Source organism: Hordeum vulgare, chromosome 1H, assembly GCF_904849725.1.
Source record: "Hordeum vulgare subsp. vulgare chromosome 1H, MorexV3_pseudomolecules_assembly, whole genome shotgun sequence".
In the NCBI taxonomy this organism is placed as follows: Eukaryota; Viridiplantae; Streptophyta; class Magnoliopsida; order Poales; family Poaceae; genus Hordeum; species Hordeum vulgare.
In genome coordinates, this window is record NC_058518.1 from 432,459,314 (window position 1) to 432,531,402 (window position 72,089).

Genomic DNA, 72,089 nt, shown 5'->3' on the forward strand with positions numbered 1-72,089 from the left:
CAACCTTACATCTTTTGGTACTCACACTATGAATATGTGTAACATCACGATCGAGATTCATCAGGAATAAACCATTGACCAGTAGTGCATGACCATAAAACATACCACTAATATAAATAGAACAACCATTATTCTCAGATATAATGAATAGCCATCTTGCATCAAGCGAGATCCCAATACAATGTTCATGCTCAAAGCTAGTACTAAATAACAACTATTAAGGTTTAAAACTAATACCGAAGGTAGATGTAGAGGTAGCGTGTCGACGGCGATCACACTGACCTTGGAACCATTCCCGACGCGCATCGTCACCTCGTCCTTAGCCAGCCTACGCTTGTTCCGCAGTTCCTATTTAGAGTTGCAAATGTGAGCAACAACACCGGTATCAAATACCCAGGAGCTACTCCGACCGTTGGTAAGGTATACATCAATAACAAGTATATCACATATACCTTTGACGTTGCCGACCTTCTTGTCCGCTAAGTACTTAGGGCAATTCCACTTCCAGTGACCGGTTCCCTTGCAGTAATAGCACTCAGTCTCGGGCTTGGGTCCTTTCTTTGGCTTCTTCTCGGCAACTGGTTTACCGAGCGCGGCAACTACTTTGCCATCTTTCTTGAAGTTCTTCTTACCCTTGCCCTTCTTGAAACTGGTGGTCTTATTGACCATCAACACTTGATGTTCTTTCTTGATTTCTACCTCCGCAGATTTCAGCATTGAATACAACTCCGGAATGGTTTTCTCCATCCCTTGCATGTTGTAATTCATCACAAAGCCTTTATAGCTAGGTGGAAGCGACTGGAGGATTCTGTCAATGACCGCATCATCCGAAAGTTCAACTCCCAGCTGAGTCAAGTGGTTGTGCAACCCAGACATTCTGAGTATGTGCTCACTAACAGAACTATTCTCCTCCATCTTACAGCTAAAGAACTTGTCGGAGACTTCATATCTCTCGACCCGGGCATGAGCTTGACAAACAAGTTTCAGCTCCTCGAACATCTCATATGCTCTGTGTTGCTCAAAACGCCTTTGGAGCCCGGGTTCTAAACTTTAAAGCATGCCGCACTGAACGAGAGAGTAGTCATCACTCCGCGACTGTCGGGCGTTCCTAACGTCCTGGGTCGCCGCGCGAACGGGAGGATCACCTAGCGGTGCATTAAGGACATATGCCTTCTTGGAAGCAGTTAGGATGAGCTTTAAGTTACGAGCCCAATCCGCATAGTTGCTCCCATCATCTTTGAGCTTGGTTTTCTCTAGGAATGTGTTGAAGTTGAATGAGACATTTGTGTTGGCCATTGGATCTACAATATTTGTAAAGACAATTTTAGACTAAGTTCATGATAATTAAGTTCATCTAATCAAATTAGTAATGAACTCCCACTTAGATCGACATCCCTCCAGTCATCCAAGTGTTACATGATGCACGTCGACTAGCTCGTGTCTGATCATCACGTGAGACGAACTAGTCATCAATGGTGAGCATCTCCATGCTGATCATATCATCCATACGACTCATGTTCGACCTTTCGGTCTCCCGTATTCGAGGCCATGTCTGTACATGCTAGGCTCCTCGAGTCAACCTAAGTGTTTTGCGTGTGTAAACTGGCTTACACACGTTGTATGCAAACGTTAGAATATATCACACCCGATCATCATATGGTGCTTCGAGACAACGACACTTTGCAATGGTGCACACTTAGGGAAATACATATGTTGAAATTTTAATGAGGGATCATCTTATATTTGCTCCCGTCGTTCTAAGCAATAATAAGAAAAACATGATAAACATCACATGCAATCATATAGTGACATGATATGGACAATATCATCTTGCTCCTTTGATCTCCATCTTCGGGGTACCATGATCATCATTGTCACCAGCATGACACCATGATCTCCATTGTCATGATCTCCATCATTGTGTCTTCGTGAAGTCATCACACTAACTATTACTTCTACTACTATAGCTAACATTTAGCAATAAAGTAAAGTAATCACATGGCGTTGCATCTCATACAATAAATTAAGACAACTCCTATGGCCCTGCCGGTTTTCATACTCATTGACATGCAAGTCGTGAATCATATTACAAGAACACGATCAATCTCATACATCACATATGTAACATCACATCCTTTTGGCCATATCACAACACATAGCATACCCTGCAAAAACAAGTTAGACGTCCTCTAATTGTTGTTGCCTGTTTTACGTGGCTGGTTAGGGTTTCTAGCAAGAACGCTTCTTACCTACGTGACAACCACAATGTTGTTATGCCAATGCTATTTACCCTTCATAAGGACCCTCTTCATCGAATCTGATCCGACTAAAGTGGGAGAGACAGACAACCGCTAGCCACCTTATGCAACATGTGCGTGTCGGTCGGTGGAACCAGTCTCACATAAGAGTACGTGTAAAGTCGGTCCGGGCCGCTTCATCCCACGATACCGCCGAATCAAAATAAGACTAGTAACGGCAAGCAATTGACAAATCAGCACCCACAACTTTTGTGTTCTACTCGTGCATAGAATCTACGCATAGAACCTTGGCTCGGATGCCACTGTTGGGGAACGTAGTAATTTCAAAAAATATCCTACGCCACACAAGGGTCTATCTAGGAGAAACCAGCAACGAGCAAAAGGGTAGAGCATCTTCATACCTTTGAAGATTGCTAAGCGGAAGCGTTGCTAGAACGCGGTTGATGGAGTCGTACTCGCAGCGATTCAGGTCGCGGTGGATTCCAATCTATGCGTCGAACAATAGCGCCTCCGCGTTCAACACACGTGCAGCCCAGTGACATCTCTAACGCCTTGATCCAACAAGGAGGGAGGAGAGGTTGAGGGAGAGCTCCGGCAGCACGACGGCGTGGTGACGGTGGAGCTATGTGGCACTCCGACATGGCTTCGCCAAGCACTATGAAGGACGAGGAGGACGAGGAGTAGGGCTGCGCCGAGAGAGAGAGAGAGGAATTGTGTCTCAAAACAACCCCAAAACCCTCACTATATATAGGAGGAGAGGGAGGAGGGTGCCCACCCTTAGGTTTCTGTCACGCCCAATATGCGACCCTATCCTCAATTTGGCACGAAGGCCTCGTCGGGGATAGAAGCGCATCTCGTCGTGTCGCAAGAATGGATATTGTTACAAGTACATGTACTGAAAAGAAGAGATAAATACAGAGTTGGCTTACACTCGCCACAAGCTACATCAGAGTCACATCAGTACATTACATATTCATCAAGAGTAAGAGCAGGGTCCGACTACGGACAAAAACAAACGAGAAAATAAGAATAACGTCCATCCTTGCTATCCCAGGCTGCCGGCCTGGAACCCATCCTAGATCGATGAAGAAGAAGAAGAAGAAGCAACTCCAAATTAAGAATCAACGCGCTCGTGTCAAGTAACCTTTACATGTACCTGCAACTGGTGTTGTAGTAATCTGTGAGCCACACGGGACTCAGCAATCTCATTTCCAAAGGTATCAAGACTAGCAAAGCTTAATGGGTGAGGCATAGTTAAGTGGTGAGGTTGCACCAACGGCTAAGCATATATTTGGTGGCTAAATTTACGAGTACAAGAAAATAAGAGGGGGAAGATATAGGCATAACGGACGTGAACTACTGATGATCAAATAAATGATCATGTACACCTACATACGTCAGACATAACCCCACCATGTCCTCGATCGGAGAAAGAACTCACGAAAGAGACAGTCACGGTTACGCACACAGTTGGCAAGTTTTAATTAAGTTAACTTCAAGTTATCTAGAACCAGTGTTAAACAAAGTTTCCACGTTGCCACATAACCGCGGGCACGGCTTTCCGAAAAGATTTAACCCTGCAGGGGTGCTCCAACTATTCCATCACAAATTACCACAAGCCGCGTAGAAATCCTCAATCACGAAGCTCGCGATCTCGTCAGATTCCCTAGTGGAAAACCTCAACTCTGAGTTTACCCAAAGCATCACCGGAATCCCGATGCACAAGATATTTTGTCAAAGGTAAAACTAACCTAGCAAGGCCGCCCGACGTGTCGACGATCCCGATAGGAGTCGCGTACCTCGTTCTCAGGACACGACGGATGGGTCACACTAGGAGAACCAAACCTCGGGTTGCCCCGCGGTGGCCCCGTAGTCTGCCAATTTGGACCAACACTCATGAGGAGCACTGGCCCGGGGGTTGATTAAATTATCCTCGGGGTCCGGAAAGTCCCTATGCAATTTTGTTAGGTGATCAGGAAAATGTAGTACCAATGTTGGGCCTTGCCAGACCAGCTTTAATCTAAAACGAATTATCAAGGGGGTCCCCATAACAACCCCGATCATGTTAGGAGCGCTCGATTATGGAACATAACACCGGTAGCCGAAACTAAGGGGGCAAAGGTGAAACAAAACACCAGGCTAGAAAAGGGTCGAGCCTTCCACCTTTTACCAAGTATATAGGTGTATTAAATTAAATAGCATTTAATATGGTGATATAACAAGGAACCCATGTTTTCACATGGAAGCAACTGCACCTGCAACTAGCAAGGCTAACACAGGGTTAAGCAAGCGGTAACATAGCCAATCAGTGGTTTGCTAGGTCAAACAGGTTGAAGGTTAACATGGCATTGTTGAGAGGCTGATATTTAACAGGTGGTAGGCAACGAGACATAATCGATAGAAGCGATAAAACTAGCATGGCAATGATAGTAATGGTATCTGAGGAAATGGTCATCTTGCCTGAGATCCAGCTTGGAAGAAGAATGCCTCCGTGAAGCAGATGAACCAACGTAGCCGAACGGGTCCTCACAGTCCGACACGCTGCGGAACTCTATCGAGACGAAGCAAACCGGAAACACAAATCAACACACGGAATTCACCACACGATGCACAACACAAATGATGCATGAGCAGCTGAATACGTGCAAGACACGACATGACAATTCACACAATCAAACACTACACATTAAGTGAAGTACAATATGCAACGAGTTGCATATTGACGAAACTCCACGTTAATTATTTAGTTCTATCCCGATTAGATACACGGCAATATTAAATGTGATTAAACATGGCAAGAGGTGAAGCGTAATTAAACTACTTATCTAGGCATTTTAAATGAGGTCGGAAATGACATATAGCACCTCCGAGACGACCTCACATGTTAATTTACGATTCTGTCCAGATCTGAACTAACACATTTAATTAGTTGTTAAACACCAAAACAAATAGGTTCACGTGATTCTACGCGTCATTTCAAGCAACCTACACATAAAGAACATCTCCAACGGAGCTACGGATCAAAAGTTACAAGCACCGCAAGATATAATGGCATGAATGCAATATGTGTGCAACGGCGGCTACGAGCACTTCAAAACGTACAAACAGCAAGAGAAAATGAAACTACATGAGATTCTAAGCAAGTTTCATGTAGGACACGATCAAATCGGAGCTACGGTTCAACAACTACGAGCAAAACAAGAAATCACTACAATCTGCCAAAATCAGCCACATAGCACTTTCTACGCCCCACAACTACGGGCTACACTACTCCGATAAACTCAAGCAAGGCATGACACGAAAGAGGGCAAGAAGCACTACTACAAACAACTAACAACAACTAGCATGGCAGCAAGGAACACTAGGAAAAGAAGACACAAAATGGCATCTCACACACTATTTCAGACTTAGTGAAAATTACACCTCATGAAAGTGCAGTTTTCGATCTGAAGAAATATTGACAGCAGCAAAACCTATAGCTACAGGACTCCAAAAGGCATGAAAATTTACAGCATGCTAGAGAAACGCAAGGGGTACAACTAACTCCATTGGACCAACCTCAAAAGAGCTACAGATCAAAAGGCACAAGCAAGACAAGACAGCAACAAAATAATAACAGATTCCAGACTTAAAAATATTTCAGCTCCTCAAAATCAACACTATTTCTAGCAACTTGAGAGCAATCAAACTACACCTAAACATGCATTTCTATTGCAACCAAAATTACCAGGGGCTATACTAAACACCCAAGAACAACTCTCTAGTTGACGACTCCTTTAAACGAAGCACGGAATAAATCCTACGAATTAAACAAAAGGGCATCACGACAAAATATCTCGCGAACTAACTTACTCAAAACCTAAAACTAATTGCACAGAAAAATCCATGGGATTTTTCTAACCCGAAAACATATAAAATATATGGGGTTGCACAACAATATAAAGCCACACATAAATGCGGGAAAATAACCTATACACGGGAAAATAAACTAGAGGCAATTCCCTACATGCAAAAATACAAATGACCGCTCTAAAATGCATGGGAATATGGTCCCTAAACATGGGCATTTTACCTAAGGCACTCGAGCAATCCGGACTTGCACGAAAAATAAATACGGCGTCTATCCTATCTAGACAGCACGCTAACCTATGCATTCGACACGTCAAACAACATCAAATAATTATGCAAGTTTTATAATCGGATTCTACGCAAAATTCTACACCAAAAGCATATACAACTCATCCCGATCCGACTTACGGATTAAAAACTACGGACGTTCTAATATACGGATATTTTTTCTGGAATTTAATTTAATTCCGAAAATAACCTTAAAAGAAAAAGAACTACCGGGCCTAATACGAGGGCGCAAGATAATAAAATGGTGCTCAGGCGAGGGATAGGCGGCAGGGGTCTCACCTTGGGCCATCGGGCCGGCCTCGAGAGGCGAGGCATGCGTCGGGCGGATCTAGCCCACGAGCGCTGGAGGTGCTGGGCCTTAGGCGGCATGGAGCGCGGCGCTGGCGCTCGGCCCAGGCGCGCTGGGGGCGGCCCACGCGGTGGTGCGCGTTGGTCAACGCGGGGGCGAGCAGATCGGGGCTCTCGATCCGATCGACATGGGGAGGCGACGGGGCGAAGCAGGGACGGCGACGCGGTCCTGGCGACGGGGCGAGTCTGCGGCGACCGGCGGCGAGCTGGGTAGGCGGCGCCGGCGGCTGGGGCGCAGGACCCGTGGAGGTCGGGCTCCTCCCGCTCAGGAACGGGGAAGCGCACGGCACGGCGGCCTGCAGCTCTGGGGACAGCAGGTGGCGGCAGCAGCAGGTCTCCGACCTCCAGCACGACGGCTCTCCGGCGAGGTCGGGCTAGGGGTGGGTCATGGCGGCGGCCGGCAGCGGAGGGAGCTGCTCAGGTCACCTCGGCGAGGGGCTGGCAGCGGAGGTGCGGCGACGGGAATGGCCGGCGGCGCTGGGCACGGGAGGCAGGAGCGCGGGCGCAGGGAGAGTGGGGCGGCGGCACGATAGGCTCGGCGGGCCGGTTGCGGGCTCGGCGGGCCCAGCGGCTGGTGGGGAGGGAGGCTGCGGCTAGGGTTTGATGGGGGCTCGGATTTCGAGGCAAAAGGGGGGTAGCTGCCTAAAAAATAGGAGGAGGGGTCTATATATAGACAAACGGGGGGTAGGTTACCCAAAATCGCGTTCCGGATCCAACCGCGGGGTCGGATTCGAACGATTCCGCACGCGGGAACGGGTACGCGGCCGTGTAGAGGGGATATCCGGAGATGAGAGGGAGAACGGGCGGCGCGGCAACGATTTATAACACACCGAAAGACGTCCGACGGTAGACCGAATACTCATGCATCTTTGGCCTCTTTTTTTGGTGGGCATCTTTGGCCTCTTTTATTTCCTCACATGGGACAATGCTCCATCAATGATGATCATCACACTTACAACTCAAAACTTAGAGCAATGATGACTCTATATGGAATGAGTTCGTTGGTGTACCGTGACAATGATCTAGCATGGCATAGAAATGAATGGAAACAACATGCTAGCTATCTTACGATCATGCAATGGCAATGTAGAAGATGTGGCACATGTCATGGTGGTAGTTGCATGGCAATATATCTCGGGGTGGCTTTAAAAAAGCCATAGTAGGTAGGTATGGTCGCTGTTTTGAGGGAGGCTAATGGTGGGTTTTATGCATCGGCGAAAGTTGCACGGCACTAAAGAAGATAGTGATGGTGGAAGGTGAAAGTGCATCTAAACCATGGACTCAACATTAGTCATGAAGAACTCATATACTTGTTGCCAAAGTTTTATAGTAGTAATCGAAACAAAGCATTCAACGCATACTCCTAGGGGAAGGGTTGGTAGGTATAAACCATCGCGCGATCCCGACCACCACACAAAGGATGACAATCAATAGACTAATCATGTTCAGACTTCATCACATAGCGGTTCACCATACGTGCATGCTACAGGAATCACTAACTTCAACACAAGTATTTCTAGATCCACAACACCATACTAACATAACTTAAATATTACCACAACCACATCTCAAAACTAATCGAGATGAATCAAACTTCTCTAACTATTCAGTGCACATGGAGATGGAAGTTTTCATATCCCTTTGGATACTACTTTCATAGCATAGATCAATTACCAAGCCACGCGCTTCCATGCTCTAAAAGATATAAGTGAAGCACATAGAGCAAAATCAACTAGCTCAAAAGATATAAGTAAGGCACATGTGAGCTGAATTGTCTAACCAAAAGATATAAGTGAAGCTCGAAAAAATCACGGTGAGTGCATCTCTCTCTCTCTAGGTGTGCAGCAAGGAAGATTGTGACACAACAAAAATAAAATACTCCTATGATACAAGGCGCTCCAAGCAAAACACATAACATGTGGTGAATAAAAATATAGCCCCAAGTAACGTTACCGATGGATTGAAGACGAAAGAGGGGATGCCTTCACGGGGCAATCCCAAGCTTAGGCTTTTACGGCATCCTTGAATAACCTTGGGGTCCCTTGGGCATCCCTAAGCTTGAGCTCTTGCCACTCTTTATCTCTTTGTCCATAAGAACTTCACCCAAAACTTGAAAACTTCACAACACGAAACTTAAACAGAAACTCATGATATCATTAGTATAAGAAAGCAAACCACCACTTCCTTAGGTACTGTAGAAAACTTAAATTCTACTTATGTTGATGTTGGGTTACTGTATTTTCAATCTTCCATGGCTAATACCCCCCGATACTATCCATAGTTTCATCAAAATAAGCAACCAACTCAACAAAAACAGAATCTGTTAACAGCAGACTAGTCTGTAGCAATCTGTATACTTCTGGTACTTCAAAAATTCTGAAAAACTATGACAGTCTGAAGAATTTGTGTAGCAATCAGCAGCAAAAAGAATCAACTCAAAATCTCTTACAGAAAAAAATGATAATTCTTTTCGTAAGCAGAAAGTTTCTATCTTTTCCAGCATGACCAAACGATCATCCCCAAGACTAATCATAACGGTTTTACTTTGCACAAACGCAAAAGTAACACAAAAAACACAATCATAACAGAATTATGAAAGTGTGGAAAACACAAAACAGAAAGAAAAAGGATAGATTCGTTGGGTTGCCTCCCAACAAGCGCTATTGTTTAACGCCCTTAGCTAGGCAAAAGGTGATGGAATCACGTATAGTCATCTTTGGTGCTCAAACCATAAGTAGCCCTCATCATAGATTCATAAGGCAATCTTATTTTCTTTCTAGGAAAATGATCCATGCCCTTCTTTAGAGGAAATTGAAATCTAATATTCCCTTCCTTCATATCGATGATAGCACCAATAGTCCTTAGGAAAGGTCTACCAAGAATAATGGGACATGAAGGATTGCAATCTATGTCAAGTACAATGAAATCCACGGGTACATAGTTCTTATTTGCAACAATAAGAACATCATCGATCCATACCATGGGTTTCTTGACAGTAGAATCCGCAAGATGCAAATTAAGAGAACACTCTTCAATCTCATGAAAACCAAGAATATCACATAAAGACTTTGGAATCGCGGAAACACTAGCACCCAAATCACACAAAGCATTGCATTCATAGTTTTTGATTTTGATTTTGATAGTAGGTTCCCACTCATCATGAAGTTTTCTAGGTATAAAGACTTCTAATTCGAGTTTCTCTTCAAGAGATTTCATCATAGCATCTATGATATGTGCGGTAAAGGCTTTGATTTGGCTATAAGCATGTGAAGAGTTTGCAATGGATTGCATCAAAGAAATGCATTCAAACAAGGAGCAACTATCATAATTGAATTCCTTGAAATCCAAAGTGGGAGTTTCATTACTACCCAATATTTTGAATTCATCTACTCCACTCTCTTCACCTTTATCATCAAGATAGGTGGACTCCGAATCATTGGGGCGTTTTTCAACCAAAGTGGATTCATATCCAGCCCCTTCATCAATAGGTTTGACACGCGAAAACAAAGATTCAAGAGGAGTCACACCAAGCACTTTAAGATCTTCGTGATTTGCATCACTAGAACGCACCCTTTTAAACCATTCATGCCTAGCGCGAATTTGGGCGGTTCTTTCTTTGCTCTCATTCATGGAGACACGCATAGCTTTTAAAGTTTCATCCAAGTTGACCTTGAGAGGAGCACATCTAACTTTCAAAGCATCAATATCACAAGACATCCTATCAACTCTCTTAGCCAAATCGTCTATTTTGAGTAGTTTTTCCTCTATGGACGCATTGGAAATCTTTTGAGAGTTGATGAACTCTTTAATATTACTATCTACATCAGAGAGTAATTTGTTGTGATTTCCATAAGTGTTGTTGTAGGAATTGCCATAATTGTTAGAGGAGTTACTAGGAAAAGGTCTAGGAAAATAGTTTCCTCTAAAAGCATTGTTGTTGCCAAAATTGTTCCTACCAACAAAATTAACGTCCAAACTAGCTTTGCTACTCTCAATCAAGGAAGATAGTGGCATGTCATTAGGATCTAAAGGAGCATTTCTACTAGCAACCAAATTCATCAACTCGTCCATCTTAGCACTAAGCGACTTAATTTCTTCTATAGCGTGTACCTTTTTGCTAGCTGGTGACCTTTCAGTGTGCCACTGAGAGTAGTTGGTCATGATATTGTCTAGGAGTTTTGTACCGTCTCCTAACGTGATTTCCATGAACGTTCCACCTGAGGCGGAGTCCAAGATATTGCGAGAAGCAAAATTCAAACCAGCGTAAAAGATTTATATAATCATCCACAACCTCAAGCCATGAGCAGGACAATTTCTAATCATTAACTTCATCCTCTCCCAAGATTGTGCAACCTGTTCATGATCAAGTTGCTTGAAATTCATGATATCTTTACGTAGAGAGATAATCTTAGCCGGCGGAAAATACTTGGATATGTAAGCATCTTTGCACTTATCCCAAGAATCGATACTATTTTTAGACAAAGAAGAAAACCAAGTTTTTGCGCGATCTCGCAACGAGAAAGGAAAAAGCTTCAACTTAATCACGTCATTATCCACATCTCTTTTCTTTTGCATATCGCAAAGTTCAATGAAGGTATTGAGATGGGATGCGGCATCTTCACTAGGAAGGCCAGAGAATTGCTCTTTCATAACAAGATTCAGCAATGCAGCGTTGATTTCATACGATTCCGCACTAGTGGCGGGAGCAATCGGAGTACTAATAAAATCATTATTATTAGTACTCGAAAAGTCGCAAAGTTTGGTGTTTTCAACCATGATGACTTCAACAAACCAACAAGAACACAAGCAAGCAAGAAAACTGGCAAGGGAAAACGGCAAAAGGCAAAAGAAAATGGCAAAGGAAAAAAGGCAAATGAAAACGACAAATGTGAAGTGGGGGAGAGGAAAACGAGAGGCAACTGGCAAAAAAGGTAAATGTAAGAGATATGCCTAACAAACATGGTAGCCAGCTCTTCATCATTACTAATTGCTACCCATTTCTTTTCCCCATCGTAGTATTTGTATTCCACTTCATCAAGCAAACCTCAAGGATATTGGCTGCAAATTACCTCCCCAAATTGTTTGAAACTTCAATTACAAGCCATTGGCAACCGGTAATCGAAACCTCCTTGGAATTTCTTTGTATTCTCTGCATTCAACATGTATCGGTCCCTTCTAATGTACACCAAGAAAACAAACCCCAACTCCATCCTAACCGACGAAAAATAAAGACGCAATCAGCACACCATTAGCTAAACTAACCAGGCAAAGCAACTCGAGTCGATTGTTGAAATGCACAACTAAGTTCAATCTAAATAGGAGGCGTGACTTACCCCTCGGGAACCCAGTCGTGGACGCGGCAGATCTCCGGCCCGATGTCCGCCTCGCCAAAAACTCTGGGGTCGCCGCCGCTCGCCATTTCGCCCTCGGGTTCACCCTCGTACTTCCTCTGTGTGCACCAGCCCCCCACCTATCAGCGCTCCAGCCGGGCGCACGGAAGGAGGCCACGCCGCGCGCCGAGCACGTGGCGGGCGCCCCACCCGTGGCGTCGCAAGAAGGTGGCGGGTGGAACAGGTAACGATAGAGCAGGACGGCCGCGACCGCGGCCGCGCAGCTGGTGGCGGCGCAGGTGGTAGCGGCGGCGCAGATGGTGGTGGCGACGCAGGACGGTCGGCGGGCGGACGGGACAGAGTGGCATCGAGTGGCCACCGTAGGATTGATTTGGGGACGTTGTTGCACGATCCAACATGTCAGCTCCGGACCCACGTCCACGCGGTCCCACATGTAAGATCCGGACCCACTACCACTAACGTCGGCGAACGGAATGGACTCAAAATTGTCCGTTTGACCTCGCCATAGTAGTTGCGCACAGACTAGGGGCAAAACTAAACACGATTCGCAACTGAGGACAAAACTAAGCAAATGGACACCACTAAGGGCTATATATAAGAGAATACAATGTCTAACAGAATTGACAATGCATTTCTTTTTGGAAACGTTAAAAATCTCTGGTGTCGCCGGCGGCTGCAGCTGTCTACCTTTGGTCAAGAATAAACACATGGATTTGACTTGAGCTCAGTCTAACAAGAAGTTGAAAGTTTTTGCATAGTGTTTCTGTTGCTTCCGTGCCTAAGATTTCTTGACTCGAGCACAGCCAATCATTTCATGGTCAGACAAAAGCGCCGGAATATGCAGGAATGCTACATCTATGTAAATATTTACGTACGTCTATGAGATAATTTGATTTAACAATCATTGATTGGATTAAGAGAAGGATGAGACCCACCCATCTTTGGAAATCAGGGAGGCATGTTTAGATTAGTTGGAAGGTTTAATAAACATAATCTTATAATCTCCTCTACCCAGCTAAAATGAGATTATGGATTCCAAATGACATGTTATCCTTGTAAACTTCAAGAGAATTACGCAGTGTTACCGTCACTTTTCTATTTTTCCTTGTAAACTGAGGGCAAACATGTCATTGTACAATTTAAAAGCTGGTTTACAGTTTATATAATCTGGCCTCCAAACATGCTCACCTGGATTATTTTTATAAACCAGGTTATATAATCTATGTTCATAATCCAGATTATTATAATCTATTATGGTTCCAAACAGTATCTTAACAGGTCTAGCATTTTTGCGGAACATGTTCAGGTTCAGCCATCGCCTGCCTACCTTCGAAGAGACCCGTACACCTCACATCGACCCACAGAACTTTCAACTTCGCCACCAACCTCACTCCATGCATCCACCGCGGCGTCCTGAATTCCACCGGTCCACGGCGAATTCTCGTCGCCGGTCCGTTCCGCGACTCGTTCTTCCTCCACTAGAAGCAACGACAAACAACAGAGCCTGCAACAGTTTCTATGGTTGACAGCTTCACTGATGTGGACACACGGCCATGCCGCCGGGGACGGGATAGAGATAGACTGCGTGGCTGCGGTCAATCAATCATCAATGGATCAAGTAGTAAGTGTTGGCCTTCCGCCTCCCACGAACGCTCTCCAAGTACAAATAGCCGGTGCCGCTGCACCGAAACGACGGGAGGCACGGAGGGTGACGATCAACTTTCGCGGCAGCAAGGGCCAAGGGCACGAGAATAAGAGATGGCAGCTGGCGCGCTTCCTCTGGGTGTGTTCGTCGTCGTGATGCTCTGCGTGGGCATCGTGCGCGCGGCGGACGCGGACATCGTCGCGGCGGGCCGTCCGCTCTCCGGCGACCAGAAGCTGGTCTCTCCCGGCGGCAAATTCGCCTTGGGACTCTTCCATCCAGGTGAGTGCCTGTGCGCGCGCATGTCCGGCATGGCTTGACGGCTATGGTGTAAGCTCATAGTGGCCAGTGGTGTGAGATGTTTCTGCTCTGTTTTTCTTCTGGCAGCCGGAGCAGCCGACGGCAGCTGGTACGTCGGCATCTGGTACTACAAGATCCCGGTGCACACGCCGGTCTGGGTGGCCAACCGCGAGACGCCGGTGTCCAACACGTCGCGGCTTGCCATCGCGCCCGACGGCAACCTCGCTCTGTTCGGCGGCGCCGGCTCGATCGTCTGGTCCACGAACGCAAACACCAGCGGCGTCGCCAATGCCAGTGACACGGTCGCCGTCCTCCACGACTCCGGTAACCTCGTGCTCACGCCCGCGTCCAACGCCTCCGCTGTGCTGTGGCAGAGCTTCGACCACATCACGGACACGTGGCTTCCAGGCGGGAAGCTCAGGCGCGACAAGCGCACCGGCGTCGTCCAGGCTATGGCCTCGTGGAGGGCGCGCGGCGACCCCGCGCCGGGGATGTACGCCCTCCAGCTCGACCCGTCCGGAGCGAAGCAGTATCTGCTGCTGTCCAATGGCACCCGTCAGTACTGGGCCACCGGCAACTGGACAGGCAAGTACTTTACCGGCGCGCCGGAGGTCGCCGCGTCAAGGGGCGACTCCGGGTACACCTTCGAGTTCGTGGATAACGTCGAGGAGAGCTACTTCACGTATAACTTCGCCGTGAACACGACGGTGTACCGGTTCGTCATGGACGTGTCGGGGCAAGTCAAGGGGTGGTTCTGGGTGGAGGCCACCCAGGGATGGAACCTGGTCTACGCCGTGCCTCGCGGCTGCGGCGCGTTCGGCGTGTGTAGTGAGGGCTCGTCCACGGCGTGCGACTGCGCCCGGGGCTTCAGCCCGCAAAGTCCGGCGAGCTGGGGCCTCGGGGACTACATCGGCGGTTGCGTCCGGAACACCCAGCTGCTTCAGTGCCGTAACAACGGCAGTGGCCCGCCGGTAGTCTTGAACAAGGTGGAAGAGGACAAGTTCCTCCGCATCGACGGCGTGAGGCTCCCTGACGACGGCCGAATGGCGGGAGCCGCAAGCTCCGGCGACTGCCAACGCGCGTGTCTAGGGGGCTGCTCATGCTCCGCCTACGCGTACAACGGCAGCTGCTTCTTGTGGCACGGCGATCTGTTCAACTTACAGGACGGTGTCCTCGACGACCAGGCCGGCGCCGGGAGCCTGTACCTCCGTCTCGCTGCGTCGGAGCTCCCAGGCGCGCGAAGCCACGTACGGAGGGACATCAAGGTCGCCGCCGTGGCACTCGGGGTCGCGTGCTTCGTGATCGCCGCAGCCATTCTTCTCGTTCGTACGATAAGAGGTACGATGAAGAGGAGAAGAAGAAGGAGACTCAACGTTCTCGCCGTCGGCGATGGCTGTGTGAGCTACAAGTACAGCGACCTGCAGTCCCTGACCAAGAACTTCACCGACAAGATCGGCGCCGGCGCCTTCGGGTCAGTGTTCAAGGGCCAGTTCTCCGATGACACCGTTGTGGCCGTCAAGAAACTGGAGGGGCTCCGGCAAGGCGAGAAGCAGTTCCGGGCGGAGGTGAGCACGCTGGGCACCATCCAGCACGTCAACCTGATCCGCATGCTCGGCTTCTGCTCCGACGGCGGCGACCGGAAGCTTCTCGTGTACGAGTACATGCCCAACGGCTCGCTGGACCGGCACCTGTTCCGCAAGACGTTCTACGTCCTGAGCTGGCAGGTACGGCACCAGATCGCCGTCGGCGTGGCCAAGGGGCTCGCCTACCTGCACGACAAGTGCCGGGACTGCATCATCCACTGCGACGTGAAGCCGGAGAACATCCTCCTGGACGCCTCCTTCGGCGCCAAGGTGGCGGACTTCGGGCTCGCCAAGCTCGTCGGCCGGGACTTCAGCCGGGTGCTCACCACCATGCGCGGCACCGTAGGGTACCTGGCGCCGGAGTGGATCAGCGGCGAGGCGATCACGGCCAAGGCGGACGTGTTCAGCTACGGGATGATGCTCTTCGAGATGGTGTCCGGGAGGCGGAACGTGGAGCACGGAGAGAGGCGGTCGTCCGTGGCGTCGGCGGCGGAGGAGCGCCCGGCGACGACCTTCTTCCCGTTGCTGGTCGCGAGGAGGCTGGCGGAGGGCGACGTGATGACGTTGCTAGATCCCGAGCTGGAAGGGGATGCCAACGCCGAGGAGGTGAGGAGGGTGTGTAACGTGGCCTGCTGGTGCATCCAGCACGACGTCGACGCGCGGCCGACGATGGGGGAAGTGGTGCAGGTGCTAGAGGGGCTGACGGAGCTCGAGACGCCACCGGTGCCTCAATACCTCGAGGTGCTCGTGGGGCAGCCGGTACACGAGACGGCGTACCAAAGCGCGGAGCAGCTTGAAGCGCCCGCGGGACGGCCGGTACACGGAACAGTGTACCATTCCACAGAGCAGTTTCTCCGTCCGTAGTAGCGAGAGTGTATCCCGTAGTCTGCGGCGCAATGGAGCACTCTTTTTTTTTTTAGATCCGCCATGGAGCACTACCCACCTGTGATTCTTGCGTCTGCTGCAGCATCCGCCGGGCGTTCGCCCCCTGTTTGACCACGCGCCTGCCGTGGCCAGATGCTTCCACGGTTCTGGCCCGGCGGCATGCGCCCCATCCTCCTTCCATGGCCTACGGCCGCGAGGTTCTATGTCGCCTTCATGGTTGAGTACGTACCCTAGCATCAACCTCAGAGTCTGTTTGGTTTCAATAAGTCAGGTGACTTAAACCCACGTCTGTTTGGTTGTCATCTGACTTATAAGTCACCTAACCATGTAGAAATGGATGATTTATAAGTTTTAAGTTGGGGTAGAGCAACTTATGACTTATAAGTTGGGATGATTTATAAGTTGGGTCTGTTTGACAAGATAAGTTACTTTTTGCACTTTTCAACTTATAAGATGATGACTTATTTGGAACCAAACAGGCCCTTACTATGTTGCCTTGTTTACGGCATCAACGCATACCAAACCATCCTACTTCCTACACCGTGGATAAGCTCGTCCATGTGCACCATGTATAAAGGGTAATATAGATTTTTCCTTAACTGTATTCAGTTTGGGTATATACATATGAAAAATAAAGTGTTTTTAAGGGGAGTCGAACTCCAGACCAGTAGTTTGTAGACCTCCTCATCAGTTGAGCTAACAATTGTTGATGAGAGAATGAATCTATATAACCAAAATACTGAGTACATCGAAAGATACTTTTATTCAAAAGCTTTGACATTTGCTGAAAAAATATGAACACATTTCAAGAAAGAATGCGAATAATCTTTGCAAATCGTGAACAAAGCACGTAACTGAAAGAATCTTTTAGAACATGAACATTTTTGTAAATGCCCAGGCGTACTGAAACTTGCATATGACGTAGACACACAACCGAGAGTCAAAGAAGGAGCCAACGGATGGCGTCTTCAAGTTCTGCATTTGCTTAGAATGTCCAAAAATAAAACATATACAGCGAGAATTATTAAAAAGTTCATACATTTGGAAAAAAAGTTTATTAATTGTAAATAAATTTGATCAATTTTCTAAAAAGTTCATAGATTTTCAAAGAAGTTCGCGAATTTAAGAAATAGTTCATAAATTTAGAAAAAAAACTTCATCAATTTTGGGGAAAAGCTCACAGGTTTTGAAGAATAGTTGACAAAGTTTTTGAAAAAATCATCGTTTGTGAAAAAAATAAAAGTTTTAAAAATCGCAAGCATCTAGAAAGGAAAAAAACAAAAAGATAACAAACAGAGAATAGTGCGCTTCTGCATGCCTTATTGGAATAAACAAAAACGTACATAGCATGTTAGGTCTAGTTGCCCAGTTGGTTAGTATAGCCTTGTTAATTCATGAATGATCGTGGCTCGAATCCTGGCGGACGACTTATTAGAAAGTAAATAATGCAAGAATGGGCTGGCCCAATATAGGACGGTGTGCACGTTTCTTGAGAAAAAATATATAATGTATATATGAATATGATCATCATATTCTTTTTAACGAAGAGGTATCGGCTAATTTGAACCGTTCTTATGTTTGGGGATGTACCAAAGCAGAAGTATTATTTTATTACTACTCGCCTTCCTTGAACTCTTCGTGGCTCTACTTCCACTGCAGCTCGCTAAACATTCAGCTGCTCATCTACTGTATTTGCCAGGGGCGGAGCCCAATAGGACCACCCTGTGGCACAGGCTCCAAATATGTTTTTAGTACTAATTACCAGGAATAAAGCTCAAGGCATCAGGATAGGCAAGCAGAAGTGCTACACGGCCCATGAAATTTGCCTTTAGAAGGCTCTCGCGCTCAACGCTGATCCATTCGATCCGTGTACTGTCACTTATGTACGTTGCAGCCTACATCAGGAACGTTTGTTGCACACGGTAGGCACTTATGCACGCACGCACGCACGACCAATCGATCCGGCTATATGATGAACATAGCAAATCCATCCCCTGATTAGGGTTTGCTCAAAGAACAATTGATTAGGGAACCGTCTCCTCTCGTCGGCCTTTGTTGTCCCGACTTCCGGAACAGCCAACGATCGTAGCGGTGGCCGCCGGCAAGCGATCCACATATACCCCACGTCTATATTGATATGATTGACATTTGATTTGATCTGTTCCTATGCCAAGCGGCGAGGCGCCCGACACACGGTCACGCGGCTACCCGTAGTTACGACATCCCGCGAGGAAGTAAGGCAAGCCGGCTCGTGTTACTTTTCTTCCCTCTCTTCTAGATGTTTTTCTTCTACAGATTACAATCATGACTCCCTCGATTCTAATTATGCTTTGTATATAATTTTATGTGTAATTTCCCCTAAAAAATTACAAGTTGTAAAGATTGTACTGAATTAAACCCTATTTAAATAAATTTACATGAATGTGTTTTGGCTAAACGTGGGGCATCGGGCAGTGTTTTAACACTAATAACTATATATATAGTTCATGTCAGGCAAGTTCTTTATTTAGCATTATATTAAAATTTTGCATTTTGTTTCTATACCTCAACGTAGTTTGTGTCTGAAATACATCTTTATCCAGTGCATCAGTGCTTGAAAAATATTTAGTACATCGGTACTTGAAAAATTTATACTATGGTTAAATGATGCATTAGGGTCACATTAGCTCCAGCTCCGCCCCTGGTCTTTGCTGCGAGGTCGACCACCACGTCATGTACTCCAATTTCAAACTAGAGCAATTTTCACTTTATGAACAAGAAGAGCTTTCACCGTCAAGTTCTTATGAACTGGGAATGCCTACACTACCCTTAAAATCAACGGCAGCAACATGAACCGGCATCCTTATATTTTCTATTAAGAAACATTGTATACATTAGGACAAAAATCAATCTTTAGTGTAACAAAGAAACAAAATGGAAAGAAGACAAACTAAATAGAATGACACTGTTATTCAAAAGAAAAAGAATATTAAGTTGCATAAAAATGAAGGACATGCAAATGTGTGCATCCGATGTGAGTTGTGTTGTTTTTATTAATAAAGAAAAAAAATAAGAATACAAATTCAAAACACAAGGGTGAAAAAGGAAAATTAGTAGAAAAAGAAAAATAAAAAGAAAGCATCAATAATAAACCCACATAGAAGACCGCCCAAGCCGGGTGTGTAGTTGCAAAAAATAATTAGTTGTAGCAGTTGCAGTCGAGGACAACACTTGCAACTCCGAGTCGACATGCAACTACCCCCCCCCCCCCCCCCTCCCGTTCCCTCCCTCCCAACATGAAAGAAAGTTAAGTTGCAACCATATTGAAAGACATGCAATTGCAGCCAGGGGCGAACGTTGCAGTTGCATGTCGCAACTACCCCCCCCCCCTCCCCCGCCTCCCCCTTACAAAAACACAAGGCCAATTACAACCAGGAGGGAGACACACAGTTGCATTCGGGGGCGACACTTGTAGTTGAATGCCTACTATTGGACATGCAACTCCAACCCCACCTACCTCTCCCGCCACTCTTACTAAACAAAGGTTAGTAGTAGTAGCGGTGTGTGGACATTTAATTGCATTAGGTGCTAACACTTGCAGTTGCAAAACCTAGTGTCAGACATGCAACTACCCCCTCTCCCCGACGCCCACTCACAAAACAAAGAATGGCAGTTGCATTGGGTGTGTATGTTGGAAATATGCCCTAGAGACAATAATAAAATGGTTATTATCATATTTCCTTGTTCATGATAATCGTCTATTGTTCATGCTATAATTGTATTAACAGGAAACAGTAATACATGTGTGAATAAATAGATCACAATGTGTCCCTAGCAAGCCTCTAGTTGGCTACCTCGTTCATCAATAGATGATCATGGTTTCCTGATCATGGGCATTAGATGTCACTGATAGCGGGATCACATCATTGGGGGAATGATGTGATGGACAAGACCCAATCATAAGCATAGCACTAGATCGTGTTGTTCGTATGCTAACGCTTTTCTAATGTCAAGTGTCTTTTCCTTCGACCGTGAGATTGTGCAACTCCCGGATACCGTAGGAGTGCTTTTGGTGTATCAAACGTCACAACGTAACTGGGTGACTATAAAGGTGCATTACGGGTACCTATGAAAGTGTCTGTTGGGTTGGTACAAATCAAGATCGGGATTTTGTCACTCCGTGTGACGGAGAGGTATCGCTGGGCCCACTCGGTAGAACATCATCATGAGCTCAATGTGACTAAGGAGTTAGTCACACGATGACGTGCTACGGAACGAGTAAAGAGACTTACCGGTAACGAGATTGAACAAGGTATAGGAATACCGACGATCGAATCTCGGGCAAGTTCTATACCGACACACAAAGGGAATTGTATACGGGATTGATTGAATCCTTGACATCGTGGTTCATCCGATGAGATCATCGTGGAACGTGTGGGAGCCACCATTGGTATCCAGATCCCGCTGATGGTTATTGGTCGGAGAACGTCTCGGTCATGTCTGCATGCTTCCCGAACCCGTAGGGTCTACACACTTAAGGTTCGATGACGCTAGGGTTATAGGGAAATGTTATACGTGTTGGAAATATGCCCTAGAGGCAATAATAATTAGTTATTATTATATTTCTTTGTTCATGATAATCGTTTATTATCCATGCTATAATTGTATTGATTGGAAACACAATACTTGTGTGGATACATAGACAAAACACTGTCCCTAGTAAGCCTCTAGTTGACTAGCTCGTTGATCAAAGATGGTCAAGGTTTCCTGGCCATAGGAAAGTGTTGTTACTTGATAACGGGATCACATCATTAGGAGAATCATGTGATGGACTAGACCCAAACTAATAGACGTAGCATGTTGATCGTGTCATTTTGTTGCTACTGTTTTCTGCATGTCAAGTATTTGTTCCAATGACCATGAGATCATATAACTCACTGACACCGGAGGAATGCTTTGTGTGTATAAAACGTCGCAACGTAACTGGGTGACTATAAAGATGCTCTATAGGTATCTCCGAAGGTGTTCGTTGAGTTAGTATAGATCAAGACTGGGATTTATCACTCCGTATGACGGAGAGGTATCTCGGGCCCACTCGGTAATACAACATCACAGACAAGCCTTGCAAGCAATGTGACTTAGTGTAAGTTGCGGGATCTTGTATTACGGAACGAGTAAAGAGACTTGCCGGTAAACGAGATTGAAATAGGTATGCGGATACTGACGATCGAATCTCAGGCAAGTAACATACCGAAGGACAAAGGGAATGACATACGGGATTATATGAATCCTTGGCACTGAGGTTCAACCGATAAAGATCTTCGGAATATGTAGGATCCAATATGGGCATCCAGGTCCCGCTATTGGGTATTGACCGAGGAGTCCCTCGGGTCATGTCTACATAGTTCTCGAACCCGCAGGGTCAGCACACTTAAGGTTCGACGATGTTTTATGCGTATTTGAGTTATATGGTTGGTTACCGAATGTTGTTCGGAGTCCCGGATGGGATCACGGACGTCACGAGGGTTTCTGGAATGGTCCGGAGACGAAGATTGATATATAGGATGACCTCATTGGTTATCGGAAAGTTTCCGGGCATTATCGGAAAAGTTTCGGGCTCATCGGTAGTGTACCGGGAGTGCCGGGAGGGGTGACGGGGACCATCGAGAGGGGTGTCACGCCCCAAGGGGTCTCATGGGCTATGGGAAGAGATAAACCAGCCCCTGGTGGGCTGGAATAAGTTCCCACTAAGGCCCATAAGGTTTGAGAAGGGAAAAACACAAGGTGGAAAGAGTTTCCAAGTGGGAAGGTGGAATCCTACTCCAAGTAGGATTGGAGTAGGACTCCTCCACCTCAAATTTCGGCCAAACCTTGAGGTTTGAGGCTGCCTCCTCCCCTCCCTCCCTCCTATATATACTGAGGTATTAGGGCTGATTTGAGACAACTTTTGCCACGGCAGCCCGACCACATACCTCCACGGTTTTTCCTCTAGATCGCGTTTCAGCGGAGCTCGGGCGGAGCCCTGCTGAGATTAGATCACCACCAACCTCCGGAGTGCCGTCACGCTGCCGGAGAACTCATCTACCTCTCTGTATCTCTTGCTGGATCAAGAAGGCCGAGATCATCCTTGAGCTGTATGTGTGTTGAACGCGGAGGTGCCGTCCGTTCGGCACTAGATCGGAGCGGATCGTGGGACGCATCGCGGGACGGTTCGTGGGACGGTTCGCGGGGCGGATCGAGGGACGTGAGGACGTTCCACTACATCAACCGCGTTTCTTAACGCTTCTGTTGTGTGATCTACAAGGGTACGTAGATCGGAAATCCCCTCTTGTAGATGGACATCACCATGATAGGTCTTCGTGCGCGTAGGAAAATTTTTGTTTCCCATGCGACGTTCCCCAACAATATGAGGTTGCCGAAAGTTGTTCGAAGTCCCGGATAAGATCCCGGACGTCACGAGGAGCTCCGGAATGGTCCGGAGGTAAAGATTAATATATAGGATGGATGGTTTTGGACACCGGAAATGTTTCGGGCGTCACCGGTAGCGTACCGGGACCACCGGGACCATTTCCGGTGGTCACCAAGCCCAAGAGGTAGCATGGGAAAAAGAGGGAGGGCAACCATCCCAAAGTGGGCTGATGCGCCTCCCACAAGAGGCCCAAGGTGCAGGAGGGAGAGAAGGGGGGGAACCCTCGCGCCGGTGGGCCTAAGGCCCACCTAAGGGGTGCGCCACCCCCTCCCCCTGCCCTAGCCGCCGCACCTCCCATCCGGGGGGGCTGCCGCACCACCTAGGGGGGAAACCCTAGGGGTGGCACCCCCCTCCCCACCTCCTATAAATACCTAGGGGTTTGGTGCTGTTTGAACACACCGTTTCTTCTCCCCTCGGCACAACCCTGCCCCCCTCCTTCCTCCTTCTCTCGCGGTGCTTGGCGAAGCCCTGCCGGGAGACCTCGTCTCTCCATCGACACCACGCCGTTGTGCTGCCGAAGATCTTCCCCAACCTCTCCCTCCTCCTTGCTGGATCAAGGAGCGGGAGACGTCACCGGGCTACATTTTGTGTTGAACGCGGAGGTGTCGTGGTTCGGCACTAGATCGGAATCACACCGCGATCTGAATCGCTGCGAGTACGACTCCATCAACCACGTTCTAGCAACGCTTCCGCTTAGCGATCTTCAAAGGTATGAAGATGCACTTGTTGGGGAACGTCGCATGGGAAACAAAAAATTTCCTACACGCACGAAGACCTATCATGGTGATGTCCATCTACGAGAGGGGATGAGTGATCTACGTACCCTTGTAGACTGTACAGCAGAAGCGTTAGAGAACGCGGTTGATGTAGTGGAACGTCCTCACGTCCCTCGATCTGCCCCGCGAACAATCCCGCGATCAGTCCCACGATCTAGTACCGAACGGACGGCACCTCCGCGTTCAGCACACGTACAGCTCGACGATGACCTCGGCCTTCTTGATCCAGCAAGAGAGACGGAGAGGTAGAAGAGTTCTCCGGCAGCGTGACGGCGCTCCGGAGGTTGGTGATGACCTTGTCTCAGCAGGGCTCCGCCCGAGCTCCGCAGAAACGCGATCTAGAGGAAAAATCGTGGAGGTATGTGGTCGGGCTGCCGTGGAAAAGTCGTCTCAAATCAGCCCTAAAACCTCCGTATCTATAGGTGGGAGGGAGGGGGCCTTGCCTTGGGGCTCAAGGAGCCCCAAGGGGGTCGGCCGAGTCCAAGGGGGAGGACTCTCCCCCCCCAAACCGAGTTGGACTAGGTTTGGTGGGAGGGAGTCCCCCTTCCTTCCCACCTCCTCCTTTTTTTTTCTTTTCTCTCTTGATTTTCTTCTCCTTGGCGCATAGGGCACTTGTGGGCTGTCCCACCAGCCCACTAAGGGCTGGTGTGTCTCCCCCAAGGCCTATGGGCTTCCCCGGGGTGGGTTGCCCCCCCGGTGAACTCCCGGAACCCATTCGTCATTCCCGGTACATTCCCGGTAACTCCGAAAACCTTCCGGTAATCAAATGAGGTCATCCTATATATCAATCTTCGTTTCCGGACCATTCCGGAAACCCTCGTGACGTCCGTGATCTCATCCGGGACTCCGAACAACATTCGGTAACCAACCATATAACTCAAATACACATAAAACAACGTCGAACCTTAAGTGTGCAGACCCTGCGGGTTCGAGAACTATGTAGACATGACCCGAGAGACTCCTCGGTCAATATCCAATAGCGGGACCTGGATGCCCATATTGGATCCTACATATTCTACGAAGATCTTATCGTTTGAACCTCAGTGCCAAGGATTCATATAATCCCGTATGTCATTCCCTTTGTCCTTCGGTATGTTACTTGCCCGAGATTCGATCGTCAGTATCTGCATACCTATTTCAATCTCGTTTACCGGCAAGTCTCTTTACTCGTTCCGTAATACAAGATCCCGCAACTTACACTAAGTTACATTGCTTGCAAGGCTTGTGTGTGATGTTGTATTACCGAGTGGGCCCCGAGATACCTCTCCGTCACACGGAGTGACAAATCCCAGTCTTGATCCATACTAACTCAACTAACACCTTCGGAGATACCTGTAGAGCATCTTTATAGTCACCCAGTTACGTTGCGACGTTTGATACACACAAAGCATTCCTCCGGTGTCAGTGAGTTATATGATCTCATGGTCATAGGAATAAATACTTGACACGCAGAAAACAGTAGCAACAAAATGACACGATCAACATGCTACGTCTATTAGTTTGGGTCTACTCCATCAGGTGATTCTCCCAATGACGTGATCCAGTTATCAAGCAACAACACCTTGTTCATAATCAGAAGACACTGACTATCATCGATCAACTGGCTAGCCAACTAGAGGCATGCTAGGGACGGTGTTTTGTCTATGTATCCACACATGTAAATGAGTCTTCATTCAATACAATTATAGCATGGATAATAAACTATTATCTTGATACAGGAATTATAATAATAACTATATTTATTATTGCCTCTAGGGCATAATTCCAACAGTCTCCCACTTGCACTAGAGTCAATAATCTAGCCCTCACATCACCATGTGAATTACATTGTAATAAATCTAACACCCATACAGTTCTGGTGTCGATCATGTTTTGGCCATGGAAGAGGTTTAGTCAGCGGGTCTGCTACATTCAGATCCATGTGTACTTTGCATATATTTATGTCCTCTTCCTCGACGTAGTCGCGGATGAGGTTGTAGCGTCGTTTGATGTGTCTGGTCTTCTTGTGAAACCGTGGTTCCTTTGCTAAGGCAATGGGACCAGTGTTGTCACAGAACAAGGTTATTGGATTCAGTGCGCTTGGCACCACTCCAAGATCCGTCATGAACTGCTTCATCCAGACACCCTCCTTAGCCGCCTCCGAGGCAGCCATGTACTCCGCTTCACATGTAGAATCTGCTACGACGCTTTGCTTGGAACTGCACCAGCTTACTGCACCCCATTAAGAATAAATACGTATCCGGTTTGTGACTTAGAGTCGTCCGGATATGTGTCAAAGCTTGCATCGACGTAACCTTTTACGGCGAGCTCTTCGTCACCTCCATACACGAGAAACATCTCCTTAGTCCTTTTCAGGTACTTCAGGATATTCTTGACCGCTGTCCAGTGATCCACTCCTGGATTACTCTGGAACCTACCTGCCATACTTATGGACAGGCTAACATCCGGTCTAGTGCACAGCATCGCATACATGATAGAACCTATGGCTGAAGCATAGGGGACGGAGTGCATATGCTCTCTATCTTCATCAGTTGCTGGGCACTGAGTCTTACTCAATCTCGTACCTTGTAAAACTGGCAAGAACCCTTTCTTGGACTGTTCCATCTTGAACCTCTTCAAAACTTTATCAAGGTATGTGCTTTGTGAAAGTCCTATTAGGCGTTTTGATCTATCCCTATAGATCTTAATGCCTAGAATGTAAGCAGCTTCTCCTAGGTCCTTCATAGAGAAACTTTTATTCAAGTAACCTTTTATGCTCTCCAAAAACTCTAAGTTGTTTCCAATCAGTAATATGTCATCCACATATAATATTAGAAACGCCACAGAGCTCCCACTCACTTTCTTGTAAATACAAGATTCTCCAACCACTTTTATAAACCCAAATGCTTTGATCACCTCATCAAAGCGTTTGTTCCAACTCCGAGATGCTTGCACCAGTCCATAAATGGATCGCTGGAGCTTGCACACCTTGTTAGCATTCTTAGGATCGACAAAACCTTCGGGTTGCATCATATACAACTCTTCCTTAAGGAAACCGTTAAGGAACGCCGTTTTGACATCCATCTGCCAGATTTCATAATCGAAAAATGCAGCTATTGCTAACATGATTCTGACGGACTTAAGCATCGCTACGGGTGAGAAAGTCTCATCGTAGTCAACACCTGGAACTTGTGAAAAACCCTTTGCCACAAGTCGAGCTTTATAAACGGTCACATTACCGTCAGCGTCCGTCTTCTTCTTAAAGATCCATTTATTCTGAATAGCCTTGCGGCCCTCAGGTAGTATCTCCAAAGTCCACACTTTGTTCTCATACATGGATCCTATCTCGGATTTCATGGCTTCTAGCCATTTGTTGGAATCTGGGCCCACCATTGCTTCTTCATAATTTGCAGGTTCATTGTTGTCCAACAACATGATTGATAAGACGGGATTACCGTACCACTCTGGAGCAGCGCGTGATCTCGTCGACCTGCGTGGTTCAACAGAAACTTGAACTGGAGTTTCATGATCATCATCATTAACTTCCTCCTCAACCGGCGTCGCAACGACAGAGGTTTCCCCTTGCCCTGCGCCACCATCCAGAGGGATGAGAGGTTCGACAACCTCGTCAAGTTCTATCTTCCTCCCACTCAATTCTCTCGAGAGAAACTCCTTCTCGAGAAAAGTTCCGTTCTTAGCAACAAACACTTTGCCCTCGGATTTGAGATAGAAGGTGTACCCAACTGTCTCTTTTGGGTAACCTATGAAGACGCATTTTTCCGCTTTGGGTTCCAGCTTTTCAGGCTGAAGCTTTTTGACATAAGCATCACATCCCCAAACTTTAAGAAACGACAACTTTGGCCTTTTGCCATACCACAGTTCGTATGGTGTCGTCTCAACGGATTTTGATGGTGCCCTATTTAAAGTGAATGCAGCTGTTTCTAATGCATAACCCCAAAATGATAACGGCAAATCAGTAAGAGACATCATAGATCGCACCATCTCTAACAAAGTACGATTACGACGTTCGGACACACCATTACGCTGTGGTGTTCCAGGCGGTGTTAACTGTGAAACAATTCCACATTGTCTTAAGTGAGCACCAAACTCAAAACTCAGATATTCACCCCCACGATCAGACCGTAGGAACTTGATCTTCTTGTTACGATGATTTTCCACTTCACTCTGAAATTGCTTGAACTTTTCAAATGTTTCAGACTTGTGCTTCATCAAGTAGACATAACCATATCTACTTAAATCGTCAGTGAAGGTGAGAAAATAACGATATCCGCCGCGTGCCTCCACGCTCATTGGACCACACACATCGGTATGTATGATTTCCAATAAGTCACTTGCACGCTCCATTGTTCCGGAGAACGGAGTCTTAGTCATCTTGCCCATGAGGCATTGTTCGCACGTGTCAAGTGAATCAAAGTCAAGTGACTCCAAAAGTCCATCAGCATGGAGTTTCTTCATGCGCTTTACACCAATATGACCTAAGCGGCAGTGCCACAAAAATATGGCGCTATCATTGTTAACTCTAACTCTTTTGGTCTCAATGTTATGTATATGCGTATTGCTCTCAAGATTCAATATGAACAATCCTCTCACATTCGGTGCATGACCATAAAAGATGTTACTCATAGAAATAGAACAACCATTATTCTCTGACTTAAAAGAGTAACCGTCTCGCAATAAACAAGATCCAGATATAATGTTCATGCTCAACGCAGGCACTAAATAACAATGATTTAAGTTAATCACTAATCCCGACGGTAGCTGAAGTGACACTGTGCCGACGGTGATTGCATCAACCTTGGAACCATTTCCTACGCGCATCGTCACTTCATCTTTCGCCAGCCTTCGTCTATTCCGCAGTTCCTGTTTCGAGTTGCAAATATGAGCAACAGAACCGGTATCAAATACCCAGGCACTACTACGACAGCCGGTTAAGTACACATCAATAACATGTATATCAAATATACCTGATTTTTCTTTGCCCGCCTTCTTATCTGCCAGATACTTGGGGCAATTGCGCTTCCAGTGACCCATACCCTTGCAATAGAAACACTCCGTTTCAGGCTTAGGTCCAGCTTTGGGTTTCTTCGGCGGATTGGCAACAGGCTTGCCGCTCTTCTTCGAATTGCCCTTCTTGCCTTTGCCGTTTCTCTTGAAACTAGTGGTCTTATTCACCATCAACACTTGATGCTCTTTACGGAGTTCAGACTCTGCGACTTTCAACATCGCAAACAACTCGCTGGGAGACTTGTTCATCCCTTGCATGTTGTAGTTCAACACAAAGCCTTTGTAGCTTGGCGGCAGTGATTGAAGGATTCTGTCAGTGATAGCTTCTTGCGGGAGTTCAATCCCCAGTTCAGCTAGACGGTTTGAGTACCCAGACATTTTGAGCACATGTTCACTGACAGACGAGTTTTCCTCCATCTTGCAAGCATAGAATTTATCGGAGGTCTCATACCTCTCGATCCGGGCGTTCTTCTGAAAGATAAACTCCAACTCCTGGAACATCTCAAATGCTCCATGACGCTCAAAGCGACGTTGAAGTCCCGGTTCTAAGCCATACAAGACTGCACATTGAACTATTGAGTAGTCCTCCTTACGCGCTAACCAAGCGTTCTTAACATCCTGATCAGCCGTAGCGGGTGGTTCATCTCCTAGCGCAGCATTAAGGACATAATCCTTCTTCCCAGCTTGTAAGATTAGCTTAAGATTACGAGCCCAGTCTACAAAGTTGCATCCATCATCTTTCAACTTAGCTTTCTCTAGGAACGTATCAAAATTCAGGATGACTGTCGCGTGAGCCATGATCTACAACACAAATATATTCAAAGTGGACTTAGACTATGTTCAAGATAATTAGAGTTCAACTTAATCAAATTATATGCTAAACTCCCACTCAAAAAGTACATCTCTCTAGTCATTTGAGTGGTTCATGATCCACTTACACTATCCCAAGTCCGATCATCACGTGAGTTGGGTATAGTTTCAGTGGTAAGCATCCCTATGCTAATCATATCAACTATATGATTCATGATCGACCTTTCGGTCTCATGTGTTCCGAGGCCATGTCTGCACATGCTAGGCTCGTCAAGCTTAACCCGAGTGTTCCGCGTGCGCAACTGTTTTGCACCCGTTGTATGTGAACGTTGAGTCTATCACACCCGATCATCACGTGGTGTCTCGAAACGACGAACTGTAGCAACGGTGCACAGTCGGGGAGAACACAATTTCGTCTTGAAATTTTAGTGAGAGATCACCTCATAATGCTACCGTCGTTCTAAGCAAAATAAGGTGCATAAAAGGATTAACATCACATGCAATTCATAAGTGACATGATATGGCCATCATCACGTGCTTCTTGATCTCCATCACCAAAGCACCGGCACGATCTTTTTGTCACCGGCGCCACACCATGATCATCCATCAACGTGTTGCCATCGGGGTTGTCGTGCTACTTATGCTATTACTACTAAAGCTACATCCTAGCAAAATAGTAAACGCATCTGCAAGCACAAACGTTAGTATAAAGACAACCCTATGGCTCCTGCCGGTTGCCGTACCATCGACGTGCAAGTCGATATTTCTATTACAACATGATCATCTCATACATCCAATATATCACATCACATCGTTGGCCATATCACATCACAATCATACCCTGCAAAAACAAGTTAGACGTCCTCTAATTTTGTTGTTGCATGTTTTACGTGGTGACCAAGGGTATCTAGTAGGATCGCATCTTACTTACGCAAACACCACAACGGAGATATATGAGTTGCTATTTTAACCTCATCCAAGGACCTCCTCGGTCAAATCCGATTCAACTAAAGTTGGAGAAACCGTCACTTGTCAGTCATCTTTGAGCAAAGGGGGTTACTCGTAACAATGAAACCAGTCTCTCGTAAGCGTACGAGTAATGTCGGTCCAAGCCGCTTCAATCCAACAATACCGCGGAATCAAGAAAAGACTAAGGAGGGCAGCAAAACGCACATCACCGCCCACAAAAACTTTTGTGTTCTACTCGAGAAGACATCTACGCATGAACCTAGCTCATGATGCCACTGTTGGGGAACGTCGCATGGGAAACAAAAATTTTCCTACGCGCACGAAGACCTATCATGGTGATGTCCATCTACGAGAGGGGATGAGTGATCTACGTACCCTTGTAGACTGTACAGCAGAAGCGTTAGAGAACGCGGTTGATGTAGTGGAACGTCCTCACGTCCCTCGATCCGCCCCGCGAACAATCCCGCGATCAGTCCCACGATCTAGTACCGAACGGACGGCACCTCCGCGTTCAGCACACGTACAGCTCGACGATGATCTCCGCCTTCTTGATCCATCAAGAGAGACGGAGAGGTAGAAGAGTTCTCCGGCAGCGTGAGGGCGCTCCGGAGGTTGGTGATGACCTTGTCTCAGCAGGGCTCCGCCCGAGCTCCGCAGAAACGCGATCTAGAGGAAAAACCGTGGAGGTATGTGGTCGGGCTGCCGTGGAAAAGTCGTCTCAAATCAGCCCTAAAACCTCCGTATATATAGGTGGGAGGGAGGGGGCCTTGCCTTGGGGCTCAAGGAGCCCCAAGGGGGTCGGCCGAGTCCAAGGGGGAGGACTCTCCCCCCCAAACCGAGTTGGACTAGGTTTGGTGGGAGGGAGTCCCCCTTCCTTCCCACCTCCTCCTTTTTTTTCTTTTGTCTCTTGATTTTCTTATCCTTGGCGCATAGGGCACTTGTGGGCTGTCCCACCAGCCCACTAAGGGCTGGTGTGTCTCCCCCAAGGCCTATGGGCTTCCCCGGGGTGGGTTGCCCCCCCCCCCGGTGAACTCCCGGAACCCATTCGTCATTCCCGGTAACTCCGAAAACCTTCCGGTAATCAAATGAGGTCATCCTATATATCAATCTTCGTTTCCGGACCATTCCGGAAACCCTCGTGACGTTCGTGATCTCATCCGGGACTCCGAACAACATTCGGTAACCAACCATATAACTCAAATACACATAAAACAACGTCGAACCTTAAGTGTGTAGACCCTGCGGGTTCGAGAACTATGTAGACATGACCCGAGAGACTCCTCGGTCAATATCCAATAGCGGGACCTGGATGCCCATATTGGATCCTACATATTCTACGAAGATCTTATCGTTTGAACCTCAGTGCCAAGGATTCATATAATCCCGTATGTCATTCCCTTTGTCCTTCGGTATGTTACTTGCCCGAGATTCGATCGTCAGTATCCGCATACCTATTTCAATATCGTTTACCGGCAAGTCTCTTTACTCGTTCCGTAATACAAGATCCCACAACTTACACTAAGTTACATTGCTTGCAAGGCTTGTGTGTGATGTTGTATTACCGAGTGGGCCCCGAGATAGCTCTCTGTCACACGGAGTGACAAATCCCAGTCTTGATCCATACTAACTCAACTAACACCTTCGGAGATACCTGTAGAGCATCTTTATAGTCACCCAGTTACGTTGCGACGTTTGATACACACAAAGCATTCCTCCGGTGTCAGTGAGTTATATGATCTCATGGTCATAGAAATAAATACTTGACACGCAGAAAACAGTAGCAACAAAATGACACGATCAACATGCTGCGTCTATTAGTTTGGGTCTAGTCCATCACGTGATTCTCCCAATGACGTGATCCAGTTATCAAGCAACAACACCTTGTTCATAATCAGAAGACACTGACTATCATCGATCAACTGGCTAGCCAACTAGAGGCATGCTAGGGACGGTGTTTTGTCTATGTATCCACACATGTAAATGAGTCTTCATTCAATACAATTATAGCATGGATAATAAACTATTATCTTGATACAGGAATTATAATAATAACTATATTTATTATTGCCTCTAGGGCATAATTCCAACAGCACTCACCCCTCTCTTGTTGCTAGTATCTCCATAGGAAGATCTGAATATGCGTAGGAATTTTTTTGAATTAATGCTACGTTCCCCAAGAGTGGCATCCGAGCCATGTTTTCTATGTGTAGATTCTATGCACGAGTAGAACACAAAAGGTTGTGGGCGATGATTTGTCAATTGCTTGCCGCTACTAGTCTTATTCTTTTCCGACGGTATTGTGGGATGAAGCTGTTGGGTAACGTAGCATAAATTCAAAATTTTCCTACGCATGTTCAGATCTTCCTATGGAGAGACCAGCAACGAGAGAGGGGTAAGAGCATCTTCGTACCTTTGAAGATCGCTAAGCGGAAGCGTTGCTAGAACGCGGTTGATGGAGTCGTACTCGCGGCGATTCCGATCTAGTGCCGAACAACGGCACCTCCGCGTTCAACACACGTGCAGCCCGGTGACGTCTCCCGCACCTTGATCCAGCAAGGAGGAGGGAGAGGTTGGGGAAGAAGTCCAGCAACACGACGGCGTGGTGTCGGTGGAGAGACGAGGTCTCCCGGCAGGGCTTCGCCAAGCGCCGGCAAAGAGGAGGGAGAGGAGCAGGGCTGCGCCGAGAGAGAGATGAAACCGTGTCTCAAACAGCCCCGAACCCTCAACTATATATAGGGGGAGAGGGAGGGGGCGCAGCCCTTAGGATTCCCACCCCCAAAGGGTGCGGCAGCCCCAGATGGGAGAGGAGGCGGCGGCCAGGGCAGGGAGGAGGGGTGGCGCACCCCTCTGGTGGGCCTTAGGCCCACCTATGCTAGGGTTTCCCCCTTCCCCCTTTCTCTGGTGCGCATGGTCTGGGTGGGGGTGCACCAGCCCACCTAGGGGCTGGTTCCCTTCCCCACTTAGCCCATCTAGCCTCCCGGTGTCGTTGCCCCCCTTCGGTGGTCCCCTGGGACCACCTCCGGTGGTCCTGGTGACGCCCGAAACACTTCCGGTGTCAAAAACCATCCGTCCTATATATCAATCTTTACCTCCGGACCATTCCGGAGCTCCTCGTGACATCCGGGATCTCATCCGGGACTCCGAACAACTTTCGGTAACCTCGTACAATAATTCCCTATAACCCTAGCGTCATCGAACCTTAAGTGTGTAGACCCTACGGGTTCGGGAGACAAACAGACATGACCGAGACACCTCTCTGGCCAATAACCATCAGCGGGGTCTGGATACCCATGGTGGCTCCCACTAGCTCCACGATGATCTCATCAGATGAACCACGATGTCAAAGATTCAATCAATCCCGTATACGATTCCCTTTGTCTGTCGGTATAGAACTTGCCTAAGATTCGATCGTCGGTATACCTATACCTTGTTCAATCTCGTTACCGGTAAGTCTCTTTACTCGTTCCGTAGCACGTCATCGTGTGACTAACTCCTTAGTCACATTGAGCTCATATTGATGTTCTACCGAGTGGGCCCAGAGATACCTCTCCGTCACACGGAGTGACAAATCCCGATCTCGATTCGTACCAACCCAACAGACACTTTCGGAGGTACCCGTAGTGCACCTTTATGGTCACCCAGTTACGTTGTGACGTTTGATACACCCAAAGCACTCCTACGGTATCCGGGAGTTGCACAATCTCACGGTCGAAGGAAAAGATACTTGACATTAGAAAAGCTTTAGCATACGAACAATACGATCTAGTGCTAGGCTTAGGATTGGGTCTTGTCCATCACATCATTCTCCCAATGATGTGATCCCATTATTAATGACATCTAATACCCATGATCAGGAAACCATGATCATCTATTGACTAACGAGCTAGCCAACTAGAGGCTTGCTAGGGACACATTGTGATCTATTTATTCACACATGTATTACTGTTTCCTGTTAATACAATTATAGCATGAACAATAGATGATTATCATGAACAGGGAAATATGATAATAACTATTTTATTATTGCCTCTAGGGCATATTTCCAACAGTCTCCCACTTGCACTAGAGTCAATAATCTAGTTACATTGTGATGTATCGAACACCCATAGCATTATGGTGTTGATCATGTTTTGCTCGTGGAAGAGGTTTAGTCAACGGGTCTGCAATATTCAGATCCGTGTGTACTTTACAAATATCTATCACTCCACTCTGGACATGGTCCTGGATGGAGTTGTAGCGGCGCTTGATGTGCTTCGTCTTCCGGTGAAACCTGGGCTCCTTGGCTATGGCAATGGCTCCAGTGTTATCACAGAAGAGTGTCATAGGACCCGACGCGCTTGGAACCACTCCAAGGTCGGTGATGAACTCCTTCATCCAAATTCCTTCATGAGCCGCTTCTGAAGCAGCTATGTACTCCGCTTCACATGTAGATGCTGCCACGACTTCTTGCTTGCTGCTGCACCAGCTCACTGCCCCACCATTCAACACATATACGTATCCGGTCTGTGACTTAGAGTCATCCGGATCTGTGTCGAAGCTAGCGTCGACGTAACCCTTTACGACGAGCTCTTCGTCACCTCCATAAACGAGAAACATTTCCTTAGTCCTTTTCAGGTACTTAAGGATAATCTTGACCGCTGTCCAGTGTTCCGCACCGGGATTACTTTGGTACCTCCCTACCAAACTTATGGCAAGGTTTATATCAGGTGTGGTACACAGCATGGCATACATTAGAGAGCCCACGGCTGAAGCGTAGGGGACAGAACTCATCTTCTCTCTATCTGCTGCCGTGGTCGGCGACTGAGTCTTATTCAATCTCATACCTTGCAAAACAGGCAAGAACCCTTTCTTTGAGTTTTCCGTATTGAACTTTTTCAATATCTTGTCAAGGTATGTACTTTGCGAAAGAGCTATGAGGCGTCTCGATCTATCTCTATAGATCTTGATGCCTAATATGTATGCAGCTTCTCCAAGGTCCTTCATTGAAAAACTCTTGTTCAAATAGGCCTTTATGCTCTCCAACATCTCTATATTATTCCCCATCAATAATATGTCATCCACATATAGTATGAGGAAAGCTACAGAGCTCCCACTCACTTTCTTGTACAGACAGGCTTCTCCGTAAACCTGTATGAACCCAAACGCTTTAATCATCTCATTAAAGAGAATGTTCCAACTCCGAGATGCTTGCACCAGTTCATAGATGGAGCGCTGGAGCTTGCACACTTTGTTAGCACCCTTAGGGTCGACAAAACCTTCTGGTTGCATCATATACAACTCTTCCTTAAGGTTCCCGTTAAGGAATGCTGTTTTGACGTCCATTTGCCAAATTTCATAATCATAAAAGGCGGCAATTGCTAACATGATTCGGATTGATTTCAGCTTCGCTACGGGAGAGAAAGTCTCTTCGTAGTCAACTCCTTGAATTTGTCGAAAACCCTTTGCGACAAGTCGAGCTTTGTAAACGGTTACATTACCGTTTGCATCAGTCTTCTTCTTGAAGATCCATTTATTTTCTATGGCTCGCCGGTCATCGGGCAAGTCCACCAAAGTCCATACTTTGTTCTTATACATGGATCCTATCTCGGATTTCATGGCCTCAAGCCATTTGTTGGAATCCGGGCCCGCCATCGCTTCTTCATAGTTCGAAGGTTCACCGTTGTCTAACAACATGATTTCCATCACAGGGTTGCCGTACCACTCTGGTGCGGAGCGTACCCTTGTGGACCTTCGCGGTTCAGTAGTAACTTGATCCGAAGCTTCATGATCATCATCATTAACTTCCTCTTCAGTCGGCGCAGGCACCACAGGAACAACTTCTTGCGCTGCGCTACTTTCCTGTTCGAGAGGGGGTGTAATTACCTCATCAAGTTCTACCTTCCTCCCACTTACTTCTTTCGAGAGAAACTCTTCCTCTAGAAAGGATCCGTTCTTGGCAACAAAGGTTTTACCTTCAGATCTAAGATAGAAGGTATACCCAATAGTTTCCTTAGGGTATCCTATGAATACGCATTTCTCCGCTTTGGGTTCGAGATTTTCTGGTTGAAGTTTCTTCACATAAGCATCGCAGCCCCAAACTTTAAGAAACGACAACTTAGGTTTCTTGCCAAACCATAGTTCATACGGTGTCGTCTCAACGGATTTAGACGGTGCCCTATTTAAAGTGAATGCTGCAGTTTCTAATGCGTATCCCCAAAATGATAGCGGTAAGTCGGTGAGAGACATCATAGATCGTACCATATCTAATAAAGTGAGATTACGACGTTCAGACACACCGTTGCGCTGCGGTGTGCCAGGCGGCGTCAGTTGTGAAACGATTCCACACTTCCTTAGGTGTGTGCCAAACTCGTGACTCAAATATTCTCCTCCATGATCAGATCATAGACATTTAATTTTTCTATCACGTTGATTCTCAACCTCACTCTGAAATTCCTTGAACTTTTCAAACGTCTCAGATTTGTGCTTCATCAAGTAGATATACCCATACCTACTCAAATCATCGGTGAGAGTGAGAACATAACGATAACCACCGCGAGCTTCGACGTTCATTGGACCACACACATCAGTATGTATTATTTCCAATAAGTCGGTTGCTCTCTCCATTATTCCTGAGAATGGAGTCTTAGTCATCTTGCCCATGAGGCACGGTTCGCATGTGTCAAATGATTCAAAGTCAAGAGACTCTAATAGTCCATCAGTATGGAGCTTCTTCATGCGCTTAACGCCGATATGACCAAGGCGGCAGTGCCACAAGTATGTGGGACTATCATTATCAACTTTGCATCTTTTGGTACTCACACTATGAATATGTGTAACATCACGATTGAGATTCATCAAGAATAAACCATTCACCAACGGAGCATGACCATAAAACATATCACTCATATAAAAAGAACAACCATTATTCTCTGACTTCAATGAGTAGCCGTCTTGCATCAAGCAAGACCCTGATACAATGTTCATGCTTAAAGTTGGTACTAAATAACAATTATTAAGGTTTAAAACTAATCTCGACGGTAGATGTAGAGGTAGCGTGCCGACGGCGATCACATCGACCTTTGAACCATTCCCGACGCGCATCATCACCTCGTCCTTGGCCAGTCTCCGCTTATTCCGCAGTTCCTTCTTTGAGTTGCAAATGTGAGCAACAGCACCGGTATCAAATACCCAGGAGCTACTACGAGCGCTGGTAAGGTACACATCAATAACATGTATATCACATATACCTCTAACGTTGCCGGCCTTCTTGTCCGCTAAGTATTTGGGGCAGTTCCGCTTCCAGTGACCTTTTCCCTTGCAATAGAAGCACTCAGTCTCAGGCTTGGGTCCGTTCTTTTTCTTCTTCCCGGCATCTGGCTTACCGGGCGCGGCAACAGCTTTTCCGTCTTTCTTGAAGTTCTTCTTGCCCCTGCCTTTCTTGAAACTAGTGGTCTTGTTGACCATCAACACTTGATGCTCCTTCTTGATTTCTACTTCTGCAGACTTGAGCATCGAGTAAAACTCGGGAATGGTCTTCTCCATCCCTTGCATGTTGTAGTTAAGCACAAAGCCTTTGTAGCTTGGTGGGAGAGACTGGAGGATTCTGTCAATGATAGCATCATCCGGAAGTTCGACTCCAAGTGAAGTCAGACGACCATGTAACCCAGACATTTTGAGTATGTGCTCACTGACAGAACTGTTCTCCTCCATCTTACAGCTGAAGAACTTGTCGGAGACTTCATATCTCTCGACACGGGCATGAGCTTGAAAAACTAGCTTCAGCTCCTGGAACATCTCATATGACCCGTGTTGCTCAAAACGCCTTTGGAGCCCCGTTTCTAAACTGTATAACATGCCACACCTGACCAGAGAGTAGTCATCACTCCGCGCTTGCCAGATGTTCAGAATGTCCTGGGCTGCTGCAGGAGCGGGAGGGTCACCTAGCGGCGCATTAAGGACATAAGCCTTTTTAGCTGCTTCAAGGATGAGCTTCAGGTTGCGAACCTAGTCCGCATAGTTGCTACCATCATCTTTCAGCTTGTTTTTCTCTAGGAATGCGTTGAAGTTGAGGTTGACGTTGGACATCTACATATTTATAAAGACAACTTTTAGACTAAGTTCATGACAATTAAGTTCATTTAATCAAATTAAGTATGAACTCCCACTTAAATCAACATCCCTCTAGTCATCTAAGTGATACATGATACATGTTGACTAACCCGTGTCCGATCATCACGTGAGACGGACTAGTCACCATGGTGAGCAACTTCATGTTGATCGTATTCAACCATACGACTCATGTTCAACCTTTCGGTCTCTTGTATTCGAGGTCATGTCTGTACATGCTAAGCTCGTCGAGTCAACCTAGGTGTTTCGCGTGTGTAAATCTGGCTTACACCCGTTGTATGCGAACGTTAGAATCTATCACACCCGATCATCACGTGGTGCTTCGAGACAACGAACCTTCGCAACGGTGCACACTTAGGGGAATACGTTCTCGAAATTTTAAGAGGGATCATCTTATTATGCTACCGTCATTTTAAGAAATAAGATGTAAAACATGATAAAACATCACAATGCAATCATATAGTGACATGATATGGCCATTATCATCTTTGCTCTTTCGATCTCCATCTTCAGGCATCGCATGATCATCATCGTCACCGGCGTGACACCATGATCTCCATCATCATGATCTCCATCATCGTGTCTCCGTGAAGTCGTCACGCCAACTACTACTATCACTACTACTATGGCTAACCGTTAGCAATGAAGTAAAAGTAGTAAGCACATGGCGTTGCATCTCATACAATAAATTAAGACAACTCCTATGGCTCCTGCCGGTTGTCATACTCATCGACATGCAAGTCGTGAAACCTATTACAATAACATGATCATCTCATACATCATACATGCAACATCACAACTTTGGCCATATCACATCACATGTCAAACCCTGCAAAAACAAGTTAGACGTCCTCTAATTGTTGTTGCAAGTTTTACGTGGCTGATTTGGGTTTCTAGCAAGAATGCCTTCTTACCTACGTGACAGCCACAACGATGATATGCCAAAGCTATTTACCCTTCATAAGGACCCTTTTCATCAAATCCAATCCGACTAGAGTAGGAGAGACAGACACCCGCTAGCCACCTTTATGCACGATGTGCATGTCTGTCGGTGGAACCAGTCTCACGTAAGCGTACGTGTAAGGTCGGTCCGGTCCGCTTCATCACACAATACCGCCGGAAAAGAATAAGACTAGTAACGGCAAGCAAATTGACAAATCATCGCCCACAACTTTTGTGTTCTACTCGTGCATAGAATCTACGCATAGAAAACCTGGCTCGGATGCCACTGTTGGGTAACGTAGCATAAATTCAAAAATTTCCTACGCATGTTCAGATCTTCCTATGGAGAGACCAGCAACGAGAGAGGGGTAAGAGCATCTTCGTACCTTTGAAGATCGCTAAGTGGAAGCGTTGCTAGAACGCGGTTGATGGAGTCGTACTCGCGGCGATTCCGATCTAGTGCCGAACAACGGCACCTCCGCGTTCAACACACGTGCAGCCCGGTGACGTCTCCCGCACCTTGATCTAGCAAGGAGGAGGGAGAAGTTGGGGAAGAAGTCCAGCAACACGACGGCGTGGTGTCGGTGGAGAGACGAGGTCTCCCGGCAAGGCTTCGCCAAGCGCCGACAGAGAGGAGGAGGGAGAGGAGCAGGGCTGCGCCGAGAGAGAGATGAAACAGTGTCTCAAACAGCCCCGAACCCTCAACTATATATAGGGGGAGAGGGAGGGGCGCAGCCCTTAGGGTTACCACCCCCAAGGGGTGCGGCAGCCCCAGATAGGAGAGGGGGCGGCGGCCAGGGCAGGGAGCAGGGGTGGCGCACCCCTCTGGTGGGCCTTAGGCCCACCTATGCTAGGGTTTCCCCCTTCCCCCTTTCTCTGGTGCGCATGGGCTGGGTGGGGGAGCACCAGCCCACCTAGGGGCTGGTTCCCTTCCCCACTTAGCCCATCTAGCCTCCCGGGGTCGTTGCCCCCCTTCGGTGGTCCCCCGGGACCACCTCCGGTGGTCCCGGTACATTACCGGTGACGCCCGAAACACTTCCGGTGTCCAAAACCATCCGTCCATTATATCAATCTTTACCTCCGGACCATTCCGGAGCTCCTCGTGACGTCCGGGATCTCATCCAGGACTCCGAACAACTTTTGGTAACCTCGTACAACAATTCCCTATAACCCTAGCGTCATCGAACCTTAAGTGTGTAGACCCTACGGGTTCGGGAGACAGACAGACATGACCGAGACACCTCTCTGGCCAATAACCATCAGCAGGGTCTGAATACCCATGGTGGCTCCCACTATCTCCACGATGATCTCATCGGATGAACCACGATGTCAAAGATTCAATCAATCCCGTATACGATTCCCTTTGTCTGTCGGTATAGAACTTGCCCGAGATTCGATCGTCGGTATACCTATACCTTGTTCAATCTCATTACCGGTAAGTCTCTTTACTCGTTCCGTAGCACCTCATCGTGTGACTAACTCCTTAGTCACATTGAGCTCATGATGATGTTCTACCGAGTGGGCCCAGAGATACCTCTCTGTCACACGGAGTGACAAATCCTGATCTCGATTCGTACCAACCCAACAGACACTTTCGGAGGTACCCGTAGTGCACCTTTATGATCACCCAGTTACGTTGTGACGTTTGATACACCCAAAGCACTCCTACTGTATCCGGGAGTTGCACAATCTCACGGTCGAAGGAAAAGATACTTGACATTAGAAAAGCTTTAGCATACGAACAATACGATCTAGTGCTAGGCTTAGGATTGGGTCTTGTCCATCACATCATTCTCCCAATGATGTGATCCCGTTATCAATGACATCTAATGCCCATGATCAGGAAACCATGATCATCTATTGACTAACGAGCTAGCCAACTAGAGGCTTGCTAGGGACACATTGTGATCTATTTATTCACACATGTATTACTGTTTCATGTTAATACAATTATAGCATGAACAATAGACGATTATCATGAACAGGGAAATATGATAATAACTATTTTATTATTGCCTCTAGGGCATATTTCCAACAGAAGCGGCCCGGACCGACCTTACACGTACGCTTACATGAGACTGGTTCCACCGACAGACATGCACACCGTGCATAAAGGTGGCTAGCGGGTGTCTGTCTCTCCTACTCTAGTCGGATTGGATTTGATGAAAAGGGTCCTTATGAAGGGTAAATAGCTTTGGGATATCATCGTTGTGGCTGTCACGTAGGTAAGAAGGCGTTCTTGCTAGAAACCCAAATCAGCCACGTAAAACTTGCAACAACAATTAGAGGACGTCTAACTTGTTTTTGCAGGGTTTGACATGTGATGTGATATGGCCAAAGTTGTGATGTTGCATGTGTGATGTATGAGATGATCATGTTATTGTAATAGGTTTCACGACTTGCATGTCGATGAGTATGACAACCGGCAGGAGCCATAGGAGTTGTCTTAATTTATTGTATGAGATGAACCGCCATGTGCTTACTACTTTTACTTCATTGCTAACGGTTACCTATAGTAGTAGTGATAGTAGTAGTTGGCGTGATGACTTAACGGACACACGATGATGGAGATCATGGTGTCACACCGGTGACAATGATACTCATGCGATGCCTGAAGATGGAGATCGAAAGAGCATAGATGATAATGACCATATCATGTCACTATATGATTGCATTGTGATGTTTATCATGTTTTTCATCTTATTTCTTAGAACGGCGGTAGCATAATGAGATGATCCCTTTTAAAATTTCAAGAACGTATTCCCCTAAGTGTGCACCATTGCGAAGGATCGTTGTCTCGAAGCACCACGTGATGATCGGGTGTGATAGATTCTAACGTTCGCTTACAGCAGGTGTAAGCCATATTTACACACGCGAAACACCTAGGTTGACTCGACGAGCTTAGCATGTACATACATGACCTCGAATACAAGAGACCGAAAGGTCGAGCATGAGTCGTATGGTTGAATACGATCAGCATGAAGTTGCTCACCATGATGACTAGTCCGTCTCACGTGATGATCGGACACGGGTTAGTCAACATGGATCATGTATCACTTAGATGACTAGAGGGATGTCGATTTATGTGGATGTTCATACTTAATTTGATTAAATGAACTTAATTGTCATGAACTTAGTCTAAAAGTTGTCTTTATAAATATTTTAGGTGGTCAATGTCAACCTCAATTTCAACGCATTCCTAGAGAAAAACAAGCTGAAAGATGATGGTAGCAACTATGCGGACTCGGTTCGCAACTTGAAGCTCATCCTTGAAGCAGCTTAAAAGGCTTATGTCCTTGATTCGCCGCTAGGTGACCCTCCCGCTCCCGCAGCAGCCCAGGACATTCTAAACGTCTGGCAAACGCGGAGTGATGACTACTCTCTGGTTAGGTGTGGCATGCTATACAGTTTGGAAACGGGGCTCCAAAGGCGTTTTGAGCAACACGGTGCATATGAGATGTTCCAAGAGCTGAACCTAGTTTTTCAAGATCATGCCCGTGTCGAGAGATATGAAGTCTCCGACGAGTTCTTTAGCTATAAGATGGAGGAGAACAGTTCTGTCAGTGAGCATATACTCAAAATGTCTGGGTTACACGGTCGTCTGATTTCACTTGGAGTCGAACTTCCGGATGATGCCATAATTGACAGAATCATCCAGTCTCTCCCACAAAGCTACAAAGATTTTGTGCTGAACTACAACATGCAAGGGATGAAGAAGACCATTCCCGAGTTGTACTCTATGCTCAAGTCTGCATAAGTAGAAATCAAGAAAGAGCATCAAGTATTGATGGTCAACAAGACCACGAGTTTCAAGAAGGGCAAGGGTAAGAAGAACTTCAAGAAAGACGGCAAAGACGTTGCCGCGCCGGGTAAGCCAGATGCCGGGAAGAAGAAAAAGAATGGACCCAAGCCTGAGACTGAGTGCTTCTATTGCAAGGGAAAAGGTCATTGGAAGCAGAATGGCCCCACGTACTTAGCGGACAAGAAGGTCGGCAACGTTAAAGGTATATGTGATATACATGTTATTGATTTGTACCTTACCAGCGCTCGTAGTAGGTCCTGGGTATTTGATACCGGTGTTGTTGCTCACATTTGCAACTCAAAGCAGGAACTGCGGAATAAGCGGAGACTGGCCAAGGACGAGGTGACGATGCGCGTCGGGAATGGCTCCAAGGTCGATGTGATCGCCGTCGGCACGCTACCTCTACATCTACCGTCAGGATTAGTTTTATACCTTAATAATTGTTATTTAATACCAGCTTTGAGCATGAATATTGTATCAGGGTCTTGCTTAATGCGAGACGGCTACTCATTTAAGTCAGAGAATAATGGTTGTTCTATTTATATGAGTGATATCTTTTATGGTCATGCTCCATTGGTGAATGGTTTATTCTTGATGAATCTTGATCGTGATGTTACACATATTCATAGTGTGAGTACCAAAATATGTAAAGTTGATAATGATAGTCCCACATACTTGTGGCACTGCCGCCTTGGTCATATCGGTGTTAAGCGCATGAAGAAGCTCCATACTGATGGACTATTAGAGTCTCTTGACTTTGAATCATTTGGCACATGCGAACTGTGCCTCATGGGCAAGATGACTAAGACTCCATTCTTAGGAATAATGGAGAGAGCGACCGACTTATTGGAAATAATACATACTGATGTGTGTGGTCCAATGAATGTTGAAGCTCGCAGTGGCTACCGTTATGTTCTCACTCTCATCGATGATTTGAGTAGGTATGGGTATATCTACTTGATGAAGCACAAATCTGAGACGTTTGAAAGTTTCAAGGAATTTTAGAGTGAGGTTGAGAATCAACGTGACAGAAAAATTAAGTGTCTACGATCTGATCGTGGAGGAGAATATTTGAGTCACGAGTTTGGCACTCACCTAAGGAAGTGTGGAATCGTTTCACAACTGACGCCGCCTGGCACACCGCAATGCAACGGAGTGTGTGAACGTCGTAATTGCACTTTATTAGATATGGTACGATCTATGATGTCTCTTACCGACTTACCGCTAACATTTTGGGGATACGCATTAGAAACTACAGCATTCACTTTAAATAGGGCACTGTCTAAATCCGTTGAGACGACACCGTATGAACTATGGTTTGGCAAGAAACCTAAGTTGTCGTTTCTTAAAGTTTGGGGTTGCGATGCTTATGTGAAGAAACTTCAACCAGAGAAGCTCGAACCCAAAGCGGAGAAATGCGTATTCATAGGATACCCTAAGGAAACTATTGGGTACACCTTCTATCTTAGATCCGAAGGTAAAACCTTTGTTGCCAAGAACAGATCCTTTCTAGAGAAAGAGTTTCTCTCGAAAGAAGTAAGTGGGAGGAAAGTAGAACTTGATGAGGTAATTACACCCCCTCTTGAACAGGAAGGTTGCGCAGCGCGGGAAATTGTTCCTGTGGCGCCTACACCAACTGAAGAGGAAGTTAATGATAATGATCATGGAGCTTCGGATCAAGTTACTGCTGAACCGCGAAGGTCCACAAGGGCACGCTCCGCACCAGAGTGGTATGGCAACCCTGTGATGGAAATCATGTTGTTAGACAACGGTGAACCTTCGAACTATGAAGAAGCAATGGCGGGCCCGGATTCCAACAAATGGCTTGAGGCTATGAAATCCGAGATAGGATCAATGTATGAGAACATAGTATGGACTTTGGTGGACTTGCCCGATGACCGGCGAGCCATAGAAAATAAATGGATCTTCAAGAAGAAGACTGATGCAAACGGAAATGTGACCGTTTATAAAGCTCGACTTGTCGCAAAGGGTTTTCAACAAATTCAAGGAGTTGACTACGAAGATACTTTCTCTCACGTAGCGAAGCTGAAATCAGTCTGAATCATGTTAGCAATTGTCGCCTTTTATGATTATGAAATTTGGCAAATGGACGTCAAAACAACGTTCCTTAACGAGAATCTGAAGGAAGAGTTGTATATGATGCAACCAGAAGGTTTTGTCAACCCTAAGGGTGCTAACAAAGTGTGCAAGCTCCAACGCTCCATCTATGGGCTGGTGCAAGCATCTCGGAGTTGGAACATTCGCTTCAATGAGGTGATTAAAGCGTTTGGGTTCATACATGTTTACGGAGAAGCTTGTCTGTACAAGAAAGTGAGTGGGAGCTCTGTAGCTTTCCTCATACTGTATATGGATGACATATTATTGATGGGGAATAATATAGAGATGTTGGAGAGCATAAAGGCCTATTTGAACAAAAGTTTTTCAATGAAGGACCTTGGAGAAGTTGCATACATATTAGGCATCAAGATCTATAGAGATAGATCGAGGCGCCTCATAGGTCTTTCGCAAAGTACATACCTTGACAAGATATTGAAGAAGTTCAATATGGAGAACTCAAAGAAAGGGTTCTTGCCAGTTTTGCAAGGTATGAGATTGAGTAAGACTCAGTCACCCACCACAGCAGCAGATAGAGAGAAGATGATTATTGTCCCCTACACTTCAGCCGTAGGCTCTCTAATGTATGACATGCTGTGTACCAGACCTGATATAAACCTTGCCATAAGTTTGGTAGGGAGGTACCAAAGTGATCCCGGTATGGAACACTGGACAGCGGTCAAGAATATCCTTAAGTACCTGAAGAGGACTAAGGAGATGTTTCTCGTTTATGGAGGTGACGAAGAGCTCGTCGTAAAGGGTTATGTCGATGCTAGCTTCGACACAGATCCGAATGACTCTAAGTAACAGACCGGATACGTATATGTTTTGAATGGTGGGGCAGTGAGCTGGTGCAGCAGCAAGCAAGAAGTCGTGGCAGCATCTACATGTGAAGCGGAGTACATAGCTGCTTCAGAAGCGGTTCATGAAGGAATTTGGATGAAGGAGCTCATCACCGACCTTGGAGTGGTTCCAAGCGCGTCGGGTCCAATGACGCTCTTCTGTGATAACACTGGGCCCATTGCCATAGCCAAGGAGCCCAGGTTTCACCAGAAGACCAAGCACATCAAACGCCGTTACAACTCCATCCAGGACCATGTCCAGAGTGGAGTAATAGAGATTTGTAAAGTACATACGGATCTGAATGTTGCAGACCCGTTGACTAAACCTCTTCCTCGAGCAAAACATGATCAACACCATAATGCAATGGGTGTTCGATACATCACAATGTAACTAGATTATTGTCTCTAGTGCAAGTGGGAGACCGTTGGAAATATGCCCTAGAGGCAATAATAAAATGGTTATTATCATATTTCCTTGTTCATGATAATCGTCTATTGTTCATGCTATAATTGTATTAACAGGAAACAGTAATACATGTGTGAATAAATAGATCACAATGTGTCCCTAGCAAGCCTCTAGTTGGCTAGCTCGTTGATCAATAGATGATCATGGTTTCCTGATCATGGGCATTAGATGTCATTGATAGCGGGATCACATCATTGGGAGAATGATGTGATGGACAAGACCCAATTGTAAGCATAGCACTAGATCGTGTTGTTCGTATGCTAAAGCTTTTCTAATGTAAAGTGTATTTTCCTTCGACCGTGAGATTGTGCAACTCCCGGATACCGTATGAGTGCTTTGGGTGTATCAAACGTCACAACGTAACTGGGTGACTATAAAGGTGCATTACAGGTACCTCTGAAAGTATCTGTTGGGTTGGTACGAATCGAGATCGGGATTTGTCACTCCGTGTGACCGAGAGGTATCTCTGGGCCCACTCGGTAGAACATCATCATGAGCTCAATGTGACTAAGGAGTTAGTCACACGATGACGTGCTACGGAACGAGTAAAGAGACTTACCGGTAACGAGATTGAACAAGGTATATGAATACCGACGATCGAATCTCAGGCAAGTTCTATACCGATAGGCAAAGGGGATTGTATACGGGATTGATTGAATCCTTGTCATCGTGGTTCATCCGATGAGATCATCGTGGAACGTGTGGGAGCCACCATGGGTATCCAGATCCCGCTCATGGTTATTGGCCGGAGAACGTCTCGGTCATGTCTGCATGCTTCCCGAACCCGTAGGGTCTACACACTTAAGGTTCGATGACGCTAGGGTTATAGGGAAATGTTATATGAGGTTACCGAAAGTTGTTCGGAGTCCCGGATGAGATCCCGGACGTCACGAGGAGCTCCGGAATGGTTCGGAGGTAAAGGTTGATATATAGGATGGATGGTTTTGGACACCGGAAATGTTTCGGGCGTCACCGGTAGCGTACCGGGACCACCGAAAATGGTCCCAAGGGTCCACCGGGAGGGGCCACCAGGCCCAAGAGGTAGCATGGGCCAAAAGAGGGAGGGCAACCAGCCCAAAGTGGGCTGGTTCACCTCCCACAAGTGGCCCAAGGCGCGGGAGGGAGAGAAGGGGGGGAAACGGTGGCGCTGGTGGGCCTAAGGCCCACCTAAGGGGTGCGCCACCCCCTACCCTAGCCACCACACCTCCCATCTGGGGGGCTGTCGCACCACCTAGGGGGGAAACCCTAGGGGTGGCACCCCCTCCCCTCCTCCTATTAATACCTAGGGGTTTGGGGCTGTTTGAACACACCGTTTCTTCTCCCCTCGGCGCGCAGCCCTGCCCCCCTCCTTCCTCCTTCTCTCGCGGTGCTTGGCGAAGCCCTGCTGGGAGACCTCGTCTCTCCATCGACACCACGCCGTCGTGCTGCCGGAGATCTTCCCCAACCTCTCCCTCCTCCTTGCTGGATCAAGGTGCGGGAGACGTCATCGGGCTACACGTGTGTTGAATGCGGAGGTGTCGTGGTTCGACACTAGATCAGAATCACACCACGATCTGAATCGCCGTGAGTACGACTCCATCAACCGTGTTATAGCAACGCTTTCGCTTAGCGATCTTCAAAGGTATGAAGATGCACTCACCCCTCTCTCGTTGCTGGTCTCTCCATAGGAAGATCTGAATATGCGTAGGAATTTTTTTGAATTTATGCTACGTTCCCCAACAGTGTAAGCATACAATTGCAGTTGAGGGCGACACTTGCAGTTGCAAGCCTAGTATCATACATGCAACTTCCCCTTCTATGTCGCTCCCTTAAAAAACAAAAAAGGCTAGTAATAATCGAGTGCGTAGGCATGCAATTACAATCAAGGGCAACGGTTGTAGTTGCAGGCCTATTATCTCACATGCAACTCCCCCCCCCCCTCTCATGCCATTCACTTACAAAAAAGGGTCAGTTGCAGTCGGGTGTGTAGGCATGCAATTGCAATCGAGGGAAAAACTTGAAGTTGCAAGCCTACTGTCAGGCATGCAATTGTACTTGAGCGTGACACTTGTAGTTGCAAGTCTATTGTTGGACATGCAATTCATCCTGTCTCCCACAAAAACACAAGACTAGTTGTAGTCGGTAGGGGACATGATGTTTCATTCGAAGGCATCACTTGCCGTTTCAAGCCTAGTACCATGCATGCACCTCCCATTCCCTCTCCTACCGCCCTTTACAACAAAATACCAATGGGATGCGTTCGGGGGTGACACTTTCGGCTGATGCTTAGCTCATACCTGCAATTTCATGCTTAGTGGAAGACACGAGTGAGTTGTTGTCACATGAAAGACATGCAACTGCGATCACATAAAAGACATGCAGTTGAAGTCAGCGCCGACATTTGCAATTGTGTGCTTAGTGATAGACATGCATGAGCTGGTCTTATGAAAGAAATTATGATCATATTTTAAAAAGAGGAACATTTTTTAAAAACTGAAAAAGAACTCGCAGTTTTTAAAAAAACAACAACTTTTCCTCCCACATATTTAAGGGAAATCCTAAGTGAGAGAAACCCTAGATCCTAAAGTGTTAAGTGATTGAGCATCATCGCAGAACTTGATCAAAGCATAACTTGAACTTCTTGAGGATTGTGCATCCTCTAAGCAGTTAGGAGTCGTTCAAGAGCACCCAAAGTGTGACAACAATAAGTAATATTTAAGTAATGAGCATTAATTAATACAGGATGGAACACCCTTTGCATACATGGTGAACATTTTTCAAACCCATGTTGAATAATTTTGAAATACAGGACAGACATTGTTAAATACAGGACAAACATTTATATGGACGGACAATTTTGTATCTCCATAATATCTTATCGCTGTTTTAAACATTTTATGTTTTTATTAAAATATACTCCCTCTTTAAACTAATATAAAAGCGTTTAGATCATTAAAATAATGATCTAAACGTTTTTATATTAATTTACGAAGAGAGTATGAAATACTTCCTCCTTTCCTAAATATAAGTCTTTAAAGAAATTTTATTAGTGGACTACATACGGATGTATATAGACATATGTTAGAATGTAGATTCACTCATTTTGTTCCGTATGTAGACTTCTAGTGAAATATCTTAAAGACTACTCCCTCTGTTTCTAAATATAAGACATTTTAGATATTGTATTATAAACTACATACGAATGTATATAGACATATTTTAGAGTATAAATTCATTCATTTTGCTCCGTATGTAGTCTCCTAGTAAAATCTTTAAAATGTCTTATATTTAGGAACGGAGGGAGTAATTAGTTTTGAGAGAGAAACCGGCAACCGGTAATTGGCCCGCGGCCCACTATTTGGCTGGGCGCGCCGAACGGGCCGAATAGTAAGTCTGTCGTATTTTGGCGCCCGCGAGGCGCCCGGTCCGGCTGAAATCCGTGGGCCCTGTTGGTATAAAAAAATCTATTGCTAGCACTGAAAACCCTCCTTCTCAAAAGATAAATAAAAGAAGAAGAAGCACTGAAACCCTCACGGCGCGGTGAGGCGGCCGCGGCGGAAGGAGAGCTAGCGCCTAGCGCCGAGACCACCTCCTATTCGACGGTAAGGGCTCGCCGGCCGCGCGCTCCCCTTCGCTTAGCCGCGTGGACTGCTTCCAAGTTTCTGCTTTATTTCATTGCGAGGTTGACTAAGTACTGCTCTTTTCAGCCTGAGCTTAAGGATTCTCCATTGGAATGCCGTGGGCAATTCATTATGTATCCAGGCAGTCATCTGGGTGTGTATTTTCTCACCCGATTAAAGATTTTTGCACACCAAAAGTAAAACAGGGGGAGCATATTGCAAACAGGATACAGCTACCACGTTAAAAGGGGCCCCTTGCATCACAGAATTTCCTGAATCAGTACATTTATCTGGGATTCATTGCCCAGACCGGTGAAAAAAAAGGATGCCTCGGCTGATGTTTATTCCTGTATCTGTATGAATGGTATCTACCCCCGTTATGATTATCCTACTGCCTCATACAGGATCCTGGTTCTGATGGAGCTGTGCGGCCATATCCAGCCAGCGGTGCCGCGGCGACCCCTCTCTCATTCAGCAAGCACCTGAAGTGTGCCAATCTTGCAGTGACCGCCGTGGGGTTCTTCGCCAGCCTCTCAACCGGAGTCCACAGCCGCTCTTCAACAAAATAAATGAATTTGTGAGTCTCAAAGCAACATGAATGGAGAGGTAGCTTTTGCGGGTTTTATGCTATATGTTGACAATATTAAGTACTCCAAAACTAAAACTAAACTTCTTCAGAATTTAATATGATGGGAGTAGAATTTAATATCTTCAGAATTTATAAGATCACACATCTATTATGTTCCTTTGATTGCTTATAAAGTGATACACAACAAGTAACCAAAACTGGAATTTCTTCATTTATGTTGTCAGCGCTCGACTCAAAAGAGAGCATATTATTAATAGACTTGATGTATGTTCTCATGGATTTATAAAATGAAATTAAACTCTGTACGAAACATTTGTGCTCACAGTGTGAGTTGTGCCTCCCATTTCTCAATATCATGCAGCATGTCACATGATTTATGTAAAAGAACCCCATTTGGACAGAATGGTTCATTGCAACTCGGTTAATATTAGTTCTGCTAGATGTACAGAGGACAGTTTGTCATTCTGACTATTGACTACGTATAGATGTTATACCAATTCAAGAAAAAACCGTTTCAAAAAGTGTAGATGCTATTGCCTAGTTTTAGATGATCAACCATAATACTGCTTCAAGTTATACTATGTTGTGTTGTGACATATAGATATCAAAAATCTTGTCACTATAACCTTGGCATGGCATAAATGCATGACAGATATCTGCTAAATATGTAAGATTTTCATATAATTAGAAGGTCAAGAGGATATTCTGCTTATTATACCTGCAGCTGCTGCAGCACGAGGCCAAATGGTTTGTTGAATGTCGGATGCATCTATGTGTTCGCCCCACATGCATACTTCTCCGCCAAGAATCAACTTCTGTTGTTCTGGGTTGTAGATATTTGTCAATGGTTCATTCATATAGAATCCTTCCCATGTAGCATCCAGGTGATCTAGGTACCACTTATCCTGGTTGCTGACAATGCATCTCAGACCAACAGAAACCACTTTCTCTGCAACTCCACCTCCAAGCCTGATAGTTAAGATAACAGAATATCAGTTCTAATTTCTGATGAACAAAGACTGGTTGTATTTCTTAATTAGGTGGAGAAACTACTAGCAGTGATTCCGCTTCTGAAACTCCATTGTCTTTTCTTATGAACATTAGCAATCTAATAACTCAAACAACCTTGTAGTATATTACATGCTGAACAGTAGTCATTGCAGGGTTACTGTCAGTAGTTTTGTTTATGAGAGGTGTCTATTCATGCGTCTAACAGTATATTAGATTTTCCTCATAAGGCCTAGCGTGTCTGTTGTGATTGACCTGATGGCAGAATCTGGCTGTGTGATTTCATATATTTTTTGTACAAGGATGCTGGTAAATTAAAAATGTAACTGAACCCAATAGGCGGTTAGGGAATACCAGTTATGCACCACAGTTTTGCGGTCCAACTTGTCTCCAAAGTTGTTAAATGTTTCTTCCCTGCAAGCATGATGAAGTGTTTGTCAGCCAGTGGAAAGATTTGAATATGCAGAAACTAGCTGCTATACCGGTCGCCCTACCAGTTAATAATTTCGTAGCCATGTGAAATTGCAATCTTTTGAGCCCTCAGGACAAAATATCTGTAGGCATCAGACTCATTCATACCATGTTGAACCAACCTGCGCACCAGGAAAAAGACTTCCAAATGTCATCAAGGTATTAAGTTATCGCATCTTTATTTTTCCAAAACTCTCTAAAGGACATACCATGATTTAATGCGTGGTGTGGTAGTCCAGCAACCTGGAATCCATGGTAAAGAGTGAATAGGCTATTAATTTAGCATTTGTAGATTTTATGCGCTACTGCAAGACATCTGCAACTTACTTGTATCGACCTCGTCACCTCCCAAATGGACAAACTTGAACTTAAAAACCTTGCTAAAATCTGAATGGATAACAAAAAACAATGTTACCATCGTATTATGTTCTGTTTTGCAAATTGCTCAATATTTATTCAGGCCATTCAACCATTTTTTTTATGTCGCCAAGTTTAATATAAAATGTCAATTTTCTTCATTTTTGCAACAGGTGAGTATTTTAATTGGGTCTTTCAAAGTTAGCGAGTTGGTATGGTGCAAATCGAGCATCATTTATTTATAATTTGTGTATTACCTGAAAGAATTCCGTCGATCACTTTAAATGTGAATTCGCTGCTGACATCAAGCGGTTGTTGGCAGGTAGCTGATGGCCACAATGACGGATATCCAACACCCCTGAAGCAATAGAAATATACCAGATGCTGAATTTCAGGCAGGCTTGATGTTATATGTATTTTTTATACGTTGCACTTATAGTTAAATTCTACTATGTGGTTTCAAACAATAGTAGTGCTAGTATTCAGTACAACAAGAACAATTCTATTTGTGTCAGTTAAACTTGTAGTCCACGGAGCATATTCTAGAGGACAGTTTATAATGGCACAAATGCACAGGCGGCAGAAATCTCTTACCATGAGCCAGCATGGCCAGGGACATCAATCTCAGCCAAGACATTCACACCTCTTCTTTCAGCATATCTGCAAATTATTGATAAATCATCTTAACGTGGCAACTCAAACAGCGTAATGAAGTGATATCTACTGTGGATCACATCAACAACAGCTTTCTCAGGGTAAGTTAGCTGGTAGAAAATTATTGCTTATTTACTGGTCCCCTTTGCAATCTTGTGCGAAATTATTATTTTCTCACAAAAAAAGAAAAATAAATGCATAGTTTTGCTACTCTCATATTTTGGTACTTCATAGTCTAGGTAATAACTGAAGAGAAGTAGATCCAATATGACGACAGAAGAAAAACTCACTGTACAATGTCGATCGCATCATTGATTGTATATTTTTCTGAATAAGAGTATGCACCATTCGATAATTTTGGGTATGAAGGTATTTCAAGAGGAAATGACTGCTCGTCCACGATGTGCCAATGAAGAACATTCTGCGTGGTGAAAGAGTAAACATATCATATGATGCAACTAAGGAGCATACATAGAAAGTCCATTTTGATGAAGGAAAGAAGTAGCCATTAGGATTAAAGAAATTGTTTTTTGTGTAGAAAGGTCAAACATACCAATTTACTGTAGGCCATTGAATCGATTACACTTTTGATTACCGGAACAGGAAGATAATGCCTTGCGGTATCTGCAACATACAATGCACAATTACTTCAATATCCAGAACTGTACTAATAGTGCAATGGTAAAAAATCAGGTATTTGTTCAAAACTTTAACATGAAAATCAAGGTTTTTACATGTGGTATTCATCTATGGAGCATATCATATATTGGAAGTGTAACACATGTTAACCAAACCTGATATTACTTGGGATGTTGGTTGACAGGAAAATGAATTAAAGACTGAAAATTGTGCACAAGCAGAAATAGATTGAGAAATTTCAGGAGGTGTAGAAACAAGACTTGTGAAGGTACTTACTGTTCGACAATACATAGGTGATTATAGGAACAAAAGGGCAGTTGGAACCAATGGAAGTGGAGCTATATTGACGAGTCTAATTCATAAGCTGTGTGACTCTGAAAGTCTGAATTGTGAAGACACTGTTTCCAAAATGATGGTAAAATTCAGATTACACCTTACCAATAAGAAGCCCTCGATAAGGAAATCTGGGCTTGTCCACGATAGTCCAGGGAGCCCAATGTAGTCCAGTTACACTCAAAATAAAATCGAAGTAACACAATTGACTGAATGTCTGCAACAATCCAAACATATCGTCAGGTTATCTGGAATTAATATTGTGTCCACCTTTATCTAATCGTCCTGCACAATATCATGAATAATTTGAAGTTACCTCTAAAGCATGAAGCGCTCCGTAAACTGTTTGGGCCTGAAAAATGTAGAAAACTGGCATCAACTGTGTGTAACACTTTATACGGCGGATAATGTTTTGGTGGCCTGCACCTTTGTGACAAGAATGAGGTACTGTTATTGTTGCCGAACCTTCTTCAGACGGGTGGTACAAAGTTTTTTTTAAAAAACATTGCAAGTTTTATTTTTCAGGTATGTGCGCTGTTTGTATGAACACACGACGTTATTCTTGTTCAGAAAAGGCAATGCTCAAGTACTAGTTTTGTGTACCACTGATCTATCTGTGTGATACAGGGCACTTTATAAGTCGAGGTTCAGCAAAACGTCAGTATCGGCGAGGCAATATCTGTGCCATATCATCTGGATACATACAGTCTTCTTAAGTCTAAACTAAATTTGGTGTGGCCCATACAGTTTTTTTTTTTTTGCTCTGGTTCTGGGTAAAAATAGGATTCATCTCGTTTTTTTCTCATGCATTCACAAAAGAAAAGAAGAAGATCTGCAGTCAAAAAGGGTTGATAGGCATTGATTGAGCACGGCATTTTGTACTAACCTCAATCCGGGCATATAGGGGACTCCCGGTTGAAGGCACGGTCAGCCTGTACGATTCATCCACCCCGAACTTGAGCTGCAGCGGAGCAAAATGCAGAGCATGTAAACAAGGAAGCATCAAGATTAATGGATCCCGAGGCACGGCAGCTCAAGAAACAACAACATAGTAAGTACTGCTGCATACCTCGTCGTCCGGGGAACGGACGGCCACATTGACACCGGCGAGCACGGGCAGGCCGTCGTAGCTGCCATTGATGGCGTGGTCCAGCTGGATGGCGGCCACCATCCTCCTGAAGGCGTCGGCCAGGATGGCCTTCCCGTCCTTGTACCCGGTCCCGGCCGTCGTCAGCTTGAGGTCCCTGGCGACGTAGAGCGTCCTGGCCCCGCGGCTCACGGACGCCGGCATTGGCCACAGGTCGACGCGGCCGCCGGCCTGTCGGGCGGCGCAGCACCCGACCACCGCGAGCGCCAGCACCAGCCTCATCAGCGCCGGCGCCGTCATCTCCGCCGCGAAGCTAGCACCACCTGCACCGCAGAGCCGGAGCGTGCGGGGTGTGTGTGTCAATCACCGCTCATGGACTAGGCACGGAGGTATGTAGGAGACTAGGAGTGGAGTGGGATGGCACGGAATGCATGCAGATGGAGTTGCGGGCCGGGCGAGGGTGACGGGGATCCCGCACCTACCGGACGGCAGCCGTCGGCGCTAAATCCACCGGCGCCGGCCGCGGCGGAGCAGGAGGTGCGTCCTCTTGCGTGGTGTGGTGGTGCGGGTAGGGAGTGGAGTGGAGGAGAAACTGACAATAATGAGCGTACCAACCAACTAACAAGGTGATAATAAAGGGCCTGGCTCCACTTCGCTCCTGCCCTGCCAACTTTTGGAAGAAAAACAAGGGGTGATGTCGTGATGATGGTAGTACTAGTATTATCCTCTCCTCTGCGTCGTCGTGCACTTATGAGGAGTAGTATGAGGAATGAGAGTGCACACAAGCGCAGATTTGGTCATGGGGAGATCTGGTCTGGGCCGGTGTGGTGCACGGAGATGGTAGTAGTACTGTAGGGGTAGGCAATGTGGCATCCATGGGCGTGGGCGTGGGCGTGGGCGTGGGCGTGGGGTGGTTTGGTTACCCGGGCAGGACAGGATGCTGGCGTGCCTAGCTTTTGGAGTTATCAATTTGGGATGACCTTTGATGAAAGAAAGAAAGAGAAGAGAAGAGAAGAATGGCCCGGGTGCCTAGCTATTAGCCAGGGAATTGGAATAGGATGGATGGGTAAAAAAAGTGGTTTTACTGCCAGATGCATAGTTCCCAGCAGTGATGTTAGGTGGTGATATTTCTCGGGATCTATGTATAGCTGACACTGACAGTACTCTAGGAGATGGTAAGATATGCCGAGGCATACTTGGGTAAATGAAGTGACACGATCCAGTAAAACTCTGACCTATGTCATACGTACGATTTACCACAAGAAGCAATGCTCGTGTTGGAAGAGGGGTAGGGGTATCCAAGGAGAAAGATCATGCAGTCGCACGGGTACCAAAAGGAGGATGAGCTAGTACTGGTACTACGTCTCCGTAGGAGCTCCCAATTGTTTTGGTGGCTGGCCGCTCACATGCACTCGTCCTTTTGTCCAGTCTCCAGTGCCTACCGAATTTCCGATTATGTTGTAGCGGCAGCGAAAAAGAAAAAAGAAAAACTTTGTTTAGTCTGTCCATCCATGTGCAGGCGCAGCTGCGCCTATCCCGTTTCCGCTTTTCCTGCTGCAACTACCACTGTAATTTTCTACCGATGCACGCACACATGATTATGCTGGATTGGATTGGTTCCGTCGTAAGAGAAGAAAAGGAAAAAAAGGTTCGGTCTACGGCTTCGCAGGTTGCATCTGTTTCCTGCTGACGCAGAGCCTTGCAAGGATCACACGGGGATGCCGGGTTTGGGCGTGGCCTTTAAACTAACAGCACGGCGGCCATTAGAGAATTCTCGGAAGCCAGATCTGGACGCTACGTATGTGGGTACAGTGACGCACTGCCTGCGATGCCATTCGGCCATTAGAGATCCTGACTCCTGAGCATCAATTCGTGGCCTGACGGCGGGGCCAAGCTTGGGGTGGTGTGGTGTCTGTCTGGCTATCTGCATGTGCAGCGCAGTTGCATCTCCTGCTAATAACCAGGCCTGTCAGCAGTAAAACTATGTGCTCTGCTTGGAGTAAATTACACAACTATTCTACTCCGTATATCTTTTGGCAAAGGTTGGTTGGGTGTTTTTCGTTTGGAGAAAGTGGGTATGATGTTACTAGTCTCCAGTTCATTAGCCCATGAATATGATACTTGTAGCCCGATTTGGTGGGTGAAAGGCCCATTCTATTCTACTCCCTCCGTTTTTAAATATAAGTGTTTTTAAATGTTTCACTAAAGGACTACATACAGATGTATATAGACATACTTTAAAGTGTTGATTCATTCATTTTATTCCGTATGTATGTAGATCCTTAGTGCAATCTCTTAAAAGACTTATATTTAGGAACGGAGGAAGTATCAGCTAAGCTAGGCCTGAAAGAATTTGGAACGGGCATAAATGGTCTCCTTGTGCTTATCTTCTGCAGGGCCATGTTGGGTACTACGGCGCCACAACACACAAACAGTTCTCCCTAAAAAAGAAGTTGCTAAAACAGCCATCTACTGCGTCTGTATTAACAGCAAGAACGAGCAAAAGCGAGCCATATATGTATGTAAGAACAAACGAGTCAAGTATATGGTCTATCAGAACAATTCGATTTTTTAACTACTACAAGGATGATTTCCTTACCTTTTCTGCGCTTCGTTGATCCGTCCGCCGGCGCCGTGTAAAATTGTGTATGCAGCACTACCCCTCAGTCTGGTCTGGTCTGGTCTGGTTCTCCCAGCCCCTATTCCGTGGCCCTTTTATATCAGCCGTGCGGGACGCTTGTATAACTCCAAGAATTCGAAACTGATTGTAGTGCACGCATGAGATCGGTTTCGAAATCTTTAGTGCTTAATTAGAGCGGCCTTTACTTCTCGGGTACTCCTTTAATACGGTAAATGTTTCCGGCATTATCTTGACATGCTGTTTTAATGCGCGTATTAAATACCGACCTGCAAAAACAAATACTCCCACACAAGCAGTCCCACACAATCTACTGCTCCTGCTAAGAAAATGCAGTAAATACCAAGAAAACAGATCGTGCTAGAGATTCGAAAAAGCAAGGCATCCGGCCCTTCATCCCGAGGATCGATATTACAAAAAACATATCAAACTATTAATTTTTTGTAATCGTAAGACCTGAAACATGTCACAAACATAAGATCTACATACGTGTCTAAGCAAATCATAACTATCATATCTAAATAATCCTACCTAAACTGAGAATAGCCATTCGATTTTTAATCATACCTAAAAATCACAATCAAAGATCTTTAGTCGTGCTCATATTCTTTCTAAGCAGAAAGCAATGTTTTTTTTCGATAAAGAGGAAACGAGGCCCCGGCCTCTGCATCAATCGATGCATGCAACCATATTATTAAAGATAAATAAAATAGTATCTCAGATCCAAAGAGCTCAAAAAGCTCAAAGTATAAAAGAAAGCATGAATGAAATAGTAAAAAGATGCCACATCCGGCGTATCTAAACTTAGACTAGATGCCTATGCATCTAGTCTATTATTAGCACGTCATCCAAATCGGTTGAAGATAACCCGTGCGGCCATCTCCCATCGGTTGCACCCAATATCCATAAGATCCCTGTACTCCGCATGACTGGGTAACGACCACGTACGGATCCAAGACGTTGTTGTGTATATAACCTGCAAAAAATTGTTGAAGTTCTTGCCATTAAAGATCATGTCATTTCTGGTATTCCATATTGTCCAAAACAAAGCACATATCCCAACACCGATAAGTTTTGATATTTTAACGTCAACTCCATTTAGCCACGTTGTAAATATTGAACCAACACATGTAGGTGGGCTGATATTAAAAGCTATTTGAATAGTTCTCCATAGCAATTTTGCAAGAGGGCATTCTATGAAAAGGTGTCTAATTGTTTCATTTTGCTCACAATAGCAACAGTTAGGTCTTCCTCTCCAACTGGGCTTAAGTAAGTTATCTTTGGTTAGTATGACCCCTTTGTGTATAAACCACATAAATATTTTAATTCTGAGGGGTACCTTGATCCTCCAAATAGGTACAGATGTTGGTAAAATTCCTGTATTTATCAGATGTGAATACATGGACTTGACTGAGAATACTCCATTCTTAGTTAAAATCCACCTAATACTATCTGATTGTTCAGATAAATGCACCTGCATGATTCTTTCAACCAAGTGCAACCATGCATCCCAACGAGCTCCTACTAAAGCCCGCCTGAACTGTATATTAAGCGGTGTAGATTGTAGTACCGTGGATACATGATCCTCTTTACGTTGTACTATATTATATAACATTGGGTATTGAAGTGCAAGTGGTGTGTCCCCAAGCCAAGTGTCTTCCCAAAAACTTGTTGAGGCACCATTACCAACTATAAATTTTACCCTCTGGTAAAAATTCATCTTTATCTTCATTAGCCCTTTCCAAAATGGGGAATCATTTGGTCGAGCTGTAACCTGAGCTAAAGTTTTAGAATTTAGGTATTTGTTTTGAATTATCTGAATCCACAATCCTTCAGATTCTGTAGATAATCTATATAGCCATTTGCTAAGCAAGCATTTGTTTTTCACTTCTAGATTCTCAATGCCCAAACCCCCTGATCTTTAGGAGAGCATATAATATCCCACCGAGCTAATCTGTATTTCTTCCTAGCTTCATCACTTCGCCAGAAAAACCGAGATCTGTAAAAGTCTAGTCTTTTTCGTACCCCTACTGGTATTTCAAAGAAAGACAATAAAAACATATGTAAACTTGTTAACACCGAGTTAATTAAGACAAGCCTCCCTCCATATGACATTAGTTTGCCCTTCCATCAACTTAATTTTTTCTCAAATCTTTCTTCGATAAATTTCCATTCTTTATTTGTGAGGCGCCTATGATGAATAGGTATTCCGAGGTAGCTAAACGGAAGTGATCCTAGTTCACAACCAAATAGTTGTCTATACGCGTGTTGCTCTTCTTTTGCCTTTCCAAAGCATAAGATTTTGCTTTTGTTAAATTTAATTTTGAGCCCTGATAGTTGTTCAAATAGACACAATAATAATTTCATGTTCCTTGCTTTAGCCATATCGTGTTCCAGAAAAAGAATTGTATCATCCGCATATTGTAATATAGACACACCCCCATCTACAAGGTGTGGAATAAGTCCACCAACTTGGCCCTTATCTTTGGCTCGCGTAATGAGTATCGTCAACATATCAGCAACTATGTTGAATAATACTGGGGACATTGAGTCCCCCTGTCTTGATCCTTTATGTGTTTGAAAATAATGACCTATGTCATCGTTTACTTTAACACCTACGCTCCCTTTCTGTATGGAAGCATCAATCTGATCTCTCCACCTTTCATTAAAACCTTTCATTCGTAAGGCCTGTTGAAGGAATGACCAATTTACCTTATCGTAAGCCTTTTCGAAATCTACTTTAAAGACAATTCCATCTAATTTCTTTGTATGGATTTCGTGCAACGTTTCATGAAGAATGACAACCCCCTCAAGGATATGTCTCCCACGCATAAACGTTGTCTGTGTCGGTTGGACTACAGAATGTGCTATCTTCGTCAATCTATTTGTGCCAACCTTTGTGAAAATTTTGAAGCTCACATTTAGCAGACAAATTGGTCTAAATTGTTCAATGCGTGTTGCTTCCACCTTTTTTGGCAACAACGTAATTGTTCCAAAGTTAAGGTGGAAAAGCTGCAACTGGCCCTCGAATAAATCTTGGAACATAGGCATGAGATCACCTTTAATAATATGCCAACAGTTTTTATAAAATTCTGCTGGGAACCCATCTGGTCCTCGTGCCTTATTACGTTTCATTTGTGCTATTGAATCATAAACCTCCTTCTCTGTAAAGGGAGCAGATAAAACCTCATTCTCATCTGCATTTAGTTGAGGTATATCATGATTCAAGCTCTCATCCAGTGAGACCAGCGTCTCTTTTGAAGGCCCAAATCATTTCTTGTAATATTCATATATGTATAATTTTAAGTTTTCATGACCTACTATTGTTCCTTCATCTTGCTCCAGTTGAATTATTTTTTTCTTTCTGTGCTTGCCATTTGCAATCATGTGAAAGAATTTAGTATTATCATCTCCATGAACTACCTTGTTCACCTTAGCTCTTTGTGCCCATTTCATTTCCTCTTCTCTTAACAATTTTTGCAACTCTCTTTCAGCATTTATCTTATTATTCCTATCTGTCCTGTTTAACTGTGCCGACTCGGCTTTGATGTCTAAATCATCAATCAGACGAGTCAGTTTTTCTTTTTCTATTTTATAAATACCACTCTGATTTTTCGCCCATCCTCTCAGAAATTGGCGAAGATGTCTTATTTTGTTCTGCCATCTTTCAATATTCGTAGAGCCGCCAACTTTTCTAGTCCATTCACGAGCTATGAGATCCATGAAGCCTTCTCGTTTGAACCAACTTAATTCAAATGAGAAGACATTTTTATTACCTACATGATTGGCCTCCCCTGAGTCAACCATGAGTGGTGTGTGATCTGAGATGGCTCTCTGTAATGCCCATACTGTGACAAAGGGATACTTCTGTTCCCACTCGACACTAGTTAGTACTCGGTCCAACTTCTCATATGTTGGTACCGGTAGAGAGTTCGCCCATGTAAATTGTCTACCAGTGAGGTCAATCTCCCTCAGATCGAGACTCTCAATAACCATATTGAACATGAGTGACCATCGTTCATCATAGTTATCGTTATTTTTTTCCTCAGTCCTCCTAATTATATTGAAATCTCCCCCCACCATTATTGGGATTGTTTCTTCTCCACAAATTCTTACTAGATCAGCAAGGAAATCAGGTTTTAGTTCTGGTTGAGCTGCACCATATACGGCTGTCAAAGCCCATCTGAACCCCATCAAGTTTCGATCTCACTCGAAACTTAACAGTAAACTCGCCGTAAACCACACTCATCACCTCCAATGTCTCACATTTGACACCAAGTAAGATTCCTCCACATCTACCCCTTGGTGGCAAACAGTGCCAGTCAAACTCAACCCCTCCTGATAATGCATTTAAAAATTGAGGCGTAAAATTATCTCTACCAGTCTCTTGTAGAGCCATAAAATCTAGTTTATATTCTATCGATGTGTCTCTAATGAACCTTCTTTTAGCCAAGTCTGTTAGACCTGTGCTATTCCAGAATATTCCTTTCATATATCATCATGGAATTTTTTTCTTTTGTTTCACTCTGGCACTTCTCCTAACCGCTGATTCGGGAAAAACCTTCCTTTTCCAAGGTCGCTTTGGTTTTTCCAGAATCATTTGAGTGATACCTTCTTGGTTAATTGATGGTGAATGCGTACCAGGAATTAAAGAGGCCGTATACCCCTCCAATCCTGTACCATCCCCCTCCTCTTCCTCTCCGTCTATGTGTAATAAACTTTGACATACTTTTTGTAATTCTACTCCTCCTAATTCATTAATATCTTTTTCATTCATAGGCTTCACCGATGCAAGATTTTGAATAAACTCTATAGTTCTATCTGTTTCTATATCAAGAATATCATTAATAGTTTTGGCTAATTGTTTGCTAGAAGAACCCATAGTAATTTCTATGTCGCTAGCATTTTGTATAATCTCAGACTCTGTAAAATGAAGTATTGAAGCATTATGATCAATTTGCATACCTGTAGTTGCCTCGACATCTCGAAGCTTTGTTGCCCTCATGGCACGCGCTAGTAACATGTCATCGGCATCCGGCTGCTCCTGGATACGTTGACTGAACCGTAAATCTCCGCAAGAAGGATCTGGAATTCCTCCAAAAGAAATCACATCGTGTGAAGATATAGATGTATGTTTTCGTCATGTTACCTCACAATCAACAACAACCTTGTCCTGCCCAGATGAAGGTGCCTGAACCTGTTCCGGTATTGCAATTCTAGTGCCTTGCTGCTTCTGTTTCAGCAAGCAAGATTCAGACTCTGTAATTTGTCCATTCGGTCCATCAGAATCAGCATTTACGTTGCTGCTTTTGCTCATCAGCCCAGCTGAAGCACCGTTTTGCCGCATGGCTTGCATGTCCCCCTGGGACACAACTTTATTATAATGGCTGGTTGTACTTCTTATGTCGGTGCTGTTTCCCATTAGACCAACCGAAGCATCTTGCTTCGTATATTGCATGTCACCCTGGGACACAACGTGAGAATATTGGCTTGTACTTCTTACCTCATTGCTACTGTTTCCCATCAGCCCGGCCGAAGCATCATTATGCTTCGAAAATTGCATGTCACCCCGATGTACCTCCTGATTACACGTCGTAGGCACGGATGTCTGTTTCAGGCTCAGTTGCTCATCCTCCCTATGAAGTTTGATTGAACTGATTGGCGTGGTGAGCACCTCCAAGTGTGACAAACGCATCAGCGAGAGGTATTGTTTCCTTCACGTGGTATCTCTTCCTCGATACCTGGTATTACTTCCTCCTCCACGCATGCTTCCGTCCATAGTGTAGTTGGCGTAGGCATCTCAAAAGATCCAAGCCGTAAAGTAACCATAGGTGACACTGAAGAGGAGGGGGTCCCTGTGCTGTTAAGTGAATTATCCTTGGCAGAGGATGATTGTGGTTTTGCATTGTGGTTAGACTTGTCGGACTGATCCTCCTCGGCATCTCCCCGGTCCTTATCTCGATCATCACCATCTTCCATATGAATATCACCGTCATGTGATTGCTTTTGGGCCTCCACCTCGACCTCTACATCAAGGTCATAGTGAATTCCATCGTAAGACCATGGTGCGTAATCTGGTATGTACTCAACATCAAGGACCAACACACACACCCTCGCTATACCCCGTTTTCGAGTAAAAGGCATATCCACCTTATCTGTCTTACCAATCAAAGACCCTAGACTCCATACAATAAGGAAGTCGTTAAGAAGAATCTCTGGTATTCCTGAAAATCTAATCCAAACCTTCTTTAACCGTGTACCCTGTGGTTCCGGTTTTTTACACTCCTCAAACTCAAGTAAGCATTTGCTATCACTGACTTTGCTGACCCCAAATGCAAGCAACCGTTGAAGATCCTCTCTTCTTGGGAACTCTACTTGAAAACTTTGGTCATCTACCTTATCTGGTGCCCACTGGTATGTCTCAGACACAAGCCTTTTCAGCTGTTGAGAAACTTGTTCTGCAGTCAGTGTTCCGTTTGTGACCTTTACTAGTCCCGTTTTGGAACTCTCAAGGCGAGGTGGAACTAAGACTGATGAGGATCTTGGTGTCTCAAAGAACATAAGCTTTCTTTGACATACACCATAAATATTAATCACCGGCTTAGGAACTGAAAGTAGTGGACATGTAGCATCATCATGCCCGGGTTTCTCGCAGATATCACATATCTCAGTGGTACAATCTACTACGAAGTGTCTAGGAACTCCGCATCTGTAGCATGCCAGTTTTTCCTTCTTTCGAGCTGCTTTATTGGCACGCGCCGCATCTCTATCCTCTACCGATTTAGGTGCAATGATCTCAGCAGAGTTAGGTTTATTACCTGCAGCCCCATCATTTGCCGTAGGTGTAACCTCCTTCCACTTCGGCATCAGATTGTTTCGTCCAAAGGTGCACAGTCCACCCCTTCCACGCGGACGATAGTTTGATCCTCTAACACCTTCAACAAAATTTCCTTCCGGAGGTTGGAAGGTCCGGTGCCACTGATTAGCACCACCCCCTGGACCCCCTCCGGCGTTCCACTGTCCACGTCCACCACCTTGACCATTGAAGCTATTGTTCCATTGCGGTCCAAAATTTCTATATCCCTGGTATCCAGCACCTCCACAGTTATAACCAGCACCTCGTGCAGGCTTAGGTGGACCACCACCACGGCCGTGACCATCTTTTGAACCACCAACAGACGCAACACGATCCCCATCCATGTGCTTCGCGGGCTCTGTTCCCTGAACCGGTGCAGTTTGCTTAGGTTCAGAGGGTGCAGCAATCGGCGGCTGGCCTGATCGTCTTGCAGCCATCCCCGACGGAGGGCGAAGCGCTTGCACCCAGCACGCTCGTCCCGTTCTCGACGGGAACCCAGGCGACGGCGGAAGAGGCGAGACAAAGCGATCTGTTTTTCCCTGGCGAACACGGGTTTCCAGTTCCTTTTGTTGATCGTGATCTGTTATTCCCTGGCGAACCCTGGTTCCCAGTTCCTTTTGTTGATCGTGATCACATGTTGGCGTATCCGATCGGGATTTAGGGCTATCAACCTAATATATTACATTCAATTATTCATCTTTTCTATTCAAACTTTAATTACACATAGTAGTTACTCTCTCTGTTTCATAATGTAGTGCGCATAGATTATTTTCAAAGTCAAACTTTAAAACTTTGATGAAGTTTATACACAAACTATTTATATCTACAATACCAAATATATTATATGGTACTACAACTTATGGTGTATCTAATGATATATGCTTAACATTTTAGTGTAAATATTCGTACTACATTATAAAACAGATGAAGTACTATTCTTTTTATGAAAAAGAGGAAGTACTAGTTTATAGAAACGTAACCCATGTAATGCCGCTTTGAGTGATAAATCAACTCATGAGTTTGCTAAAAAATATCAGTTCACCGGCTTGATCTTTAGTTTCACGGATTGACCTAAAAGAACTATGTTTACGGATTTTAAGAAAAGGATTTTATTTAATAAATACTTATTTGATGGGCATTTATTGTTTACCAAAGAAAATATTTCTGGCATTATCTTAATGTGCTGCTTTAATGCATGTATTGAATACTGCCACGCAAAAAGAAACTTCAGATACTCCCGTCCAATCTACTACTAAATGCCTAATACAAAGAAAAATACTCCCTCTGTTTCAAAATATAAGACCTTTTAGGGATTTTACTAAGATACTATATACAAAGCAAAATGAGTGAATCTATACTCAAATATGTCTATGTACATCTGTATGTAGTTTATAGTACAATCTCTAAAAGGTTTTATATTTAGAAACGGAGGAAGTAGTTGTGTTGGAGAATCTAAAATGAAAGTAAGGCATCCGACACTTAATCTCGTGGATCGATATTCATTAAACATATCATAACTATTAGATCTTTGTAATCGTAAAGATCTACATAACGTACCTAAGCATGTAGTCCATCCATTCCTTTACGTAAGGTGTATAATTTTTGGCAGGGTGATCAAGACACTTAATTATAGATGTGTTAGGATAAAATTATCTTTAAAAAATTTATTGGTTAGTGACAAGTAAATCAATAGAGTTTAGGAAAGTAAGAGATATACACAATCGAGACAAAGATAGTTTCCTTTTTGTGGATACAATTAGACATACGCGCAATCATGAGAGAGATAATTTATTTTTATGGAGGGCTAATAAGGGAATTATAAGGATTTATAAGAAATGCACCTTACATTGTGGAATTTTACAAAAAAACAAATACACCTTATATAAAGGAATGGAGGAAGTAATAAATATTAGATAGTTAGAGTTTCTACATGCTCATCTTGACGTCATCTTCTCCCGGGCGGCGATTTTTTATGTAGATCATGTCATCGACGTCTGACTTCTCGGTCGTTGTTTCTATAAGCTCCTAGGTCTAAGCAAGTTTGCCCCACCGAGATACAAACCGATAGGTGGCATCAAGCTTTGCTCACGTCGCGTAGTCGATGGATGCAGGAGAAAGAAGATTTTGGCACCCCTAAGGAATTTGATGTGATCTTCTTTTTATGTAAAAGGTGGATGTGTAAAAAAATATGCTACTTAATGTTGGAAATATGCCCTAGAGGCAATAATAAATTGGTTATTATTATATTTCCTTGTTCATAATAATTGTTTATTATACATGCTAGAATTGTATTGATTGGAAACTCAAATACATGTGTGGATACATAGACAACACACTCTCCTTAGTGAGTCTCTAGTTGACTAGCTTGTTGATCAAGGATGGTCAAGGTTTCCTAGCCATAGACAAGTGTTATCACTTGATAACGGAGAATGATGTGATGGACAAGACCCAAAACTATGAACGCAACATATGATTGTGTCAGTTTATTGCTAGTGTTTTCTGCATGTCAATGTATCTGTTCCTATGACCATGAGATCATGCAACTCCCAGACACCGGAGGAATACCTTGTGGGTTATCAAACGTCGCAACGTAATTGGGTGACTATAAAGGTGCTCTACAGGTATCTCCAAAGGTGTCTGTTGGGTTGGCATGATCAAGACTAGGATTTGTCACTCCATGTGACGAAGAGGTATCTCAGGGCCCACTCGGTAATACAACATCACAATAAGCCTTGCAAGAAATGTGACTAAGGAGTTAGCCACGGGATGTTGTATTACGGAACGAGTAAAGGGACTTACCAGTAACGAGATTGAACTAGGTATGGAGATACCAGCGATCGAATCTCGGACAACTAACATACCGACGGACAAAGGGAACATCATACGGGATTAATTGAATCCTTGACACAGAGGTTCAACCGATAGAGATCTTCGTAGAATATGTGGGAGCCAATATGGACATCCAGGTCCTGCTATTGGTTATTGACCGGAGAGTGTCTCAGGTCATGTCTGCATAGTTCTCGAACCCACAGGGTGTGCACACTTAAGGTTCGGTGACGTTTTTGGTACAATTGAGTTATATTTGTTGGTGACCGAAGGTTGTTAGGAGTCCCGGATGAGATCTAGGACATCACAAGGAGCTCCAGAATGGTTCGCAGGTAAAGATTGATATATAGGAAGTCATGTTTCGGTCACCGAAAAAGTTTCGGGCTCATCGATAGTCTACCGGGAGTGCCGAGAGGGTACCGAAGACCACCGGGAGGGTTGTGACGACCCAAAAGGGTTCATGGGCTGTGAGAGGAGGTAGACCAGCCCTTGGTGGTCTGGCCAAAGCCTCCCATAAAGTCCCATGCGGCTGGAATAAAGAAACAAGTCAAAAAGTTCAAAAGGTGGAAAGAGTTTCCAATTAGGAAAGTGTCCTAATAGGATTCCACCTCCACAAGGGAGGTGGAATCCTCCTCCTTGGTTAGGACGAAGCCCTAGGGGATTCCCTTGGAGGCCAAGCATCCTCCCTCTCTCCTCCTATATATACTAGAGGTTTAGGGCTTTTTGAGATACAACTTTGCCACGTGTTGCCCTCTCCTCTAGTCTGTAGTTCTTCCTCTAGATCGGTTTTCTGCGGAGCTCGGGCGGAGCCCTGCAGGAATAGATCACCACCACCACCGGAGCACCGTCACGCTGCCGGGGAACTCATCTATGTCACCGTCTGTCTTGCTGGATCAAGAAGGCGGAGATCATCATCGAGCTGTACGTGTGCGGAACGCGGAGGTGCCGTCCGTTTGCCACTTGATCGGGATGGATCGTGAGACGGTTCATGGGACGGATTGTGAAGACGTACCACTACGTCAACCACATTTATTAACGCTTACGCTTAGCGATCTACAAGGGTATGTGGACCCGATCTCCCTCTCGTAGATGATCATCACCATGATAGGTCTTCGTGTGCGTAGGAATTTTTTTGTTTCCCATGCAACGTTCCCCAACAGTGGAATCAGAGCTAGGTTCATGCGTAGATGATATGTCGAGTAGAACACAAAAGAGTTTGTGGGCGTTGATGTTCAATTTGCTGCCCTCCTTAGTCTTTTCTTGATTCAATGACATTGTTGGATTGAAGCGGCCCAGACCAACTTTACTCGTATGCTTACGAGAGACCGGTTTTATCTATTGACATGCAACTTGTTGCATAAAGATGACTGGCGGGTGTCTGTTTCTTCAACTTTAGTTGAATCGGATTTGACCGAGGCGGTCCTTGGAGAAGGTTAAATAGCAATTTTCATATCACCGTTGTGGCTTTGTGTAAGTAAGATGCGATCATACTAGATACCCATAGCAGCAACGTAAAACATGCAACAAGAAATTAGAGGACATCTAACTTGTTTTTGCAGGGTATGCATGTGATGTGATGTGGCAAAGACATGATATGATATATTGGATGTATGAGATGATCATGTTGTAATAGTTAAATATCGACTTGCACGTCGATGCTACAGCAACCGGGAGGAGCCATAGGGTTGTCTTTAAACTAACGTCTGTGCTTGCAGATGCGTTTACTATATTGCTAGGTAGTAGCTTTAGTAGTAATAGCATAAATAGCACGACAATCTCGATGGCGGCACAATGATGGAGATCATGATGGTGGAGATCATGGTGTGGCGCCTTGTGACGATGAAGATCATGCCGGTGCTTTGGTGATGGAGATCAAGAAGCACAAGATCATGGCCATATCATGTCACTTATGATTTGCATGTGATGTTAATCCTTTTATGCACCTTATTTTGCTTAGAACGACGGTAGCATTATAAGGTGATCCCTCACTAAAATTTCAAGATAAAATTGTGTTCTCCCCGACTGTGCACCGTTGTGACAGTTCGTCATTTCGAGACACTACGTGATGATCGGGTCTGATAGACTCAATGTTCACATACAACGGGTGCAAAACAGTTGCACACGTGGAACACTCGAGTTAAACTTGACGAGCCTAGCATGTACAGACATGGCCTTGGAACACAAGAGACCGAAAGGTCGAGCATTAATCATATAGTTGATATGATCAACATGGAGATGTTCACCACTGAAACTATACTCAACTCACGTGATGATCGGACTTGAGTTAGTGGATTTGGATCATGCGCCACTCGAATGACTAGAGGGGTCTCTATTTTGAGTGGGAGTTCTTAAGTAATATGATTAATTGAACTAATTATCATGAACATGGTAAAAAAGGTCTTTGCAAATTATGTTTTAGCTTGCGTTGTAGCTCTACTTTTTTAGATATGTTCCTAGAGAAAATTTAGTTGAAAGTTGATAGTAGAAATTATGCGGACTGGGTCCGTAAACTGACGGTTGTCCTCATTGCCGCACAGAAGGCTTATGTCATTATTGCACCACTCGGTGTGCTGAACCTCGAGCGTCGTCTGTGGATGTTGCGAACATCTAACATACACGTTTTTGATGACTACATGATAGTTCAGTGCGTAATGCTTAACAGCTTAGAATTGAGGCGCCAAAGATGTTTTGAACGTCACGGAACATATGAGATGTTCCAAGAGATGAAATTGGGATTTCATGCTCGTGCCCTTGTTGAGAGGTATGAGACCTTCAACAAGATTCTTTGTCTACAAAGTAAGGGAGAAAAGATCAATCCTTGAGCATGTGCTCAGATTGTCTGAGTGCTACAATCGCTTGAATCGAGTGGGAGTTAATCTTCCAGATGAGATAGTGATGGTTCTTCAAAGTCAGTGCCACCAAGCTACTAGAGCTTCATGATGAACTATAACATACCAAGGATACATATGATGATCCTTGAGCTATTCGCAATGTTTGACACTGCGAAAGTAGAAATCAAATAGGAGCATCAATTGTTGATGGTTAGTAAAACGACTAGTTTCAAGAAGGGCACGGGAAAGAAGGGATACTTCATGAAACGACAAACCAATTGCTGCTCTAGTGAAAACCCCAAGGTTGAACCCAAACCCGAGACTAAGTGCTTCTATTATGAGGGGAACGATCAGTGAGGCGGAACTACCCTATATACTTGGTAGATGAGAAGACTCGCAAAGTCGACAAAAGTATATTGGATATACCTGATATTGATGTGTACCTTACTAGTACTCATAGTAGCACCAGGGTATTAGATACCGGTTCAGTTGCTAAGTGTTAGTAACTCGAAATTATAGTTACGGATTAAATGGATACTAGCAAGGGTGAGGTGACGATGTGTGTTGGAACTAATTCTAAGGTTGATGTGATTAGACATCGCACGCTCTCTCTACCATCGGGATTAGTGTTAAACTTAAATCATTGTTATTTGGTGTTTGCGTTGAGAATGAACATGATTAGATCATGTTTATTGCAATACAATTATTCATTTAAAGAGAATAATGGTTATTCTATTTTCTTGAATAAATACCTTCAATGGTTTATTGAATATCGATCGTAGTGCTACACATGTTCATAATATTGATGCCAAAAGATACAAAGTAGTAATGATAGTACCACTTACTTGTGGCACTGCCACTTGAGTCATATTGGTATTAAACGCATGAAGAAACTCCATGCAGATGGATCGTTTGGACTCACTTGATTTTGAATCACTTGAGACATGCAAATCATACCACATGGGCAAGATGACTGAAGGCCTCATTTTCGTGTGAGATGGAACTAGAAAGTAACTTATTGGAAGTAATACATTTGGATGTATGCAGTCCAATGAGTGTTGAGGCACACACTGGATATCGTTATGTTCTTACTTCACAGATGATTTGAGTAGATACTAGTGTATTTGCTTGATGAGACACACGTATGAATTATTGAAAGGTTCAAGTAGTTTCAGAGTGAAGTTGAAGATCGTCGTGACAAGAGGGTAACATGTCTACGATATGATCATAGAGATGAATATCTGAGTCGCGAGTTTGGTACACAATTAAGACAAATGTGAAAGTTGTTTCACATCTCATGCCACCTAGAACACCATAGTGTGATGGTGTGTCCGAACGTCATAGCCGCGCCCTATTTGATATGGTGCATACTATGATGTCTCTTATCAAATTACCACTATCGTTTGTGGGTTATGCA

At 45.1% G+C, this 72,089-nt stretch overlaps 2 protein-coding genes and 1 long non-coding RNA gene across 4 annotated transcripts; 2 read left to right on the plus strand and 1 right to left on the minus strand.

The window, feature by feature from the left end:
* Nucleotides 1-13,722: 13,722 nt before the first annotated feature.
* Nucleotides 13,723-16,770, plus strand: LOC123412921 (G-type lectin S-receptor-like serine/threonine-protein kinase At2g19130). The gene is made up of 2 exons (XM_045105885.1): nucleotides 13,723-14,018; nucleotides 14,124-16,770. The coding sequence occupies exons 1-2, from the start codon at nucleotides 13,853-13,855 to the stop codon at nucleotides 16,481-16,483; spliced, it is 2,526 nt and encodes an 841-aa protein (XP_044961820.1). The 5' UTR covers nucleotides 13,723-13,852; the 3' UTR covers nucleotides 16,484-16,770.
* A 33,443-nt stretch (nucleotides 16,771-50,213) lies between these two features.
* Nucleotides 50,214-50,833, plus strand: LOC123442932. The gene is made up of 2 exons (XR_006630542.1): nucleotides 50,214-50,365; nucleotides 50,471-50,833. It is a non-coding gene; the product is annotated as an uncharacterized LOC123442932 (long non-coding RNA).
* Nucleotides 50,618-58,213, minus strand: LOC123442922 (beta-hexosaminidase 3-like). 2 transcript variants are annotated; one of them, XM_045119111.1, is made up of 15 exons: nucleotides 58,121-58,213; nucleotides 55,504-55,844; nucleotides 55,321-55,395; nucleotides 54,751-54,786; nucleotides 54,540-54,651; nucleotides 54,016-54,086; nucleotides 53,753-53,883; nucleotides 53,403-53,468; nucleotides 53,066-53,166; nucleotides 52,779-52,838; nucleotides 52,661-52,694; nucleotides 52,475-52,573; nucleotides 52,335-52,394; nucleotides 51,691-51,941; nucleotides 50,618-50,938 (listed from the first exon to the last, which is right to left on the minus strand). In XM_045119111.1, exons 2-15 carry the CDS (start codon nucleotides 55,819-55,821, stop codon nucleotides 50,772-50,774), a joined length of 1,581 nt encoding a protein of 526 aa, XP_044975046.1. In that variant the 5' UTR covers nucleotides 55,822-55,844; nucleotides 58,121-58,213; the 3' UTR covers nucleotides 50,618-50,771. The 2 variants fall into 2 exon arrangements, with proteins under 2 accessions (XP_044975046.1, XP_044975043.1); XM_045119108.1 differs by lacking the exon at nucleotides 58,121-58,213 and having other exon boundaries at nucleotides 55,504-56,151.
* Nucleotides 58,214-72,089: the final 13,876 nt, after the last annotated feature.

Excerpts from the sequence above, each read along its gene's own strand:
- LOC123412921 (XM_045105885.1), top strand. The coding sequence starts at position 13,853 with ATGGCAGCTGGCGCGCTTCCTCTGGGTGTGTTCGTCGTCGTGATGCTC. Across the intron at positions 14,019-14,123 it reads CTTGGGACTCTTCCATCCAG|CCGGAGCAGCCGACGGCAGC; the intron begins GTGAGTGCCTGT and ends TTCTTCTGGCAG.
- LOC123442922 (XM_045119111.1), bottom strand. The coding sequence starts at position 55,821 with ATGACGGCGCCGGCGCTGATGAGGCTGGTGCTGGCGCTCGCGGTGGTC. Across the intron at positions 54,087-54,539 it reads TTATCGAGGGCTTCTTATTG|ATACCGCAAGGCATTATCTT; the intron begins GTAAGGTGTAAT and ends TGTATGTTGCAG. Across the intron at positions 52,839-53,065 it reads GATCGACGGAATTCTTTCAG|ATTTTAGCAAGGTTTTTAAG; the intron begins GTAATACACAAA and ends TTATCCATTCAG.